General features: G+C 36.8%; 1 protein-coding gene across 1 annotated transcript; it reads right to left on the minus strand.

The window, feature by feature from the left end:
• Nucleotides 1–16,606: 16,606 nt before the first annotated feature.
• Nucleotides 16,607–44,445, minus strand: LOC125848861 (alpha N-terminal protein methyltransferase 1). The gene is made up of 8 exons (XM_049528804.1): nucleotides 44,189–44,445; nucleotides 43,958–44,102; nucleotides 41,325–41,383; nucleotides 32,751–32,870; nucleotides 28,476–28,577; nucleotides 17,827–17,881; nucleotides 17,442–17,539; nucleotides 16,607–16,927 (listed from the first exon to the last, which is right to left on the minus strand). Exons 1-8 carry the CDS (start codon nucleotides 44,429–44,431, stop codon nucleotides 16,802–16,804), a joined length of 948 nt encoding a protein of 315 aa, XP_049384761.1. The 5' UTR covers nucleotides 44,432–44,445; the 3' UTR covers nucleotides 16,607–16,801.
• Nucleotides 44,446–72,089: the final 27,644 nt, after the last annotated feature.

Consider the following 72,089-nt stretch of genomic DNA (forward strand, 5'->3'; position numbering starts at 1 on the left):
AAAGACTCATTTTACTTTTCTTTCTTTTCCATGTAGTTTATTTGAGAAATATATCCCGATGACTTGATTGAGAGCCTTCATGTCTATTGTCACGCTGGACGAAACATATGAAGGGTTAGAGTTATGATTTTTTGTTGGAATGTGGTCGATGTTCATTTGTCAGATCGTGTTATTAAACATTTTGAATTGGAACAAGCTATTCCAACTCCATTTCTATTTGATTCCACACACTTTCGTCATGGTTATCAGGGAAAATCAAATACAAATTAGAAGTTGGAACATGCACAATGGTTATCATTTTGAAACAACGACTTCAATATAATTGTGATGATGATTGACGTATGATGAACTATACCTTATTTGGTTCAGGGGCATTACTTGTCTTATTATTGGTAATCCTAATTCACGTCCTCATAGTCAACAAGGCTATGTGCCTGATACAACGAATATAAAACTATGGTATATGCCACCTCATTTAGTTGGTTCATCATTCATCCTATTTCATTAGTTTATCTTCATGCCTTTTGAGTCGGTTAGTCATATTATTAATCTTTATTTTCTATCTATCTATCTATCTATCTGTCTGTCTGTCTCTATATATATATATATTATTTTATTTTAATTTACAGAGTGATCATTTTAGCTTTAAAAAATTGGAGAAATCTGTCATTAATTTAATGATATTTGTCTCGAATGTATTTACTAATGCATCTTTTATTTTTTGATATTTGCCTTCATTCCTTTTAGTGTGTGACTTATTTTATTTAGTGTTGCTATATTTTTCACTTGGTATTTGTTACTTGATGAAATGCATCAAAATGTCTCTTGTCACTTTTGTCACTTTCAATTTTCACAATGCATCAAAATCTTCCACTTATTCCTAAAATGCACCATGATTGATGAAATACATTAAAATGCCTCTTGTGCTCTCAGGTACGTCTTATTCATTCGATGGTTGATGAAGCTAAATCACTTGGTGATAATCCATCATATGAGGCCTTATACATGTTTAGAAAAATGGTGTAGGATGAAGATTCTGATTGTTTGAAATATGTCCATGAGGATGATATGGTTCATGTGTCGGCCGATTATAGAAGAGATGTGGTATAGCTTCTTCAGTTTCATCCCTAAGTTTGGAGGTGAGGAAAGGTGGGGTTGCTGATAGGAGAGTGTTACTCCCCGAGGCTACCCCCTTGACATAACACGGGACCTAGGATCATAAGTGACCCCAAGCTAACCTTGAGTCTGGCATTTCATCAACATACTATAAAAGTTACTGAATAAAACAAGTGTTATGCGGAAGCTAAAGCAATGGATAACTGAAAGTGGGAAAAACCTAACTAGTCTGAATATATAAAACATACTAAGAGTTTAGTGATAACCGAAACAACCACTTAACAACTCAAGTTGAATCTACTACTATGTCTAAAAAGCTTCTAACTGAGTTGAGTTGCTGGGACATGCCCCCCAGCTAACTCTAACAAAACTAAAGCTAAAAATAAAGACTAAAGTGAAAGCATATCTATTGTCCTCGAAGTATGAGGACTCACCACGGAAGCCACTAAAGTTTGATCAAGAATCGATCTACGCGTGATCTGGATGCTGAGTACCTGAACCTACATCATGAAAGGATGTAGCGTGAGCATGCAGTGTGTATATATATATATATATATATCATTGCTCAATTATGCTTTGTTCAGCTCATGTATATATATATATATATATATACATGAGCTGAACAAAGCATAATTGAGCAATGACATAATCTGAGCAGAAATATAGATGTTGAAATATAACTGAAAAGCTAAGCTAAATGCAATGACCAAGTACCAATCATGAACATAGCATGTTGAACTGAATGCCGAAGTATATGGTGAAAACCTGGTCAAATGCACTAAGAGTTTGACTTTGGGAGCTATTATTAACCGATATAAATCACGTGAGCTAAACGTGGAGTCCGATGTATACGCCCCATCGAGAGGACCCAATATACCTTGCCAGGGGTATAAAGGCATGACTGACGTGATCACTAAATCTGATGCCCTTAGAGGGGACTTATAATCCTACGTGAGCATGTAGTTCTGGGACTATGAGGGTACGCTGAACCCTAGTCCACTCAGTGCTAAGTCTACTCCCAACTGAATATGTTTATGACTGAAATGTAACTGAAATACTGAATAACTCAAATACTTACATGCAAATTTGAGAATGCAACATATATGTATTGATAATGTGACATTCGAAATCTGTAGCATGATTATTTGTTTAACTGATCTAGCAATGCATTTCATGAACTAAGAGAATCTACACAAACTAGGGTTCTAAGTTTCATACAAGGAATTAAACAATGTGATATTTCGATTAAGAATACTATAACAGCTAAATCACAACAATTCTCCAAGGATTTACAAACCCTAGGTCTAAACAAGCTTTGTAGTAGAATCAAGGAACTAACTGAATTCTAAGGACCTAATGGACGAAAGGAATCCACTAGTGAAATTCCACATACCTGGTGACGAAATTCATGGAGAAATCCTTGATTTCAGGGCTAGAACTTGAAGAAAACCTTCTGCGTGTTCTTGAGAGGGCTAGTCAGCTTTTCTCTTATTTTTTGCTCTAATTCGGGTGATTTTGGGAGAATAAAAGTTTTGGGTAAGTTCTGACTAGATTATTACGTTAAGATTTGAGTAAAACAACATAGTTTAGGTATTAAACAATGTAGTTTAAATGCCCAATACGTAGGCAAAAGATCAAAACAATCCTGACTTAAAAGATAACGAGGCCCTTTCACGGCTTCACTGATAGACTGTCAAAGGGACCATGGCACGTCAAGTGGGTCGTGGATCTTGGACAATGCTTACTGGTACTGAGCACTCCCCTCTACGTTCCACTTCATGAACTGTGTGAAGGACCACGGACCGTGAAGGCCACCGTGGTTTTTCACTTGAGCTAGGGGGTCTGCTGGTTCAGTCGACGGGCCATGCCACAACTCGTTAGTGGGACCACGGCCCATCAAGTAGGTCGTGGTTCGACACTTGAGCCCTGGTGACTCTATTTCACTCTCACGGCCCATCCCACGACTCGTGTGAGGATCCACGACCCATGAAGGGGCTCGTGAGCCTCCAAAATTTTCTGGTTCACTCCTTTTTCTGCTGAAACGTCTCAAGTGGGTTCTGAGGTGTTACAGAGAAAACGTGCTATTGAAAGAGGAAAAATGTCTATTGAAACAGATGACAAATCAACTATCACAAAAAGATATCATGCCATACGTGATGCCACAGACTCCACAAATATTAAGGGATTCAAGTCTTTTATAACTTGAGAATTACGTTGATAGTTATTGACTTCAACATTTTGAAAATGTCCCAAACTCTACCTCATCACATGTTCCAATGGTCCTTAAGACATCTGATGCCATTAATAATTTAGAGGACCCTAATAATCAAGCGGATGATAATTATCCAAAGGATGGAAGGAAGGCGGTGATAAAACTATTTAGGATGGTGAACCATCAAGGAGCAATTTCATAAAGTTAAACTCAAGTCTTGTAGAACTGATATTTTAATATTTTTTCATATATTTTTTTTTTACTTAACTACTCCTTTTGAATAACAGAACATATATCTTTTCTTTACATGGGTCACCATGCTATTCAATATGTCAAAAAGAAAAAAAAGAAAAAAAAATCTTATGGTACAACTGAAGATTGTGTGTTACTAATTAATTTATTAGAAGTTAGTATTACCTGGAGCTGGTGCTTCTGGAATTGCAGCCAGTCACTTAGACAAACAAATTTAATACTTGAAGTTGGTATTACTGCTTTTTGAATCTCGTAGCTAATTTAATACTTTTTGCCATCTTTTCTTATATATGATTTAATGTAACTTTATATATATATATATATATATATATATATATTATGTTTAGCATTTTAGTTACTGTAACATAGCATTTAATCAATGCACTTTACACAACTAAATTAAATTTGAAAAAGAGCAATGCTTAAGACGAATATGTCATACAAATTAAAATGAAGCAACATACATAACTAGAGCTAATTAAAAGTAACGAGGGTAAATTGAAAGTAAAATATAATTTTTTTTTAGCATAAAGAATCCACTTAAGTTTGATTTCGAGTTGGACATTGACGTCTATCATGCCCGTTCTACCTACACAACCCACAAGCCCATCCATATACTGCAGGATCATGCTCCATCTCCTTAGGAATTCTAGTTGTCATTGATCGATTGGGACAACAATAAAATGCATTACTTCTTATTACAAATTTGGTGATGTTCAATATGCCTCGTGCCCAATCAGTTAGAATGACTCAAAATATGTTGCAACATAATTCTTTATTGTGAAATGCTCGCTTCTTAAATTTCTAGATAGCGCTCTCATTCTTTCAATAACCTTCATGACATATGAACACGAAAAGTGCAAATTAGCCCATTTTCACTTAGTGAACCACAATGAAGATTACCACCAATACCATCTCTGTAGAGATCAAACTGCAATCATACATAAAGTACTTTTTTGAACTTTCATAGTTTTTCTCCCACTTCATTTTAAAACTGCTTGTCCATAATTTTTTTATTCTACAAGTTAGTGAGTTGTTTGACTTCTACGAGTATAACATTCAACGATTTGCTCCAATGAAAGTCTAACAATGGCAGTGACAGATAATCCTCAAACTTTCTTTAGAAGTCCGTTGAAAGAATCTAAAATATTTGCTATTAATACTCTCCATGTTTTTTCATCATCATGGCTAACAATCCATTTGTTCAATAGAATTCGCATGAGCTATTCATATGCTTCTCTATTTTCTTCCTGAATTTCCTACATCAAAGCTTCAAACATCCTTACCCGATGAGCTGTACCAACCCTCCATATCATATTACTAAGGTCCCTGTTTGAAAATTGAGATTGAAAGTTACTCTTAAAATGTCTTAAATAAAATCAATGAAAGGCCCTAGGCTCGTTAAATTTTCACAACTCTGATAAACTAGTCAAGATTCCTTTTACCCTATCAGAGATAATACATATGTCTTCTCTATTCTTTATCACATGTATACTCAATTTTCTAAATAATCATTTACATGCCTATTTTGGCTCCTTTTCAACAATAGCAAATGCTAGAGGAAGAATGTTATCATTTCCGTCAACTTCAACAACAATTAACAATTTTATCTTGTATATACCATACATATGAGTTTCATCTACTGAAATAACAGGACGAAAAGTTTGAAAATAATCAATGCATGGCTTGAAAGCCCAAAATAGAAATTTGAATTTTTTTACCTCTAGCGAACTCATTGACTCTTAGTGTTTCCATTCCACAACTGTTCCATGATTAGAGTACTGAAAAGATGTAAAAAACATAGGAAGCTCACTAAATAATTTCTGGAAATCACCATATACCAATGTAAATGTGTGTTGACACCCAAGCCACATTTTTCTATATGTTACTTGATGATCAATTTTTTTATGAACCTTAGAAATGACATCTACTACCAACAATTTGAGAATTTTACATATTTGATTTAAAAATAAAGATGCAATTAAATTGGTATCTAAGTTAATGTGACCTGTTGTAGGTCTTCAGTCTCGCATCTATGATTATCAAAATACTTTCTATCTTCCAAAATCTACCTCCAACCTTCTGACCTCGAAGAAACCATGGACAACCCAATGAATCATAAAACTTGCATCTCTGATAACACTCAAATTACTCTAAAAACAATTAAAAGAGTAAGCAGATGTTAGCAATAAAAATACCCAATAAAAGAGTTGGGGTCAAATCCCACAAAGAGTGATATAATGTGAAGAATTGAATTAGAAAATTGAGAGTGCAAACCAATTCATTGTAGCAGTTAAGACAAATGGGTTGATGATTCCACCAAATTTAATATAAAGATTTTGGAATCAATTGTCACAATTCAACAAAAAAAAACATGGGTTTAAATCTGTAAAAGACAATCTAGGGGTGTGGGAGTTGGTATCAACGTCACATAGGGGTGCAAGTGATTACTCAATAATGCTAAAAAAATATGGATAGACTGAGTGATCATCAGACACATATCTTCTTTCGGTCTCAAAGCATCATATCATAGAATCTCCTTTCGGTCTCATCTATGTAAAATACAAATCAACCCAATACTTTACTAAAATCTCTCTTTCGAGCAGAGTTGACAATTAGAATTGAACTATAATTTCTCTTTCGAGCAAATTACTACAATCAAACCTAATTTACAAGTATTTAATTATTTACTCACTTCAATTAATCTCTTTTAAGCATCAATTGAAGATCTAAGTTAGAATTAAGTTTGAAACCTTAACCGATAAATTAACCTCATGCTAAATAGCTCAAATTCATGAATGAACAGCAGGAAAATAGAGCAAGACACTAGACCCACTACATTAAATCAACACCAAACTCCATAATCACACCCCTAGATTTGGGATTCTAGCCAAGCATTATTAAAGAAAAATAAATTATACTAATTATGTTTCCAGCCATTACGGAGTTGATAATCAATAATAATCTTCAACACCCACTTTGAATTGAACCCTCAATTGTCAATTACAAAATTGTGCAAAACCCCAAAAATTAAGAGAAAAGTTAAAGAGTCTATTTCTCAATATGAAAAATTTAGAATAGCTAAACAGTTTTAACCGACCAAAGATGCATTTTCTCTCTCCTTTGGACTATTTATAATTTCCCAAAAAATTAGTTTGAAATTTCATGCGCGACCTGATCGGCGACGTTAGTCAGGCTCACCTTCATGATTTGGTGGATCACTGTTTGCTATTTAGCTTGCCCTTCCTTGGATTATGGCTTCAGGTGTTTGAACCTCAGTTGGAAGACTCGATCGAGTCTGCCTTTCACATACGGTGAATCGTCGGTTACCACTTTGGCGGATCACCCAATGAATATTTGCATCACTCATTGCATCATTTTTAAATTTTTAATTTCATTTCAACCTACACTCATAACACATGTTATTGAAAGAAATAAAATAAATTTAGGTTGCCTCCCAAAAAGTACCTTATTTAACGTCGTGGCACGACATAATTCATTCTTCAAATATCATTCGTGGGATTGGGAATGGTATCACTAGGCAAACTCCCTTTTTGCCTTGAATTAAATAGGTTGAAATTTTGATACATTTGAATTTCTAGCTGCTTGATTGAAATGGAGTGGGAAGTAACCGTTCGAGTCAAAGTGTAGAAATCATTTTTCAAATCTTTCAATACTTGTTGGACCCTTCAACCTTGTTAAAGATCCTTGTTAACATATCATCGGTTTGAGTCTCTTTCAATACAACTTGCTCTTTTGGTTGGGATGATCATGATGTGGTATATATCTATCTTTATAAGCTTCACGATCTCTCTAATTATCTCTTCGATCTCTTCAATCTCTCTAAGCATTATCCATTTCCTTGTTGTCACCTTGGTTCCCACCCGGTCTAGGATAGTTCAGATGAGAACCCCCCATTTGGTTTCCCATGTAATGTATTTCTTCATCGTACAATGCCTCAAACTTTGGGATGATCCGGGCAATATGCCCACTCCTTGTACCTATTGCGCTTATTGATTTGAATCCACCCTCCATGACATGTTTATAAAACAAGTCAAGTTGAGTCATTGTCTTTGCCATGTTTTCATCACGCTCCTGGTTCTTATCCAGTTGTTCCTTATTTAAACCCAAATGTAGAGAAGATACTCGATCCTCTCTAGTATGACATGCTCGATTTATTTTGGTCTTATCATCTAATAACATTACATCATACGAATTTTCATTATCCCTCCTTGAATGAGCTAGTAACCCAACCCTTTGCTTACAGTATCAAGACTACGATAGAAATATTGCAACAATAAGTTGGCCAGAATATCATGGGTCGGACATTGTAATACTAGCTTTTGAAATCGCATTCAATTTTCATGGAGAGACTCACCTTCCACTCTCTTGAAATTTTGGATGTTATCTCGGGGTTTCATCATCTTTGAAGAAGTGAAAAATCCTTCAAAGAATGCTTTTTTTAGTTCCTCCCACAAAGTTATGGAATCATTTGGTAGTTCGGCTAGCCATCTGGTTGTTTCCCCCGTTAAGGAGAAAGGAAACAACCTCAAACATATGAATTCTTGAGAGGTGGTTTTAAAGATGAACGGCCCACAAATGTCCAAAAAATTTTGTAGATGTTCATGGGGGTCTTCATGATCCAGACCTCCAAATACTTCTATACTTCTCTCATCTAGACCTATTGCAACATAGTTACGGTTACATGAAATATAGTTCTCCCAGTAGTGGGAGGTAATTGGATTGCTCTTGTGCTCTCAATGGCATTAACATGCATGTCATTGAAATCTCCTATGTTACGGTTCTGCCCATAGTGACTAGCATCACCATATTCATCTTCACTCGTATTTCTACCTGCGAATAGGGCACAACAACACCAAACAAAAATGTATTCTACTAGAAATAAACTAGTTCACAAACTGAATTCTTAGCCATCATTCCTTGACAACGACATCATTTTTGATAATGCACAAATTACTCTTAAAACAATCAAAAGAGTAAGCATTCGTTAGCAATAAAAATACCCAACAAAATAGTCGGGATCGAGTCCCACAAGGAGTGATATAATGCGAATAATTCAATTAGAATATTAAGAGTGCAAACCAATTCTGTAACAATTATGACAAATGGATGGATGATTCCACCAAATTTACTATAAAGATTTTGGAATCACAATTCAACCAAAAATAGGGGTTTAAAAAGTAAAGGATTGTCTAGGGATGTAGGAGTTGGTATCAACGTCAAATAGGGGTGCAAGTACTTGCTTGATAATGCTAAAAAAATATGGATATGCTGGGTAATCACCAATGACACAAATCTTCTTTCGATCTCAAAGCATCATAGCATAGAATCTCCTTTTAGTCTCATCTATATAAATACAAACCAACCCAATACCTTCTAAAATATCTCTTTCGAGCACGTTTGGCAATTAAAATTGAACTACAATTTCTCTTTCGAGTAAACTACAACAATCAAACTTAATTTGAAGTATTTAAACTATTTACATACTTCAATTAATCTCTTTCAAGCATCAAATGAAGATTTAAGCTAGGATTAAGTTTGCAATGTTAGCCCATGCTAAATAGCTCAAATCCATGAAGGACCAACAGAAAAACAGAGCAAGACTCTAGACCCACAATATTAAATCAACACCCAACTCCATAATCACACTCCTAGATTTGGGGTTTTAGCCAAGCATCATAAAAGAAAAATAAATTATACCAATTATGTTTTTAGTCATTAAGGAGTTGATAATCATCAATGATCTTCAACACCCACTTTGAACTTTGAATTAAACCCTAAATTGTCAATTACAAGATTGTACAAAACTCCAAAAACTAAGAGAAAAGCTAAAAAGTCTATTTATCAATATGAAAAAGTTAGAATAAACAAAAAAAATTATCCTGCCAAAGGTACATTTTCTCTCTCCTTTGGGCTATTTATAATTTTTCCAAAAAGTAGTTTGAAATTTCATGTGCGATCTGATCGGGACGTCATTCGGGCTCGTTTTCATGATTCAACAGATCAATGTTTGCTCCATAGCTCGCCCTTCCTTGACTTTAGGCTGGTGTTTGAACCTCAGTTGATAAACTCGATCGAGTCAGTCATTTCCATTCGGTGAATCACTGATTACCACCTTGTTAATTCAACCATTCAACCTTCATTTTAATTCGAAAGTTTGTCACCTTTGACGATGGAACTTCTAGCTCGCCCAATTGTTTCGGTGAATTTCCATTTACACTTTGCATTGCCGACATGCCTTGAATATTTTCAGAAGTGAACACTGTCACTTTAGGTGAAATCCAACCTATTGGGCAGTCCACCCTTAGTGTTAGGTGATCCTCAGTTGGGAGTTTACACTCTTTTCAATATTTTTGGCCTCTTTTTCATAGATTCATCCTTATATTGTCATTTAGCCTTCATACCTGCAAAACATCAAAATATCATCAAATAAGGACATAAATAGGTATTTAGGACACTAATTATTGAACCAAAAAGCCTTAAATGACTCAAAATCTTAGACTCATCAATCTCACAGTCCATAAACTTTTGGTTGATATTACAACCTTGGATTCTATATTTTTGCGGAAACTCCAAATTGTCACAACCTGTTTCAACTTAGCTTTGCTACTAAAACACTTATTTTTTCTAAATTATTTTTTGCATTATCGAACCAAACAGAAAAACATTTCATTTCATAATCACGTGTAGAGTTTAAATATCTTCCTCGTTCTCCAATATTGTAAAGTAAGGTATATCATGATTTTACATTTTAGATACATTTGATCAAATTGATTTTGAAGATTTACCCCAGTATCATTTTGAGGTAAATCTCCAGTATCTTCATCGGATTCACTTTCAATGACTTTACTCTCTCCATCATCTTCTGAAGGTTCATCTTCCTCCGAATTTTCAATTCATCTTTGAGCATGTGCATCATTACACAAATCAAAGCTAGCTTCATTTTCTCTGTAGTAAAACATAAGTTAATTTCATGAAATACATAAAATGAAAATAATTAATTATTCATGCTACTAAATAGAATTAGTTTTTATATATATATATATATATATACTCTACTTGATTTCACTACTTTCAATATATTTTTGACTACTTGAGCATTCATCAAATGATCGATATCCATGTTCATTAGGGGCTGCACCAAATGATTGATAGATATTATGTGTTGCACTGCATGCAAAGTGAGGCTAACTGATTGTGACAAATTCATAATTTTGAGCCAATAAATTCATATGATAACCATGTTAACCATTCATTCGAAATAAATTATCTTTATTTATTGGTCTAGTCTTTATATACATCTCCAAAAGATTTATATCAATCTGATCCAAAAGAATTGAGAAATGACAAAAAATTATAGCAAAGACTGATCATTCTCAATTTTGAACTCAAAGAACCTTGTAATGTTACCTTGAAATGAGCATGGATATTTTCAAAAAATATCCATTTGAATATTTTCACCACCAACCCCCATTTTCTCATTCAACAATTCAATTAATTTAACGTTGTTGGTCAAAATAGACATCATTCTGGCACATTCGTTATATCTGAATTAATTCATTTGAGTGATTATTTCACTATTCCAATACAAAGCAACCATCACGTTATTTTCAAAATTAGCCACAAAAAAATCCTACATACAAAAATAAGATATGCATTATAGTTATTAAAATATGTTTTTATAAATACATTACAACATATTGACAATCTATACCTATTAAAATTATGTGAATGTTATTTCATTAATGGGGCACATAAGCAGAAGCTTTGTAGATAATTGTTGGAATGTGCTAAACATTCTACACAAGCATTTCTTATAATAATCTGTGGTTAGTTGTACAGGAAACACTTTAGCAGTTTGTTGTTACTATCAGTCACGTTTTAAATTTAAAACATAACTTATAGTAACATTTTATTAGTAGATCAAATCAACAAGACATCTTCACAGACCTGTGACATGATTCGATAGAATCGTTACTTCGAGTAATGTTTTAGTCTTAACACGTGACTCATAGTAACGACTTTAACTTCAAATTTCTTACAAAGATTCTTAGGTGGTAGACTTGTGATTTGATTCGACATAATCATTACTAAGAGTAACATTTTACCTTTAAAACGTGTTTCGTAATAATAAAATTTGGTACAAAGATTCTAATATGGTAGATTTGCAGAGACTCGTACTGATGGTAACATTTTAAGCCTAAAATGTTACTACCAATAACATATTTCTACTTTAACATCGTCTCCCCAATATATTTTGGTCCGTTAAATTATTTAAATGAAATATAGCCTAATATGTTACTACCAACAATGTTGTACTAGTTTTGTAAAATTTCAAAGTTTCATATTATTTTGATAAATTGAGTCAAATAATAGATTATTTTGGTCAACTTTTCTCTTTTGTCTAACTTTATGATATTTATAAATATAAATTTGCTTATCTTTTCCCTTCTTGTTTAATTATATCTCTCATGTAATTAACTCTTATTTATGATCGTCCCAAGATTATTTTGCGGATCCAATCTTTACTCTCTTTCCTTTTCATCTTTACATTTGCTTTTTTAAAAAAATAAATTATATTTTACTTTCTTTCTTGTGGTCACAATTATATTTAGTCCTCCGAAAATTTTTAAAAATATTATCATCTTTTCCTTAAATTATCAACAAGTCAATTCTCTATTCTTCGTTTACTTATTTCTATGGAAAATTTTAAAAATTAATCGCTCTCTTTGTTGACTTTTTGTTATGTTTTTCATGATTTATATGTTACATTTAAAATAACTAATGTAAAAATTACTTCGTAAGTAATCTTAGATATAATTCCTTATTTCATTTTCTTGCTCATAAATTTCTTTTTAGCTTATAAAAGTCATGTCAATAAATGACTTTAACGACGGAACTTCAATATTTTTCAAGAGTTATTCTTGATGAGAACTTTTTCATAGTAATTTTACTCTTATAATTTCAAACACCTTTATCAATTTTGCTTGCTTTTATATTTTTTTGTACCTTCCTTGAAAATAAAAAGTAATTATTCAAAATAGCATAAAAATTTTAAAAGCTAAAACCATCAAAATTTCATCTTTTTCCTTGTTCAACAAATAAACAATTTCTATTTGTTTGTTGTGGACCCTAGTTACTATTCTAAATTTTACTTCATCCAAATATCTTCTTCTTCTTTTTTAAGTTATAAAGGATTTACAATATAATTTATTTTAATTAAATCATGCATATAAGACTCCAATTTTAATAAACGATTGTGACGTTGAATAGAAGACTCAAAGACCTTTAGTTTAATAGGTTATGGGATGCATAACCCTTCATTTTATAAGACGGGTTCCCATTTGAAGTTCGACATAGTAAAAATCTCATATCGAAACTCAATCGGTATGGACACTTTCAACTCAACTTCATGTTAAGAGTTCCTTATAACCTTAGTCCATACCTAATGCACTCTCACACTAAAGAATTGATATTAACACCAATGAACAATTAAATTTCATCGAGTTTGGATCAATGTACACATATAGGATGATTCAAATCTTAGGTGTTACAATAAACAAAGTAACTGATACATCCGCTCAAATTCATATTGGGGAGGAATTAAGAAGATAAAAACTCTTACACCTTGACCGTAGATATTTCGATAAAGATGGAACGAATCGTTACATGCGAATACTATAAGATAAGGAGATCACTCAGAATCAAACACTTGCAAATGGAATGAACAACTTACAATAGTCTCAACAATAAGAAGCATATCAAAACGGAAAAGTAACAAAATACTTTTAGAGTCCAATTTATTACATGCATTACTATGTTGGAAGAGACCACTGAAACCTATTTTTCCATAGCTCTGTGTATAATCCTCAACATAAAGATTTAAAGAAGCCTTCAATGAAATCTATTGCATGGCACTTGGTGAGAGATTAAAGGTGTTTTGAAATAAAATCGACCCAAATCTTAAGAGTGTATTTGGTATGAAGAAAACAATTTTCTTATGTATGGTTAGGCTTAAATGTTTTGAAAAATATTTTTCAAATTAATTTATTTTTGTCAAACTTAAGGAAAATGACTTACCTATAAAAAGTAAGAAAATATTCTCCAAAACTCTTTTCCAACCTCACACCTCAACTTTTCACTATAACTCAAGTCTCAGATACAAATTTCTGATATTGATTCGTGATTTGACTCTTGATTCTCAATTTGGATCTTGACTTCCGGGCTCTATTCAAGATCCAACTCTCGAGTCCCAGATTGGGTTGGAATTGAATCCTGGTTCAAAAGTTGAGTCCTGGATTGGGTGTTGAAATTTGGTCCCAATTCAGCAGTCGAATCTCAAGTTGGAAGTCAAGATAAGATTATGATTTGAAAGTCAAATCCTGAATCGAGAGTTGTGGTCATGTATAGGGATCAAGTACTGGGTCAAGTGTTGGGGTGGGGTTCCAAGTAGGGTGTTGAAATTCGGTTTACAATCGAGAGTCGAGGTTGAATCCCAATTTAGGTATCAAATTTGGGACGAAAATAGGTAGTCGAGGTTAGGTGTTGGGGTCGAGTGTTGGATCACGAGTTGGAAGTAAGTTCTCGAATCGACTTCTAGAGTCAAGTCTTGGTTTAGAATTTTGGTCCTAGGTTGGGATCGATTCCCAAATCAAGTGTCAAAATCGAGTCTCATATTAGTCAAAGAGGTTGGGTGTTAGTGTTAGGGTCAAGGTCAGATCCAATTCAAATGTTGAGTCTTGGGTAGGAGTCAGGTTTCGGGTCGGGTGTTAGAGTCAAATCTCGAATCGGTCATCAAGGTCATGTACAGGTTCGGTTGTCGAGATTAGATCAGATTTCGATTCGAATATTGGGTCTCGAATCAAAAGTCAGGATCAGGTCCTTAGTTGAATCTCAGATCAATCATCGAGTCATGTTTCAATTTGGTGTCGAGGTCGGAATTGTGTTCTAGTTCGAATGTCGAGTCCTGGATTTGGAGTCGGAGTCATATCTGAGTTGGGTGTCAGGTCGAATCCCATATCGATCATCAAGGTTGTGTCCCAATTCGGGTGCCGGTGTTGGGATCGGGTCCTGGATCAGTTACCAGGATTGATTTTCGAGTCAAAAACATTTTCCTAAAAATACTTTCTACCCTCTAATCAAAATAAAAGAAAATAATTTTTATTCACCAACCAAACACTAGAAATGTTTTCCAAAACTATTTTCTACCAAACATGAGAAAATAAGTTAAACTTCAACCTGTTTTCCAAGAAAACATTTTCTAAAATAATATTTTCCATAAAAAAACATTTCCTCCATACCAAACACAAAATTAGAAGATTGAGGGATACGATGTCAAAAGTTAACACTCTATGACTACCCGATTTCATATTTTAGTTTGCAATGGTGAACCTTGCTCTAAAATTCCCTACCATTTAAAAAAATTACAAAAATCTCTTCTCGGATACATCTTTATCCCCTCTCAAATACATCTATAGGAGATACATCCATATCCCCTCTTGGATACATCCTTCCCATTAAGTAATGTATCGTTTGCAATGTATCGAACAACCAAGGAATGTATCCGAGAGCAATGAAAAATTTGAGATTTTTGTAATTAAAGGAACTTCCAAAATATGATGTAATTAGCCTCAAATGTATGAGATTTTTGTGGTTTTTCCTAAAGAAATAGCCCCAAGGCCTCGTAACAATTACTTATGCATATACACATTAGCAATTGGATTTTAAGTGTTGAATTATATATATTTTTTCAAAAGCCCACCAATTTCTTTCTTTTTTGCTTTGGGTCTTCTAATAGTGATAACAAAGTACACTGGAAAATGCATTCATCCAGAAACAGACATCCCAATCAGTAAGTTACAAAGGCAAAAAATCTCTCTACCACACCTAGCCCTAGCCATCTCCGACCTCGTATGGCCTTCGCAATCAGCAGGCTTAACTACCCTCAACATCCCTGCCATCCACACACGCGTTCAAACATGCAGACCTATTGAAGTCATGCCCAAACAACTCCCCATGCAAAGTGTTCCACAAAAATTAAGAGCACTTTCAAAGGTGAGTCTCAAGTGACTTGGTAATCTTCAAAAATGCAGTCGTTGATCATACAGGAGAATTTGAAATGTTGCATTGGGAAAATTCTCATATGGAAAACCAGACGTACATGAACTATGCAAAATAGTTCCTACTCAATGCAAGATTAAGGAGCCAGCAATATAGATCATAGAAAATAGGCATTCTTTTTATTAGATTGTCATCGTTGGAAGAAGATTGTGTAGATGATGTTTGACTCCGGCTTGTTATTTGAAATTTCAGAACACATTGACAGATGAGAACGTTAAAGTGAGATCCTTGATTTGTTCTTGAAGAAAAAACTTCAACCTGCAATAACATGTGTGAGTTACCTCCTAATTTCTTAGCAAGAGAGGGAATGTTTTCATTAGCCTCTGTTGTTGGAAGGCTTTTTAACTGTGGTCTGTGGACATGGCCACACAATAAAATAAGGCTTAGTTATGCTAAAGAAAGTGGAAGTAGATTTGCTAGCTCAACACCCTAAGAGAATCAGGATGTTATAAAGGATGAAGTTAGAAGAGACATAAAATCAAGTGGATTACAATTCAATATGACTATCTTTCCAAATATTGTAGCCATTACAAAATCACAAATGAATAGGTATGTAGAGCCTTACATCCTGAATTGAAGAAACAGTTTACGGAAAGTATAAGTTGGAACAACAACTAAACAAACAAAAGTTCCAAGCAGTGGAAAGGTGCAGAGAAGACGGAATGGACGAAGAGGAGAAGCAAATACATGAAGAATAAGAGGAGCAGGGAATTAAAATTGATCAATGGAAGCATACAGGAAACAACAAAGAAGACAGGCACTAGGTAATGATCCTATGGATTTATTATCTAAAAAATTAACAACTAAGCATCTGCTTAGTGAAATATTAGTTTTTTTAAAATTTTTAAAAATGCACATTCAAACTAAAATCAGTTGCACAAGTACTTCACCATAAGCAATAATCTAAAATAAGTTAAAAGTACATTTATCGCCCTTACACTATCAGTGTATACAGCTGAAATTCAAAAGCAATAACCCAAACAAGGCATACATTGACCAACTTGAATACATGTAGCATAAAAACAACCTATGAATGACTTTCTCCAAAGTTACCACACATTCATTTACCAATGTGATTCATTATCTGATGATGGCAGGTCTATTAGTTGCCCGCTTAGGTCTAGGTTTATTACCTTGCCCTGGCATCTCAGTCGTCAATGCATACATCTTCACAGCAAATAATTCATCAGGAAATTCCTTTTGATCCTAACAAAGAGAATGTCTACTGTTAAAGCAAAGAAGAATTGCACCCTTCAGGGAGTATTAAAAGCTTACACATTTCAAAGTACAATTTAGCTAATACTATTATTGTATCTAGATGAGGATACTCAAGAGAAAAAAGTTATAGTGATCCGATCATGCTCTGAAATCATCTGAAGAAGTTTATCATCTTGTAACGAAGTTAAAACGTCATGCACTACTAAGTGCCAAGTAACAAAAATCACAGCGACCACGGAAGGTGGTATACATATGCCCATGTTTCTCTATCATGATGCACAATTGCACATGAATAGGGAAGTAGTTCTCAGTTTGTAACCTCAAATACGGTAGAAAGAGGGACGAAATGGCAGTGAAACAAAATGATGTGCAATAATCATTAGAAGGAACATTCTGTTCCTGAAAGTTACAACACATAAGCTTTCCTTTTTCTTTTCTTATTTTCCTTTTTCTCAAGACTTCCCTATAGCACATATGTTAGAAGTAAAGGTTTCATCTGTACCTTCATCTTGTAGATGTGTAGTCCACATTGCTTGAACAGCTCCTTAAAATATGAATCTGATCTTGTGATGCTCTTATCTTCTTTGTCCAACACAAATCCTTGAAAAATGTATATACTTCATTTAACTTGCATAACATTACAGCTCAATCGTTATATGTACATTGTATTGCAATGGAATAGCGGAGTCAAGAACTTACTCAGCTCCAACCAGAAAATCATCATATCAAGAAAAAAATCATACTCAACACGATAAACAAATGGAAACTGTTTGAAGCCACATGAAAAAATCAATGTGGACCATGATATGACAGAAAACATGGATAAACAGAAGTAGGTGAAACTAATTTCCATATAACACAAATTAGAGAACTCAAAGAGATGCTACCTGTTCTTGCAATGTTCTCTTTTAGAACAAAAAGTCCACCAGGTTTCAAGCCAACCTAGAAAAAGAATTAGAATAAACACACGATGTTTAACTGCTTTACTGGAGAAACAATTGATTAATAGAGAACAAGTGAACATATCAGGTATTCTCTAAAAACTGAATTTCAGAAAATCTATGTCCTACACGCATGTGTCAATTATAGACAAAACCAAAATAGAAAATAGATAAAGATATCAGGTGTGTTTGGTATGAAGGAAAATGTTTTCCTAGAAAATATTTTATTGGAAAACAAGTGGATTTCTTACTTATTTTCTAGTGCTCGGTTAGTAACAAAATATCCCAAGGGGATTTATATGTAAGCTAGCAAAATGTTATGACGGTTGGATGGGGTGCAGAGTGAGGGCTCGGGGGTTGAGGTGTCAAGAGATGGGGGTTGGGGATGTTGTATGGATGGGAAGGAGACAATGAACTTGAAAGTTACTTATAAAACTTGTTTCGCTACTTCCATTAAGGAAGTCATTTCCCTCATTTTTAAAAAGCTTGTTTCCCTATGGAAAATATTTTTACCAACCAAATATGGAAATATTGAAAATAATTTTTCCTCCATACTAAACACACCCAAAGATAAAGAAAAATACGAAGTAAAACTCTTTCGCATTACACTTTGTTTTTTCCGATAGGGTAACTCTTTTGCCTTACACATTTTGGTCGTTATAAAGGATGAGTATCAATTTATGAGATAAGATTCTTTAAGATGATGTTCAACCAAGCTAGTGGATAAACTTATGGGTGTTAGAATTGGAATAAACACAAGCTGTTTAACTGCTTTATTGGAGAAATAGAAAAGGCACAAGTTATTTACAAGAAAACAAGTGAACATGTCAGGTATTTTTTTCAAAACAGAAGTGAAATCCATGTCTCACATGTAGATGATAATAATAGAAAAGTGCACACGCAAAGGGTAGCGGCTGCAGGTTTTCCTTGTCATCAAAAAAAGATAAAATAGACAAAGGCAACCAAAAAAGAAAATAGATGAGAAAAAGTAGGAACAAAAATAACAAGTAAAACTCTTTTGGTTGTTGCGGCAGTTCGACAATAGGATATCTCGTAGATGGCTGTCACTAGTGCCTTTCTTAATGGTGAGTTATCCGAGACGGTGTATATGAAGCCTCCTCCTAGCTTCTCCACTTATCCATCCATGGTATGAAAACTGCGGAAGGCCATTTATGGCTTGAAGCAAGCTCCACGCGCTTGGTTCTCCAAGTTGAAGTTTGTTCTTCTGCAAGGTGGCTATCGACAGAGTCACAATGATTATTCTCTGTTTATCTCTCCCTCACCACGAGGGACGATTTTTGTGCTAATCTATGTCGATGATCTCTTGATTATTGAGGATGATATTGAAGGTATTTTGTAGCTTAAAGGTAAGTTACAATCTTTATTTCAAATGAAGGATTTGGGGCACACATCTTACTTTCTTGGTGTAGAAATCTCTCGCAATGCTGGTGGCTACTTTCTCTACCAACGGAAGTATACCAAAGAAATCTTCGACATGGTTCACTTGACTAATGTGACCACTATTGATACACCCATGGAACATAACAGTCATTATTCTAAGACTGATGGGGAACCTCTCTCGAATTCGACCCTTTATCGACGTCTTGTTGCGAGCTTGGTCTACTTAAGTGTCACTTGACCTGACACTACTCATGTTGTTCATATTCTTAGTCAGTTTGTGTCTGACCGTCGACACCTTCAGCTTATGGTTGTTCATCGGCTTCTCTGTTATCTTCGATCGACTGCAACGATGGGCCTGCATTACCATTGTGATTCACCTACTCTCTTGTGTGCCTTCTCAAATGCTTATTATGGTGGGTGCCTCAACACTTGTTCAACCATCGAGTATTATTTGTTTCTTGGCACTCCTTGCTATCTTGGAAGTCTAAGAAACAAGCATCAGTATCCAAATCATCGACTAAAGCAGAATACCGTGCCATGTCAACTACATGGAGTGAAGTGGTCCGGTTGTGTCGTTTGTTGGCTGATTTTGGCATGCACTTTTCCTCTCCCATACCCATGTATTGTGACGATGAAAGTGATGTAAAGATTGCCTCCAATCCTGGTTTTCATGAACGAACCAAGCACATCGAAATTAATTGTCACTCTGTTCGGGAAAAATTTGATGACAGTCATATTTCTCTTCCTTGTGTTTCTTCTAGAGATCAACTGGCAGATTTTTTCAGCAACTCTCAAACGAAGAAACGACATGAATTCTTTATTGGCAAACTGCTAGTTGACGACCATCAGTTTGAGGGGGATGTTAATAACCATCCATTACAATTTCTACCTACCATATATATTTTGATTATATAATATTCGTATAGATTATTATTTTTAATTGTATTTACCATGTATAGTATTTTACCATGTATAGTTTTCTTGTAACCTTATAAGGAGATAATCTCCTTCATTCTAAAGGCATAGAAATCAAGATTTTTCTCTTGCTCATACAGACAATCAAGATTGTTTAATCTGGTCATATAAAGCATCATGAAGACACAATAAGGAGATAGCCAATAGCTCCCCACCCTGATTTCTAGACAAGGCATCAGCAACCTTATTATCAGTACTCTTCTTGTATGTAATGAAAAAGTCAAAACCCATAAGCTTGGTAATTCCAGCCACTTGGAAAACAGCGTGTATGATTTGGTCAAGCAGATGTTTCAAGGTTTTTTGATCAGTTCTCATAACAAAATGTCTACCCAACAACTATGAGACCATTTTGTCACAGCAAATATTAATGCTAGTAGCTCTAGGTCATAGACACACATAACTTTAGGTCTGCACATAAATTGATGTCTGGGAGCTTGGTAGCTAAGGACTTATTGATATAAGCAATAGGATGCCCTTGATGCATCAGGACAACACCAATACCCATTCCACTTGCTTCTGTTTCAATGATAAATGGCTTATCATAATCTGGCATACCCAAGACTCAAGCAGTTACCAATGCCTCCTTGAGTTTGAGAAAAGCTGCAGTAGCTTCTTCATTCCAGCCAAAATTATCCTTCTTGAGTAATTCATGTAATGGCTTGAGATGACCCAATGCATTTGATAAACCTCCTATAATACCCTACTAAACCAAGGAAACCTCTCAATTATGTAATGGTTGCAAGCACAACCCTCACGGACTTAGAGTCTCACTAAAGCTCCATGCGGCACTTGTCAACTTACTCACTAATCTTTCAAGATCTTGTAAGCTCAAGTAAGCCTTTTGAAACTAAGATCGCTAAGAGAATGAAAATAAAGACTTAGAAAGCTTTTACCCTTCGAGGTAGCCCAATGGTTTGGGCTTGGGACTTCCATGTTGGAGGTCTCAAGCTCGAAACCCCTTGCCAGCGAAAGCAAGGGGTTTTGCCTTCTGGGTCGAGCTCGTCGCACCGGGCTTGCCTAGTACGGGTTACCTTTCCTATGTGATTTGCGAGCTATTGCATAGGAGCGGGGGTTTTACCCTGTGCGCACCTAAAGGATAGCGGCTGCGGGTTTCCCTTGTCATAAAAAAAAGACTTAGAAAGCTTTGAAAGAAGGCGTTGTATTACTTGTGGAATGCTTACACTTTGTTGGATGAGTTTGCAAATGGGGGGCCCTCTATTTATACTACCTCCTAAGGGCCTAAATGTAAATAATATTTACATTACAAGTCCCTATATATTTAGCCTTTGGTCCACATTCTAGAATTCTCTACAAGTTCTAGGGAATTCTAAAGCCTTTTTGAAAGTATCTAGGGAGTTCTAGAGTTCTCTACTAACCTCTCCACAACTCTAGATTCTTCCTCCCTTATTCCGGTGCAAAATTCGACTGGCAAAGTGGCGGGAAATGACACTGTCCACCACCTAATGATGCGACGACCGCAGCACATTGTTGTAAAAACTCCCGGATTTGGTCCTTAAATTGTCACAAGTCTTCATATCTCTCCCATGTGGCCTCCTTCGGAGCTTGTCCCTTCCAATGTACAAGGAACATGGCAGTGGCTTGCTGGCCTCACTTTCGTTTTGCTTGATAGTCTATGATAGACTCAATCTCTCGGCCATGCGAGGCAGTGACAGTTATGGGCGCCCGTCTTGACTGGTTCCGGTTGGTATCATCCTTGTCCTCATGGTATGGCTTGAGGACGCTTGCATGAAAGACCGGATGGATCTTGAAGTGTGGAGGTAACTCCACCTTGTAAGAGATCTTTCCTACCTTGGCAATGATCTTAAACGGCCCCTCATATTTTCGCACTAAGTTCTGATGTACGCCCATAGTGCTTTAAATTGTCTTGGGTTGAACTTCACCAAGACCATGTTTCCCACTTCATAGACTGTGGGACGACGCTTGCGGTCGGCAAACTTTGTCATCTTTTTCGCTGCCTTGTAGGACTTGGCAGTGTCGAGTTGCTCCTCCCATCCCTTGGCAAGATGGTAGGCTCCCAAACTCTTCCCTTGAAAAGCGGCCAGTAGGGAATGTGGAGTTTGGGGGGGTTGGCCAGTCGCTAACTCGAATGGTGTGCACCCTGTGGACTCACTATGTTGCAAAATATAAGAGAACTGTGCCATGTCAAGGAGCTTTGCCCAATCTTTTTGGTGCGCACTAACATAGTGCCTAATGTAGCACTCCAATAGGGCGTTAACCCGCTCCGTCTGGCCGTCTATCTACGAGTGGAAACTAGTGGAGAAATGCAACTCTATGCCAAGTATGTCTAACAATTCTCTCCAAAAGTTCTTAGTGAAACGGGGGTCTCGATCACACTGATAATATACCTCGGCTGCCCCTAATACTTCACAACGTTCTTGAAGAACAATCGAGCAGCCTCCTTTGAGGTGCAACCGGCTGTGGCGGGCATGAAGGTAGCATATTTCAAGAATCTATCCACCACGACCATGATTGTTCCATACCCGTCGAACTTTGGTAAGGAAGTGATGAAGTCCATGGTCACACTTTCCCATGGGCGTTCGGCCACGGGTAGTGGTTCCAGCAGCCCTCTCGATTGCCTTTGCTCCACCTTGTCTTGTTGGCACACAAGACAAAGTCTGCACATAGCACTTGATGTCATCCCGCATGCGTGGCCAGTAATAAATCAGCGCCCTCGTACGTTGCTACCCCGAATGCCCAGCCCACGGCGTGTAGTGGCTCTCCTTAATGATTTGCCGCCTGATAGGCCCAAACTTGGGTTCATAGACCCTTCGAACGGAAGTGAGTAAAAGGTTATCTTCCACCCAAAAGCGCCTTGTCTTGCCTTGGGCGGCCAACTCCATAAGCTTCTTGGCCTCCGAATCATGTTGCATGTCACCCTTGATAGCATCCTGGATATTACAATGAGCGGTGGTGATGGCAACAAGCTCAGCCTCTCTACTTAGTGCGTCGGCCACAACATTGCCCCTTCCCGGCTTGTACTCCAAAATGTAGTCGAACTCGGCTAGAAAGTCCTACCACCTAGCTTGCTTCGGGGTGATCTTTTGTGACTGTAAGTAGATAGTGGCCACATTGTCGGTCTTGGCCACGAACTTGAAGCCTAATAAGTGGTGTCTCCACGTGCGTAGGCAATGTACGATGGTCGTCATCTCTTTCTCATGCACCGTGTAGCGCTATTCGGTCTCATTCAATTTGCGGCTGTCAAACGCTATTGGGTGTCTATCTTGCATTAAGACTCCCCCAATGGCGAAGTCCAAGGCATCCGTATGTACCTCAAAGGTCTTTGAGAGGTCGGGAAGCGTCAAGACCGGCTCTTCTGTCACCGCGGCCTTAAGACTTTCAAATGCTTTTTGGCACTCCTCGCTCCAAACCCACAGCTTATTCTTCTTCAACAACTCGATCCGCAGAGTGGCCTTAGCAGAGTAGCCACTTATGAACCTACGATAATAGTTCGGAAGTCCAAAGAATGATCTTAGTTTGGTCACCTTTATGGATGCCTCCCACTCCTTGATCCCCCGGATCTTTGCCTCGTCCATCCGAAGTTCGCCTTGGCTGATTATATGCCCCAAGAAGTGTACCTCGTGCAGGGTGAACTCACATTTCTCCCGCTTGATATAGAGTTAGTTCTCCCTTTAAACTTGAAAAACCTTCTTCAATTGCTCCTCCAAGGTGTTACTATAGATGACTATGTCATCCAAGTATACTACCACGAACTGATCCAAGTAAGAATGAAAGATTTTATTCATCAACGTGCAAAAGGTGGCGGGTGTGTTGGTTAAGCCGAAGGGCATCACCAACCACTCGTAGGCTCTGTATCTCGTCACGCACGCTATCTTTGGCTCATCCCCTTCCACAATGCGAACATGGTAGTAACCCTTTCGGAGATCCACCTTGGTGAAATACTTGGCCTGTCCAAGTCTATCAACCAAATCGACAATGAACAAGATAGGGTACTTATTCTTAATTGTTACTTTGTTAAGCACCCGGTAGTCTATGCATAGTAGCAGTGACCCATCCTTCTTCTTTTGAAACAGAACCGACGCACCATAAGGTGCTTTGGACGAGCGATTGTGACCGGCCTCAAGGTGTTCCTTCAGCTGCTTCCTTAGCTCCTCTAACTCGGGTGGAGCCATGGGATAGGGTGCATGTGGCTTGGCTCCAACTTGATCCACCTCGCGCCTAGGAGGTAGAGTCTTTGGCAGCTTGTCCGGCATCACATCCTTGTTCTGTTCAAGGACCTTCTTTATGACTGGTGGCAAAGGCTCCTTAGCACCATTGTCTTCTCCCAAGCTTGCAATGGTGGCTATGAACGTCGGCTCTCCTCTCTTAAGGCCCTTCACAATCTGCATGGCCGACAATTGGGCATTTCCTTCCTTCTTTGGCACCTTGACTAGAGGTACCATCCATGAACCTTCCCGCTCCATGACCATGAGTCGTTGGAGGTAGGGATCGATCATCGTATGACACCTTTGGAATAACTCTTGTCCAAGAATCATATCAAATATGTCTAAAGGAGCAACGATGGAAGTTAGTCTTACCTTGCCACTTCCCCAACGTGATGCTTACTCCAATCCTTGGGCAACTCCACACACGGGAGTTGGTGGTGCATTGACCATCTTGAGGCGGGTGTTGCTTGGATTATAACTTAGCCCCATCCTTGTTGTCGTTGTCATGATGTTGGCTTCTACCCCGGAGTCTACCATGGCACAAGTTGGTCGTCCATTGATGGAGATGTCTACATGCTGTGTGCTATAATCAATCGGCTTCTCTATCTATTTGGCAATAGCCCCGCACAATCCGACCATGCCCAATTGGGTCATGCCCGCTCTTGCCATTGTGCATCCTTCTCCTTTCGCTCCCGTAGGATAGCACCAAGGTTCTTCATCTCAGGGCACCTAGCATAGCCATGTGGTCCACCACATATGTAGCAACCATCTCCCTTGGTGGTCTGCACCTTCCTCTCGAAATAGTTTTGGCGCCCAACTTGTAGGAATCGTGCTGCTTAGGATGTGCTTGCTTCTCTTTGCCTCGGCCACAATCTCCCCCACCTTTAGCATGACTAGCCCTCGCGTCCTTTGCTTTCGCCTTGTCATGCTTGAAGTCGGTCAACGCTTCAACTTGTGTGATGCCCTCATCGATGGTTCTGACTTGTCGCCGCTCCAACTCCGTCTTGGCCCAATTTTGTAATCCGTCCATGAAGTGGAACAACATGTCTTCATCCGTGAGGTTGGGAATCTGAAGCGTAAGAGTGGTGAACTCCTTCACGTACGCCCGAATGCTACTTGTTTGCTTCAATTCCCTAAACTTGTGTTTGACCTCATAGATGACGTTGTTAGGGAAGAAGGCTTTCTTGAACTCTTCTCGGAATTGCTCCCAAGTGTTGATGGTTTAAGCCCCTTCCCTCTCTCGGACTCCTTTCATCTCCACCATAGCATAGCCATCTCCTTGTGGCAGTTTAAAGACCAAATCCGGGAGTTTTTACAGTAGTGCACCGCGGTCATCGCATCAACAGGTGGGGGAGAGTGTCATGTCCCGCCACTTCACTGTTCAAATTCAGCATCGAAATAGGGGAGAAGAATCTAGAGTTGAGGAGGCTTATGGAGAACTCTAGAACCCCCTAGATATTTTCAAGAAGGCTTTAGAATTCCCTAGAAAGTGTAGAGAATTCTAGAATGTGGACCAAAGTGTAAATATAGAGGGACTTGTATAGGAAATATTATTTACATAAAGTCCCCTAGGAAGTAGTATAAATAGAGGGCCTCCCATTTGCAAATTCATCACTCAAGTTGTAAGCAATCTTCCACAAAGCAATATAAAGCCTTCTTTCAAAGCTCTCTTGTCTTTCTTTACATTCTCTTAGCGATCTTAGTTCAAAGTGCTTTACTTGAGCTTGCAAGATCCTGAAAGATTAGTGAGTAAGTTGTCAAGTGTCGCACGGAGCTTTAGTGAGACTCTGAGTCCGTGACAATTGCACTCCTAGGACTATATCAACATTTCCCAGAGGAAGAAGTAGGAAATCAGAAGAGGATGGCGTTCCTTGTAACAACCATTGAAGATCCTTGAAAACTGAAGCACTTGGCACTTTCCTTCCATCTGCTGGAGTCAGAGATGGCTCCATTATAAGACTAGTCATGCACCCTAGCTTCCTGGCCACATCTTCATCAATGAAGTTATGAGTACTCCCTGTATCAATAAGACTTTGCAAAGGTTGTTTATAATGATAACCAGTGACACTGGTAGTATACTTGCAAGGACATAGTCAAATTCATCCACAGAATCTGATCAAATAACTCCTCATATGTAACTTCACCTTCCTCATTTACTTCCACCAGAAAGAGTTGCTTCTTAGCTTTACAAACATGCACTACTTCTCATCACAAAGGAAGCATAGTCCTTTGCCCTTTTCTCATCCATCTCCGCAGTGAGGAATTTCCTACCATAATTGCCATTTTTGGAATCTATTGGGTCTGTTATGGGATGATTCAAAGATTTCTTGAATGAATTGTCATGTTGATATGAAAGTCTTTGATATTTCTTAAATTTAAGAGGATTTGGTAAAATGGGATTCTGGTTTTTACCAGAAGGTCTAGTTCCCCAAGATTGTGCCTGTGCTTCAAAGACTTCTTTTTGCAGCTTTGTAATCTTGTAATCCTGCAGTAGTGTTCTTAGGTGCTTAAAGTCGAACAGACATATTCAGTTCAAGCTTCAACCTCCCAAGAAGAAATCATTAGCATTCCCATTGGAGAGTTTAACCCCAGTTATTACTCTACCAAATTTGGCCTGATAATTCCTCACACTACCAGTTTGTTGCAAATTCTTAATTGCGTCCATTGGGTCTTCAAAGCCATAAACCTCTCATTTAAGGCCAAAACCTACTCGGTCCAAGTAGGTCTACAGCTGAATTCCTAGACTTAATGTAGGATCTATGCCAAGCAATAGTCTCACCCTCCAAATGATAGAAGCTACCCTCACTCTTAGGTCAAAGGGAATCTCATCCATTAAAAATATCGGTTCACCTTGTACAACCATGTCCTCAAATCATGCCCAGAATATAGAGGAAAATCTAGCTTGGAATATCGAGTGAAATAGTTTCCATTCACAGCAGGCCCTGCTTGAAATTCTTTAGCTGGACTCATCTGTCTTCTGTCCCTCGAGCAGTCACCTCCCACAGAAATGCCCCACCTCTTTATCCTTCTGTTTCATCCCACCAATGGTCTGCTTGATCTCCATCATTTTTTTATCGATCTGAACATTTCTATCATTCATACTGGCCATACCCTTCATAAGATTCTACAGCAAATCTTGAACCAACTTCCTCAGAAGATTTGTCTGGATTCTTATTACTGACCACATGATCAAAGCCAAGAATCAGTTGCTCTGATACCAATTGATGCAACAAGTTATCCCGACTAGAAGAATTAACCAGGAGCTTAATACTCGAGGAAGATGGGAACTAACTTAGGGAAACCGAGAAGTTAGTTGACAGGAAATATAGAGAATAGGGGGAGATTTGTATTTCATAACATGAGCGCATGAGTACAATTACAAGCTGTACTTATACACAACTGAAATGAATGAAAGAATCTAATCAAGTAACTAGTTTTGAGCTAACTAACTGAAAGGAAGTAAGGGAGAGTATTAACTAACTTCCATGAACAGTGCTAACAGACTTTGATATGCTAACTGCCTAATGACCCAATGGCCAGCTCATCTCCTTTGCAATCTTGCATCACCGCTTAGTTCTTTTAATCTCAACCTTAAAGAGTTGGATCAATATTGCATTAATGTATATTGGATGCAAAGTTTTGCTACTTTAATTGTAATGATTATTATTGTAATAAATTCATGTATGCTTTGTATCTTTTAATTTTCTATAAATTAACCAAGCTCTTGTGCCTGCTTTAACTTGCCGGAGGCCGTAACATAAGTTGCTTTCTTGAGCTTGCATATCAAGTTAGGATCCCTAGGAGAAGAGAAGCCTGGAATTGTCAACTTCACTTTAAGGAGCATGTGTTCTGCTTCTGATTTATTATTCAAGCCCCATAGACCTTGTCACTATTTTGCACTACTGCGCATGTTTCATAAGCTGATTGAAACTTGCAAAATATTCATATCATACCGGATCATGGACATATTATTGGCCAATAGCTACTTATTACAATCAAGCCCTACTAAAACTTCATTTTAGAAGATCACTTCACCTTTGCTCTCTTGAAGAATGCAATGAAGTCATCATCTACAAGATGCCCAATGCACCACTGAACCCAAATAACGTCATATCTTTCAGCATCAGGAGTAAATTCCTTGAAAAAAGAAAAAAGAAGAAAAGGGAAAACAATGAGTAAACAACAACCTAAAAGTGAAGAGATAAAAAAAAATTAACAAACATTATGGCAATCTTTCTAATTCAAAAATGTGGAAACAAAGTGCATCCACAAATGAGCCGGTTATACACAGTAGACAGACCTTTAAAACACCCAAAGTTAAGCAGGTGACAGAACTATGAACTGCGATAGGTAAGCTAATATTTCAGTTTAAGTTTCAAATCTATATACATGTGTGTGTTGTGTATTTAGTTACCATGAAAAATGTTGCAAACCAATGCTGGTTTGAATCAGATCGTTCGAATATAAGAGAAAGTAACATAATCAAAGGTAGGTATGTTGAACCAGCGAGATTCGCTTTTAAGCTCAATGATCAGTCATGAGTTTCTAATGCCTCATGATGACACGCTATGAATAAAAATAACTGGATTTTGAGATATGTATGGAAAGGCTTAAAGGAATTTCTCTTAAAAAATACTATTCTGCAGGAAATGGTTTCTCAGAGAACAAGACAAAAGAAGAGTTGAAAAAGGAAAGTATCTATTTCCATTATTAACACCGCAAAGTGGGGAATCATTCTTGTTCTCAGCAATAGTAACAAGTCAGCAGACTATTGTCTCCGTTTACTCCTTCCAGAAATCATAGTATCAAATATTAAGAGATAACTACTGCAATAAGGACTACATTACTTGAAATGCCATGTTCCAGAGAAACAAATTGAGCATATCTCCTACCAAAAATTGTTCTATCTCCTACCACAAATTGTTCTTTCTTTCACCTGATTTCAATAGTAATAATGAGGAGAAACAAAAAGCTGAACTATTAAAGAAAATTGTTCACCTGCTGCCTACACAACCCTTGGGAAAAAGAAGAAAAAAATTTAATATAGAAAGCAGCATGTTTCCAATTTGACGACTCAAGAGAAGTGGAAAAAATAAATTAGAAGTAGATAGAGATAAATCCTGTTTACCACACAACGTGGAGGTGGGCTTGGGGTCGTGATTATATGGTCCACAATGGCTGAGTTTTGCAGGAACTTTTAAGCAAGATAAGGCTCTACATTGTGAATAGGGGTGCATATGGTTTCACTTTGAGCTATTCTCTAGAGGTGCCAAAGTTCGGGAGAAAAACGCTATGGAGACGGTATATTCTTTTCAAGCCACTGGCAATTTTGAAAAGAGTGTAAATGCTCCTTACGTAACAATCATATCAAGGAAGGATGAGTTAAAAGCATTAGGAATTTTGAATCTATGAGTCAAGAAGCATTTACACGAGTGTTGCACTATCTTCTAAGGTACTCTCTATCAGATGTAAGAAAACATTGGATGTTAACCTCCCCAAATGCATTCGTTGAAAAAAGACAAATTGTAAATGTTGCAATAGTTGTAAATGCACCAGTAGACTACTGGATTTAAAAGAAGGTGTACCGGCTCAAGCCCAAGATATTTTCCGTTCTGGCTCAACCTTTGAGGTTTCACAATTTTGTCTTCTTAGGTGTAGTCTGAATCTGAAATACGCTCAATAGTTGAATCATGAACTTACTATGGTCTATAATTTTCCTCTCGCGTTCTGATGTGGGATTTGCCTAAATTGGGCTCCTGAATCCCCTTCAAGTTCAACTGATAGAGATTTGTGCATTATTACCCTCTTCCCCTCACGGACTCAGCATCCTCGCTAAGTTTATTCCCCACCACTATACTAGGGGATGTATCAGCTCTAATACTACTTATAAAAACCCTAGTCCAACTGCCAAGGTATCACCACTCTTCCCAACTTTTGGAGCCACACAATTTTGTCCCTCGAACTTCAACCTAAAAGGTGCCTCTACAGAATCCTAAACTCACTCTTATATGGCCTCTAACTTTTTTTCTCCTATTCTAATGTAGGATTTTCCTAAAGGCAAGCTTCACCGAGTACACCCTTTCAAATCCCACTACCAGCCGTTACAAAGGCACATGGCAAATTAAGGAGTTTTGAGCTTAATACAGAAAAGGTACAATTTGGAAAAAGTCAATTAACTTTTGTTAGTGAACAAATTTTTTTGATTTTTTCCGTGTCTTTTTTTTACTTTAGGAGGGGTTTATCAGTGTGGCTAAAGCAAGGGCATCCAATTTTTCCTATGTTGGTTATCCAAGTAATGGAAAGACTGACTAAGATAAAAGATAGGAAACTATCAAGGGCTACCTGATGGAACTTAAACTAGAGCAAGGAATCTGAAGTGTACAGTCCAGTTAATGTTACAGATGACACAATAATGTTCTTAAATATAGAGATGGCTCTAGTACAACATTTGTTGAAGAAAGTAAACAATGATTCCAAACAGAATCAGGATTGAATATTAACCTAAACAAGAGTGAGGTTTTCACATTGAAAGAGAGGCAAGCATTGCATAGATATCAGGAACTCAATCATAAGGTTGGATTGCTTCTCGAGGCTTTGCTGGGTCCACTATTAGGATCATTTTGTAAACATTGTATTTGGATTCAGGATTGAATATTAACCTAAACAAGAGTGAGGTTTTCACATTGAAAGAGACACAAGCATTGCAAAGATAAAAGGAACTCAATCATAAGGTTGGATTGCTTCTTGAGGCTTTCCTGGGTCCACTATTAGGATCATTTTGTAAACACTGTATTTGGAATCCCATAATAGAGAGAGTAGAGGAATGATCAGGTCATTTTCTTTTTTTATGACCGTGGTGTCTGGGCCAGCTTTCGCGCACCTCGACTAATTCCACAGGATACCTGCCACCTCCCACCAGCAACAGGTACCAGGTAACTCTATCCACCAAGGCTAAGCCAGATGGAAAGCACCTAGTGTTTTTCTGTCTCTAAGTTTTGAACCTGAAACCTCAGGGGTCATTTTTAATCAAGGTGGAGACTATGAACAAGTTTAATAAAGATTCCAAGAGAGGTATTAATGATGTTACTCTAAATGTGATGTTCTCAGTATAATCAGGCCAAAGTTTAATGATGATTTTTCATTGGCTATCTCCATATGCAATAGCTGAAGTTTTTGTGCACCAGTGAGTAAGCTCACCATGTTTAGATTTGGTCACCTCTTTCCACAATCCAATGTCTTCAATTCCATATCTCCACAACCATTTCATTGTCATGCTTATATTGTGAGCTGCAAAATCTTTGATACCGAGAACCCCTTGGGAATTTGGTTGTCACTTTTGCCCATTTAGCCAAATGGAACTTATGATCCTAGTTGTTGTCTTCCCATAGAAAATTTCCTTCTAATTTTGTCAAGCTCTTTCTGTTGGAATAGGGAAAAGGACATGTGATAAGTAGGGATGCTGTCCATTACATTGTTAATCAATGTTACTCTTCCTCCGAAAGAAAGATATCGAATTTCCCATGCTGCTAGACTTTTTTCAAACTTCTCAATTAATTACGATCAGATCTCACTAGCCTTGAATTTTGCACCTAAAGGCATCCCAAGATAAGTTGTTGCAAAGGAGTCCATGTTGCAACACATGATTCCTGCTAGTTCTGCCAGATTGTGCACTGAATTTACTGGATAGATAGTGCTTTGAAATATTTGTATTTGATTTTTGTTGATATTAATGAAAGTTACCATTTTCAAACAAAAAAAAGAGGTGAAATTCTTTTTATATGTCTACAACATGCCCCCTCATGTGGAGATCAGATTCTTAATGAGATACGCACATAGAAAATTTTTTGTTGAGGGATAGCCGGTGAGCTTGAACCTAGGACCCTCTACCTAATCTAAAATCTTAATATGTTAAGAGGAGGGGACACTTTTATTTATGAATTTCATGTCTACAACACATACTTGTGTTTAATTCATCTTTATTTTAAAAATTACTCATTTCTGAGTGAGAAGGATTTTATTTAATAATATTTCAATTTTGTTTAATACTCCTATATTTTGAATTGTGTTATTTGAGCCAAGGGTCTTTCGGAAATAGCCTCCCTGTCTTCACAAGGTAGGGGTAAGGTACGAGTACACGCCACCCTCCCCAAATCCCACTTGTGGCATTACTGGGTATGTTGTTGTACTCCTGTATTTTGGCACTTCATCATCACCAAGTTATGACTTTTTTTGAAACAGATCATCCACATTGTACTTGGCAAGAATTGACTTGACATATCTACCTGACTGTTATGAAATTTAAGATAGTACCTGAAGTGGGACACAATAAAAGTTGGCAGCTTTGTGCAACTCTGACACCATTAAATTTTCAGGAGCCAAATTTACCCGAGCAGATTCCAGAAAATGTGATACAGGCTCTAGGAGGTCGACCTGATAAAAAAAAAAAACATTTCAGTTTTTGTCAAAGGAATATTAAAAGAGGTAAATCAGAGGAATAATAGTCTTTCTTATGCAGGTGAAGTTGTTTACCATGTTTTTGAAAAAACCACAGCCATCTAGATGAGATGCCAGCAAAAAATTACGATGCAAAACAGTGGGCAGAATATACATGTTGCTTACATATGCCATGTGACTGCTTTATTGGGTGTGTGTGGAAGAGAGCCCCTGTACTCAAGAAAGGACTACATGCTAGGAATCTAAATATCACGGAATAGCATCTTTGCGACCAGGGACAAAGCAATCAAGTGTGAAGAGGCTATAGAAGAAAACATAATTCAAAACTTACTTATTGCAAATGCACACTGCATCGGATAGTAGCTATAGCATTTACCAAATTATTTTTCCAACAAAAGAAATAGGGAAGAAGGATGCCTACATCGAGAAACCCAGTTTCTGATAAGTCCCCCGATGTAATGCGAGTGTGCAAATCCTTGATATATTTGAATACAATTTGCAGTCTGGTTCCTAAATGTATTATTTCATGATAAACAAAATAACAAAAAGGAATTCGGTTACAAATAGAAGAATCTCAACATGATGATTACTTTTTTCCTTACGTCTGACTCTTACTTCCACCCCTCCTGATACAACAACTCAATAGATCTGAGGTGTGCTCTGGCATGGTCCAACTACATCCTGTAATGTTGAGAATAGGTTCCACAATTGGGTGGTGAAGCTGCAATATAAGAAGAGGTGTTTGTCTCCTTTGTAGTGTTTCTCAAAAAACATCTGGGAACTAACTGTCTCCCTTTCTTCTGCAAGACTTCCTGAGTTAAACATGCTCTCTTAATCACTTGTCAAGTGAAGCATTCTACCTTGGGAGGGATGATACTTTTCCAGAAATAATTTCACTGGTAAGAAGTTCCCCCTCCAGCCAACTGCATACCTCTCTTATATGCACTGCTTACTGAGAAGTTCCCATCCTTGTTGTGCTTCCACAAGACCTTATCTGCATCTGATGTGGCAATGTTGTTTCCTTCTAACTTCCCCAGTAGTGAGACTACTCTATCAACCTCCCAATCACTTAGCATTCTTCTAAAGGAGGTGTCCCAACCCTGAACTGACAACAATCACTTACTGTACTCTCAGTGTCGGTGAAGACTTGGAAAAGATCTGGAAATTGTACCTTAAGAGGACCTTGATCAATCCATCCATCATGCCAAAACTGTCTGTGAGTTGTGACCATTACCTATCTTACGGATAAGATAGGCTACGATCAATGGCCAAAGATTTTTGATGGTCTTCCGTAGCCCCACCCCAGAGGGTTCAAATAGAGTGTTGAAGCACCAATGACTGAGCTCACCAAACTTTGTCACAATTACATCTTCCATAATGCCCTTTCTTCTTTTGTATAGATCAATAGCCACTTCACAAATAAGATCTCATTTTGCAATTTGAGATTTCTGACTCCCAAACATCCTTTGTCTTTGTTGAGCAATACAATTTTCCAATTCACAAGACAACACCCCTTACCTTCTTTATTTCCTTGCCATAGAAAATCTCTTCTAAGCTTGTCTAGCCTTTCCACAACTTTGGTTGGTATTGGAAAGAGGGACATCACATAAGTGGGCAATGCATCTAGAACAGAGTTAATAAGAATCAACCTACTTCCTAGAGACAAGTACTGAGCCTTCCATCTGGATAACTTCTTCTCTGTTCTCTCCAAAATGTCATCCTAAATTGCTAAAGATTTGTGTGTACTACCCAAGGGCATACCCAAGTAAGTTGTGGGTAAATTTTTTGTTCTCCAACCCAGAATGTTGGCCATATCTTGAATCTGGTAAACTTCATTTACTGGGAATAGACTGTTTTTCCCCATTAAACTTCAACCCAGCTACAGCTTCAAATAACACAAGGATCACTCCAATGTAGCTAATCAGTTTAGCAACTGGCTCACAGAAAATAATGGTGTAATCTGCATACAACAGACGACTAATTTCCATATCCTCACCTACACTACCTCCAATTCTGAAGTCACTGATCCATTTGTTTTGAGCTGCTATTCTCATCATGCTGTCAAAACCTTCGATGGCAAGAATAAAGAGGAAAGGAGATACGGAATCCCCCTGTCTTGAGCCCCTTTCTGAAGCAAAAAAGCCCACAGGTTCTCCATTCACAAGCACAGAGAATCTGATTGTTTGATACAGAATTCTATCCACTTCACCATTTGCTCCCAAACCCCATTTGCCTAATTCCCACTCTTCATTCTAAAATCAATACATTCACTGCTATTAGTGCTGCCTTCATTATTTGCCTCCCATTAATAAATGTCATTTGGTGCCTGTTGATCAGTTTATCAATCACTTTCTTAACTCTCTTGGCCAATAATCTAAAATTAATCTTGCATACACCCCAAACCAGACTAATTGGCCTGAAGTCTTTTAACTCTGGGGCAGTGTTCTTAGTGGCGCTCGCCATTCGCCAAAGGCTCTATGGCGAGGCGAGGTGAGCATGTCACGCCATTTCTCAGTGAGGCGAGGCGAGCATGTCACACCATTTCTCAGTGAGGCGAGGCGAGCATGTCACGCCATTTCTCAGTGAGGCGCGGCGAGATCAATTAGGCAATGTGAGGCGACGTAATGGCGACCTGAATAGCGGCGCCTTTTTGTTTTAAAATTTTAAAGAGGTCTTGACTTATAATATTAGTCAAAATTAGGGTTTTTTTTTCATATTTCCATACTTGGGGTCAGTCGTGACTCGCGTTTCTTCTCCTCAACCTCGCGATCTCTTCTTCTCCTTCAGTCGACTCGCGCAAATTGAAAGGTATGGCCTCTTTTCTTTCTTCTTCTCTTCTTTTCTTCGTTTCTTCTCTTCAGTCCTCTTCTTCTCTTACTTTCTTCTTTTCTTCTGTTCAATTTCTTGTGAAGTGAATCTGAAATTCTGAAATCTGAAGTTCTGAACTGCCTTCTCAAAAAAAAAGATTTTGAGATACTACTGCTTGCTGCCTTCACTGCTCTGTTTTTTTCCTCTGTTTTCTTTGTTCACTGTAAAATGCTGCTGAATGCTACTGCTTTCACTGTGCTGTCTATTATTTTAAAAATAATTAATTAATTCTTCTATAGTAATTAATATAGTATCTTTTGTATTGTACAATAGTGAATTCAATGGCGTCGGATGCTAGCAAAAAGAGGGACATTGGATAGAATTATGGTACTCAAGGATTAACGAAAGATTCGGTTAATTGTAACTTTTGTGGGAGTACTTTTAATGGTGGAATTACTCGACACAAGCAACATTTAGTGGGTGGTTACAAAAATGTAAAACAATGTTCAGCTTGTCCGTCGGCGATTAGAGAAGAAGTAAGGGTTTATATGCAAAATAAAATCGCTAATAATCCGAAATTTCAAGTGGAGGTGCATCATCCACCGTGCGGAATGTGACGAAAGGCCCTATGAATCTCTATTATCCACAAAAATCAACACTAAAAGGAGGCTTTGACAAAGGAGGAGGAATTGATGAAACCAAGAAAATTCTAAGAGAGCGTGCGGTAAGTGCTTTTGCAATATGGATGTATGATGCGGGACTCCCTTTTAATTGTGTCACTTACAAATCATTTGATAAGTTTATTAAGACAATAGGACAACATGGCCCCGGAATGAAGCCTCCTACATTCCATGAAGTTAGAGTTACTCACCTAAAAAAAGAGGTGGAGAAAGTGGAAAAAATTGTTGATGAGCATAAAGTGCAATGGACAAAGTTTGGATGTTCCATTATGATGGACAAATGGACGGCACGAAATGGTAAAATAATCATCAATATTTTGGTGAATTCTCCAATCGGTAGTGTATTTCTTGGTTCTATTGATGCTAGCAATGGATCTACTGATTCCACTAAAATGTACAAGTTGTTTGAAAGCACTATTGAAAGAATTGGACCGGGAAATGTTGTACAAATTGTCACCGATAATGCTAGTGAGAATGTTAAAGCGAGAAGCATGATGATGGGTGCGTACCCACACATTTATTGGACTCCATGTGCCGCTCATTGCATCAACTTGATGTTTGGTGACATATTCAAGGTTAAGCCATATGCTTCTGGTAATATCACTCTCCTATCCTCTAACTTTCTTTATAGTCATTATTTAATACTCATTAACTACTAATTACTATAATCTTACTTTAACAGTTTTTAAGAAGGCCATCAGAATCCATTCTTACATTAGTCAAAGGCCATTGTTGTTAAACTTGATGAGAAAATTCACCAAGGAAAGAAATTTGGTGGAACCGGCCAAGACAAGATTTGCAATGGCCTTCTTGACTTTAAGAGCTATGTACATACAAAGAAAAAACTTGAGAACTTTAGTCCTCTCAACCGAATGGACTTCAAGTAAATTTGCAAAGGAAACTTTGGGGAAAGAAGTTGCCAATCTTATTATTTCTGCCCACTTTTGGGATGATGTTGTTCGAGCACTTACAGTTTGTGGCCCTTTGACAGAAGTGCTTCGTTTGGTGGATGGGAAGAAAAAACCACCAATGGGCTATATTTATGAAGCAATGGATAGAGCCAAAGAAACTATTACACGGGGTTTTCATGGAGTTAAGAAGCAATATGAGAAAGTGTTTGAAATTATTGATGCAAGGTGGTCAGACCAACTCCATCGGCCTTTGCATGTTGTAGGCCATGTTTTGAACCCAGGATTGTATTAAGCTCAAGAAGAGGGAACTTTACTACAGAGTCTGTGGAATGAGTATTATGCATGTGTTGAGAAGATGATCCCCGATACAGCAATACAAGATTTACTAGTCGCTGAGCTTCCTAGGTACAAAATAGTGGATGGACTATTTGGTTGTGGTCCGGCTAAAAGAGCTAGAGACACAATGCCATCGGGTAAGTGAGTTGATTTAGCTCTTACTTTATTTGACTTATTTATACTCATTAACCTTTAAATTTATTTTATTATAGTTGAATGGTGGTCACTATTTGGTAGTGAAACACCAAACTTGCAAAAATTTGCCATGAAAGTATTAAGCCTAACTTGTATCTCATTCGGATGTGAGCGAAATTGGAGTGTGTTTGAACACGTAAGTAAAAAATTATATCCTAATTTCCATATTATATTATTATCAATATCTATTAGTTAATATCTATAACTTATGCGCAGATTCATTCCAAAAATAGGAACAGGCTTGCACTATCGCGTCTTAATGATCTAGAGTACATTAAGTACAATAGAACATTGAAACGTCGTTATGATGCTCATGATCTCATTGATCCAATTCGCTTGGATAACATTGATGATTCAAATGAATAGTTGGGTGCCCCAAAGATCAAGAAGATGAACTAATATATGAGGATGATGATCTTACATGGGGTAGTGTTGCTACGGCAATTGGAGTTGATGAGAGTATCTATCATCTTAGGGGACTTTCTTCAAGATCAAGAGCACTTGACAAGGGCAAAGGAGTAGAAACTACATCTACAAGTTCAACTTCAAGTAGGACTCGGACACTAATTGATGAAGACTACGAGGAGGAAGAAGATAAGGAGCAATATAATGATGTAGAGGATGTTGATCTTCAAGAGTTGGATAGTTTTGAAGAAGAATGGACTTTTAGAGTTCTAGTATTGTCTTTTGAATTATTGGGTCTTTAAAGTTCTAGACTTTTAGTATCTACTTTTAGTTTTTGAATTGAAATATTTGCTAATATATGTTATTGTTATTAAGATTTTGGATATTTATATATGCAATTAAATATTTTTAATTTTTGGTATTAATTGGCGCCTCGTTTCAAAAAGGCAAGCGCCTCGCCGCGTGGCGAGGCAGGCCCTTGTCGCCTTTTGTCACCTCTCGCCGTCCAAAACACTACTCGAGGCTCCAGGTTTTTGGGATCAAGCAATGAATATTGCATTGAAACACTTGACCTGATTCGAATGAAAATATTGGATGGTGTTGGTGACATCTTCCTTCAATAGACTCCAAAAAGTCTGATATAACACCATTGGAAAGCCATCTGGACCAGATGCTTTATCCACAGCACACATATTCAAGCATTCCACTATTTCTTTCTCCTCAAAAGCTCTCTGTAACCAAGCATGTTCCACATCAGTGATCCTTGCAGCCTCGTGTACTATAAAATCAGGTCTCCAGCTTCCTGTCTCCTTACATAGATCTTTATACTAGTTTTGCACAGCCTCTTTAATATTCTCTGGGTCTTGGATAATAGTGTCATTCACATTCACTTTAAGTTGCTCCATGGAATTGAATCTCTATTTGAAGATGCAATTCTATGGGAAAATTGTGTTCTTATCACCATGTTTTAACCATTGAACCCTAGACCTTTGCTTCCAAGCAATTTCTTCCTTTTTTGTTACCTCTTCAAACTCCAATGTCAAGTTTGCCTTTTGCACTAATTCATCATCTGTGAGTGGTCTCTGTTCTCGGACAGTTTCCTGATAGGATATTTGATTAAGGACATCGTCTTTTTTCTGTTTCCAATTCCCCCTGTTATATTTGCTCCACTCCTTTATCGTAGCCTTGAGCATTTTAAACTTCTTAGCAAGAACATAACCAGGTCTGCCTTTCACCCTGAAAGACTCCCACAATTCTTTTACTTTGTCCTTAAATCCATCCACTTCAAGCCACCAGGTCTCAAATTTGAAGTAGGTCTTTTTCCAATCCCAATTCCCACAGGTCAAAAGAATGGGATTATGATCTGATGCTAGTCTAATAAGACTGATTTGCTTTATCTAAGAAAACACATCTCCCCACACAGTGGGGTGAAGAAATCTATCTATTCTGGATGCACACTCAAGATCTTCCCCTCTTTTCCAAGTAAAAGATCCTCCAAATAAAAGGAGGATCCACCAACTCCGATTCTTCAATGCATGATGAAAATTCAGTCATAACTCCACTTATTCTGGTGCAATTGGTTCTCTCGGATGGAAAGCTGGTGATATTGAAGTCCCCACATACTACCCAAGTCCCATTGAAACTGTCTCTCGTATCTTTCAGCTCATGTGATAGTGTTCTCCTTATTACTCTATTACAGTCAACACATACTGCATCCATTTAATCCCCTTACATTCCAAGATACAATCTTAACTTTCATTGATAACCAATGGTAAGAGCTCTCACAGTGGATCTTGGTTCTCCATCCTTGAAATTCATATCAAAAAATAAATTTCTGACCTCTTTGGAGGAAAACTATGTTATTGAGATTGGCCTTAGAACCCTCCCCCTGCTTCATCTCCCTCTCCCTTCTCTGATCTAATTTCATCAAGAGGGCATAAGCTTCTTTTTTGCACCCTTTGATGTCAACTCCATGCTGTTGACACAACTTAATCATGTCAGATTGCACCCAACCTGATGCCTTTGCCGCCAAATGCACTGTTAACAATTTGTAAAGGAGCAGGATCTTCCTCAGTGTAAATCACTGCCAGGGCTTTAGAAAAATCTTCCTCCTCTATACTCTGTTCTATTGATATTGTTTCTTCAGCAGAAACTATTGATTCCCCTTGCATGTATTTCTCTGAGTTATCACGAACAACCAGAACGCCCCCATCACCCCTTTGTTTTTCTGACCCTTTTGAGCTTGATCATAACTCTCTATTTCTCCTTCGAAGATGACCAAACTAGGGTAACCAAAATTCTCTTCTGGTAAGAAGTATGTTCTTTACAAAAGGCTCTAAAGAATTAATTGGAATTTTGATTGGGTCTTCTTGGGTATGATGATTATGGCATGAAATGAGTTTAAATGGAGAAACATGGTTCGTAGGATTCATACACGACCCTACTAGTTTGGGGTTGAGGCACAGTTGTTGTAGTGTAATGCTTCTATAATATGCACAATTGAATTCTAAGTCAAAACAATTGCATTCACCAAAAGTTAGATGTAATAAGCTTATAACTTAGAAAGGAATAAAAATTATTTGATACATCAGTTGTCTTAGTTCAAATTTTACAACGTTTAAGTTGAACTTAAGGTATTTTTCATATCAACCAACTTATCCAATTCATTTAGTAGCGACTGATGGATGAATCATGAATATTTCTCCCCATTACCGTAGATACCAAATGAATTAATCATCAAAGAACCTCACTTAAAGGATGATGGTAAGGAATTCTTGAGGTGAACCGCAGAGTCCGCCTACCGTACTTCTAGTTTTCTGCTTAATCAGGAATTCATTAATTAATATTCCCGAATATAATTTCTGTGAAAAATCTACCATTTATCAGCCAAAGACAACCCAGACCATAGGATGGTGTTATTGTTTTCAGCCTAGATAGTTTTTAGAAGGTTAATCCACGCTGGGTGAATACTTAGAAAGTTTACCGAATTCATTTAAACCACAGTTTAACATAACATCTCTCAAGAAAATCAAAATGTTAGATTATCTTCTTCGACAGTAAAACACAATATACTTACACAAAACGATAGTATATACCTCATTGAAATATCGTATAAGAAGATTTTTAGTAATCCTTCCAATTCCAGATCCACAATCTGCACGAATTGAAGCAAACTGCCCACACATTATAAACCAATAAACTTGAAAAATATAATATACTATTGTTATCAATTTTGCAATTTGAAGCAAACAAAGAGTTCTCATAGGCACTAAAATCAGCAAATAAGTCCTCAGCAATGCTCAAGTTCTTTTTTAAACTGTGTACTGAGGTGTAGATAGGCTGCAGAAGTTAGTTTATGAGTTTTCTTAAGAAACCTTGATAGCAGAGTAAAGTTTGTCTAATGCTCGCCTCCATTTCAATTTATATGGCAAATTTTGATCGGGCATGGAGTTTTTAGTAATAAGAGAGACTTTTGGCACCTAGCGTAGTACCCTTAGAACTTGTGATCTTCAATATGTCATGACATTTCTATGGCTACAAGAGCATATCATTAAGGCAAAAAAGAAAAGTTTGAAGCTAAAGTTTTTCTAAATACTGAGAGATATTATTCTTTTTGAAATAGAATAAAAAGGAAAGATTTTCACATAAAACTAAGCAGATGGTGTAAGAAATTTGTCCAAAAATTCTAACTCAGAGACAACTTCACTTGGCCGGTTGGCCCTTTAGCAATGGTTTAGAGATAGCAATGGCAGAATGAGAAGTTTGAAGCTAAAGATTTTCTAAATTTAGAAAGGTGTTATTCTTTTCTAAGAGACTAAATAAAAAGGAAAATATTTCACATAAAATGAAACAGAGGGCGTAACAAGTTTGTCGAAACAAATTTAAATCAAAGAGACTACTTCATCTCTGCCCTTTAGTAATGGTGTAGAGATAGCAATGGTATAAAGTTCTAGTCTTGAGTGCTTTAGGGTGGAGAAATTTCTTCCATGAAAAAAAAATTCTGATGTAAATATTTCAAACGACATTATTTTCTTAGTCAGCATAAGAAGCATAACTTTGAGGTGATATTAGATGTGATTGTGGTTCTTTTTTTTTTATAAGGAATGGTTTATTAAGAATGTACCAAGATGGTACTAAAAAGATACAAACAACCTGCAGGGGATGGACATGCAGTCAGTTACATCCTGCTTCCAAGCAAGTTAAGAAAATTCAGATATCTAGGGTCATCATTCCAAGAGAATGAAATGATAGATGGAGACGTTACATATAGAATCAAAACCGGATGGTTGAAAATGAGAAATGCTACTACATATAGAATCAAAATTGGATGGTTGAAAAGGAGAAATGCTACTACATATAGAATCAAAATCGGATGGTTGAAAAGGAGAAATGCTACTAGAGTGTGTATGATGCAAAGATGCCTACCAAAGTTAACGGCAAATTTACGAAAGACCAGCAAAGTTATATGGGAGTGAATATTGGGTTCTAAGTCCAGCACATCCATAAGATGAGTGTCGCATATGTGGGATACTTAGATGATTGCGCGACCATAGAAGTTTAGACAAAATAAAAAATGAACATATAAGCCAAAAGGTGTGAGTAGCACAAATTGAGGATAAAATGATAGAATGTCTACTTAAAATGGTTTGGTTATGCCTTGTGTCAACCTTCAGATAAACCAGCCCGTAGAGTGAAGATGTAAAAAGACAACAGGGTAGACCTAAAATCACATGAAAGGAAGTTGTCTCGAAAGACCTACAATCTTCGAATCAGCACAAACATACCAAAAGATAAGGCACAACGGGAAAATTTTGTATAGGCAATACCAATTTGTCGGAAATTCATTTTCATGACCAGGAAATCTATCGGGTGCCAACCCTTATAGTTCAATTGCAACCTTTTGAAATTTGAGATAATGGCCCCTTCCCTCTGGCTTTCTTTACTTAAATACCAGGATTCATTTGCACGGCACAGAACCTCAGTCTTTGGTTTTTTAAGAGTCTTTTATCCCTATTAGAAATTCTTATGCCAGTAGAAAATATTTTATTTTTATTTTGCATATTGTTTATTTGAGTCTTTGAGATGAATTTAAGTGGAGTAGATGGGCAGTGAGGATTCATACAGCCCAAGGCACTTTTTGGGATAGAAACATACTAGTTGTTATTGTTGAAATTATTTTCTGAATCATTTTTCAATGTTTTAGATATAAGCGTACCTAATTTGTGGCCCTTGTACAAGGTGTATGAAGGGGATGAGAATAATGTCTTGATGATATTTCTAGATATTAATTGTTGACAACAACATCCAAATGTTTATTGAAACAAGTAAAATTGAATATGAGTTGGAATATTTATAGTTGAAAGTAACTTTTATGACAAGGTAACTAAACATTGAAAAACATATTTTTTTGATAAGCAAGAAATTCCTGAGAACCATTTGTACAGTTTGAAAGTCGGCGAATAATCGACTCGGCCCTTTACCCTTTTCCACTTAATACTGTGCTTTATGTGTAGCAAGGTTTGAGGCCCATATTGTGCGCAACACTGAAAAACACTCTTGTTGTAAAATATATTTTACTAGGGAACATTTTCTGTTGTGCCAAACAGAGTAGAAGTCCGACTTATTTGGGGAGTTTTTGCCAAGAAATAAACTTAATCTTACGATGAAATACTGAGTTCTCATTAGTTTTCCACTGAGATTAAGAGATAAAAGAGAATGGAAGGAGTACCGAGAGCTACGAGATGGCGGCCTCTTCCAGCATCAGGGAACCTTTCAGCCAAAATGGTGTTGAGAAAATCCTCACTTGCCTTTATATCAGGCGTATTCACATGCCCATATCCACCCAGCACTCCATCCACTGTGGCTTCCACGCCCTTCACATACCAACAAATCAAAATCAAAAAGAGAATGCAACAAGGAGTAGCTTATATGAATTCTCACTAAATAAAGGGTCTCTTACTTGCCAGTAATTGATGCCTTTGTTGTACCACTGGAACTTCTTCTGGGGATCACCATCCCCTACTTCTTCTCTCCACATCTCCTCCGCGTTTTTAAACGTACGGCCGTCGGAGTCTAATCCGCCGGTTTCCATTTGTGTCAGTGGCCGAGAAGGAAACGCTCTCCTTGCTCCTGATTTCGGCGCTACAATATTACAAAAGCTTGGTCGGCTACTGAGAAGAATAGGGGCTTTTGCTGTGCCCATATTCAAATCTACTCTCTTAACATATTCCTATTTTAGTTTTGATAGTCACGCAGACGTTAAAGTGACGGATTGGATTGAAACAAAAAATATTGAAATCGGATGGATTAAAATGGAAAAATTAGCTAATTAGTCAAAAAATTTAACATAATTATTATAAATACTAGGTAAATTACCTACTTCGCATGGGATTGAACTATTTTATTAAGCTTACATATGATCATTCGGTAATATTCATATTTTCGATACATACACTACATTGTCAAGAACATTTTATCTTAAGACTACGTGTTCCTCCGAAATCTTAAAGTGCTATATTTTTAATTTTTATTTTTGTTATACAAAAATTATGAGTTCTAGAGAGATTTTAAGTATAAGAAAGAAGTCTAAGAAAATTTCCATAGAAATAGTTGGTCAGAAGTAGTGAAATTTGTTAAATTACAAAAAGTTATAAAGAACAATATTAAAGAAGAGACCAAAAAGCCTTGAACAACAACACTCACAAGTAAAGTGGAACATTCCCACTAGGTGCAAACAATTTCTGAGGGTCNAAAATTATGAGTTCTAGAGAGATTTTAAGTATAAGAAAGAAGTCTAAGAAAATTTCCATAGAAATAGTTGGTCAGAAGTAATGAAATTTGCTAAATTACAAAAAGTTATAAAGAACAATATCAAAGAAGAGACCAAAAAGCCTTGAACAACAACACTCACAAGTAAAGTGGAACATTACGTCCATACAAGTTTGGATTATCACCCTTGATTTGGAGTCATGTGGAGTAGCTTGGAGTTCGAATACTAGGATGAGATCTTGGCGTTCGGAGTTACTAGTCTCCATCTGTTTTGGCTAGACTTCGTTTATATATATATTAACATCCATTTTTGACCGACCTATAATCCATCTCTAGATTGCTATTCGATAAATATATTTCAAAACCTACTTTTTTCAGTTATATGCTTGAAATTATGTTATAAATTTTATATATACTTTAGTATTCATATTTTACAAAATTATTATTATTATATTTATCAATTGCTAAATTTGAAATAATTATTTTGTTTTTCAAAGCTTTACGTATCTTTTTCAGATGGATAATATATTAAGTGTATTTATTTATGTAAGAATTTACTATTATTCATTTATTTAAATATGTGTATTATACCCTATTTTAATTAAATAATGATCAATTTAATCTTTCTCCAAATTATTTAAATCATAACCTATTCTTTCCAATTTATTTCAATTCTAGCATTCTTTATTTAATTTTTAGCCAAATCCTATACAAGAATTTGTCAATTTTAATTTATTTTGTTCCAATTTTAATTCCAAATTAATCACAACCTTCTCAATCCGACGGAAGATTAAATCCTACTATTTTCCCTTTTCTATTACCCTAACAACTAAGCCAAATTATCTCAATACACGTTCCTTCTTTCCAAAAGAATACCATCGCTTCTTCTCCTTGTCTCTTCCTCTCTTACGCCGCCGCTCCACTTTCACAGGCTCCGACAAAGCTCCACAGGTGGAACCCCCCCATGAACTGCCATCTCCGGCAAGAAACAAGTGTTGCTTCACCCTCTCTGTCCCCTTCTGTTCCATTATCTCTCCCATTCCCTCCACTTCTTCACCCCATCTCTAGTGAAGACCACTAGTCGCCCCTTTCTCTTGCCTCTCTCCCCTTCCGGTCTCCTTTGCCTCCCTCTTCTTGCTCTCCGGTCATCTTCATTGACAAAAGAGACCAACAACAAAGCTCTTTTCCACCAGTAATTACGGCACCATAATGAGTGTAACTAGATCGATCGGAAGATTCACGAATCCATTTTGTTTAAGACAGATCGTTTTTAGGAATGTCCTAGGTATGTTCCTCTAACCTAAGTGTCACCTCTTCCCTCCAATTCTCTGTTTTTGATTCGTTAAGTTTGAGATTCATTGATTTATCTTGTTCATTACCATTTAAGTTTTTAGGCTTCTTGTGTTGAAACTTCAATTCTTGAGAATTTGTATAATCGGTGTTCATCTATGACCAATCTGCTATTTCTCAGTTTTGGCTCCATTCAAATGATGTTCTAATAATCCATTAGATGTGTTGTTATTGATTTGTTCCCTTTGAAATTCGAGTTGATATAGTTTTACATGATTTGCTTTTGTTGATTCTCAAAATGCTTAGAAATACTATTAGTATTTGCTTATTTTAGGTAACTTTGATATGTAAGTGATATTATCGTGCTCCAATCTTCCATTTAGTTCCATCGCATTGGTTGATTTAGAATATTTCCGTAATTTAAGTTAATTGTGGTAAGGTTGTCACTTTTAAAAGAATGATTATGTTAAGAACTTGATATTTGGGTACTCTTTGGTCACTTTAATAAGCTTAAGTCTTTCCTTTTGACAGTAACAACATGTTTGGACAACTATTGATGTTATGTCTTCCTTATTAAATTTTAGTTTCGTACATATATGATTTTGGTAAATTTTAATATGCTTTCTTTTTCTTAATTGTGATTTACTGCTTTCTATCCATAAGCATGAGATTTACTCGTGCTATTCATGGTAAAATATGGCAGGATTAATTGATTTATTTGGGCGAATTTCTTAACCTATTTATAGTAACACTGATCTAATTTTTGGCTTGAACTGATTTTGCTCATCTTAATAGGATAAATTTTTCTTTGATTGATTTTTTCCAGATTTCTCTCATTATGTCTGTGATTGACTATATTCTTTTATATATAAGCATGGCCTACTGCTCTTCTTTGGAGACTTTTTTACACTCTAGACATGCAAACATTTTTACTTTCTCATTTGAGTATACTCTCAAAAGCACTAAAGATTCTGGCGTATTACTGAAAGAAGTTTCTTCATTTTGGCTACTACACGAGGTTTGGCTTCAAGTTTTCATACAAGTTTTGCGTTGCTTAGTAACTTATCTACGTATCTGGTTAGTAATTCTTACTAGAATAAGTTTAACACTTGCATATAGTATAGTATTACTTTAAGGTTTTTTGCACAAATTTATATTAACTTTAAAGGAAGTGTCCAAGTGAGTTTTGTTTTACTTTTGCCTAGTATTAGATATGTTTCACCTTTTCATAACTTTTGATTGATATGTGAAGTCTTTGTTTTGAAAATTTAGATTATTAATTGTTATTTTATTTGACTACATGAATATAATTGTCTGCAATATTATTATAGTTTAATATGAAGTTTAAAGACATATTTAAGAGAACCTGTGGATGGGGCTTACCAGATGGAGTCAACTTTGCTTAAATTTTTATTCTTTTGTATTACTTGTTACTTTTGACCTGTAAAAATAATTTAACGAAACTCTACTCTTTGTATATATTAAATATTTGGGGACTATCTAAGGGGGAGGGAAACTAACGTGCTACTTGTGTTTATCTTCTATCATAATTTATGTGTGGCTTTAGTACATAAATATCCCTATATGTGTTAACTATTTAAACATATAAAATCATGTGCCACTAACTCTCTGCTAGGACTCAATTTTAAATGGTAATTTAAAGGCAATTTCAAGGTAATTTCACAGACTCTGTTTAATTAAGAGTATTCTGCCTATTGTTATTATCATGAATATTACCTAATATTGTTTACTTTCACATATAGTATTTAAAGAAAAATGGTCTACTATCAACATATTAATTGCTTAATCTTAGCATGGCTTAATGGTCTACTATCAGCTTATTAATTGCTTAATCTTAGCATGGCTTAATGGTTCACTACCAATGTGTAATCAAGTCCTTCTTACATATACTTTTATAATTATGAAAATGTGCCACTATTGCTTCTTAGTAAAAACCTTAAATAAATCTATATCATGCTCCCCTCATTCCAATTGCTAATCAACTTGTTGTTGTGTTGTTGAAATAGTCTAAAAGCCTAACTAGTTATAACGTGCCCTTTGTTAGGTATCATAATTTAGGATTATCGCTTTGATTTTTATCACAACATATTTAAAATGGCCTTTGTCAAGTTTTGTGAATTACTCTGTATAAAACCATGTCTATATGAATTATGTAATATATTTATCATGTTAATTAATTAGATATCATGTCCATATGCCTTTGTTAAATAATCTTCAATATATTAATTCACATGGACATCATGCCTATAAGTTTTAATGCATTATGAAAAGCTTGCATGCTAATAACTAAAATTTTCATAAATGTATTTCTTTTATTACAATTAGCCTATTAAAATTGTCCCTATTGTCTCACTTTGCTTCCACATTATTCAAGTTTTGCACTATGACTTATATATATGATTATGTATGCACACACAACTCTATCATGATCCTTCACTACTTATTTGTGTTTTCAAGCATGCTAAATAGCTAAATTAGAGGCCCATTTAAGACTTTATGTGCTAAGTCTTTGTCCTACCTATTTTGCTTGACGCTTAAGGTCTAATTAGGAATCTTATGATTTGTTTAAGTCTAAAACCTACCATTTAGTTATCCCAATGTCTCTTGGGCATTAAGTTGGGACGCGAGACACCTTTTAGGACGTCTAGTTTTATGATTTCTTTAGTTTTCTTTAGGATTTTAATAATAAATGAACTTAGGAGGGAGTAGGGGTAGATAGGCCCTTTTAGAAATGATGTAAGTTGACTCGAGCAAAAAATGATAAACTCTAATTTGCCTTTCGATTAATAAGCCGGACGTTGATCCGAGAAGGATAGTTTTAGATTTAAGTTTCATTTTTCTTGTTTATTATTTGTATTTATTTGGGGTAATAATTAATTTAAAATAATATTTATCCCATATATTTGTAATGATTCTATCTTCTTGATTATCTTCTCTATTTATGTGTTCATGTTTATTTCTGACTTGTCTTATAGTTAATTTTCTATCTCTATCACTTAGTTTAATTTACCAATAAATAAATAAATAGTGACCTTATTTGCCACATGTATAACCCCCACAAAAATGTATGAGATACGACTTGGATCTACATTTGTGGACCTCAAAAGGTTCTTAACACCTTTTGTTTGAGGTAATTTGAACATTGATCACTAGTTAGTTGACCCTTTTAAATTAATTTAGTATTAGTTAGGTTCCCAAACACACATTTTATTTGTTAGGTAGTGACTCTTTTTTAAATTAAATCCTTAAAGAGTTGTCACACCGTTGAACAACCCATTTTGTGAAAAAATGGGGCGTGACAGCATGACGACACTACTAGAAATAATCCTAAAAGATTTGTCACGTCATTGCAAACCCATTTTGCAAAAAATAAGGCGCGACACTTATTCTTTATATTGTATTCAAAGATAGCCTATACTTATTTTGTATTTGTAAAATTCGTGTACTCTTATTTTGATTAGACACTTGATTACTAATTGATGGTAGGTCTTCAGATGGTTCCTTGTATTACGTTTCTGTTGATTACCCTTTCTTTGCTTGGTTATAAGCCTTATGCTTCTTGTTATCAACTTTCGCTTAGTAGTTCGTTGCCTATGGCTCCAAGGTAAGGGTTAGGCTTACCTACTAGTTGGGTGCAGTAGGTGCCATAATGACCCAAGAAATTGGGTCGTGAGATGTTGGTATTAGATCTATAGGTTGACCGACATCGTTGGGATGAAAGCAAATGCACAATAGAGTACTTTGTATTGGTGTAGAGACATTCGTATCCTATCTTTGGGATGCTATAGGGAATTCTTAGGAAATTCTACCTTTGATTCCTTATTGTGTACTTTCCTTTTGATTAAACTCTAAAACAACCACTTTAGAATCTACTCTCTCTTAGATGGAGAATACAAGGTACTCGATGGACAAAGATGGAGCATAACATATTCCATCCGAGTTTCAGCACATGGTCGGGTTAGAAGGCCTTAGTCGGGCATGATTATTGAGGTCAGAGGTGTTTTTCAGCATTCAGAGAGCTTAGGATCGACCCAAGCTTTGATATGATCATTGACTACCTCGATTCCTCGAGATTGAGTGTTAGAAGGTTCGAGTTTCTTCTAGGGTACAACACATGTAGGTGTGGTTCATGGTGCAGCGGGTGCTTCATAGGGCAAAGTTGGGTCGAATGATCCCAATAGGGTTCGTAATCTATTTTTGAGTATGTAATGGGATTTCTAGAGTGCGATAGGCTTAGTCCCACATTGTATTCTTCAGATTGAGATTTGAGTTAGGGGTTCATTAAAGGGTTAACTTTGCCATTTTGGTTAGTGTCGGAGCATCTGATATTCGTAGCATCTTCCTTTCCCCAGGTTGTTAACCATGTGAAGGGCATGTAACAGGCATGTATTGAAGCTTAGAAAGATAGTGGTAGGATGTCTTACCATCAGTACAACAGTCAAAACATTCCACTTTGAAGTAGGTGTGAGTTGAGTGAGGGTTATCTCCTTTCTCAACCTATCAGGCCTATAGTAGTGGCATATCAAGTTCTAGGGATGAGGTAGGTCATAGTACCTATGGAAGGCAAAGCTCCAATAAAACTTCTTATGGTGATCATTTTGGACCTACAAGTGTTGGGTCGCATATTACTCTAGTTGGGTCTTTATAGCAGGTTACTCTTGGTGATAATTTTTATGAGTATGGTGAGGTAGGCCACTATGTCAGAGATTGTCACATGAGTGGTTTAAATCTTAGCAGAGGTACGAAAGGCAGCTCATCGCGTTGTTCATATCGAGCTTCAAAATTTAGGGGTTGCTATGATTGTGGAGAGTTTGACCACGATTCAAGAGAGTGCTCCTTGTTAGAGTTGATATCCTGGGCATTGCCAACATATGATATTCCCTAAGCTTTAGTGGATGGACTTTTTTGTATCTATGGAGATCATGGCATTAGCTTAGAGTTTGTCCCCAATGTGGCACCATGATTAAAGGTATTTAGAAATGTAAGTCTTTTGGGTTGATATCACTTTCAGTCAGAGGTGGTCCTATTGGTATTTCTTTTTCTATTTTAGGTGTCAAGGTTGAGGTCGAGCATGATCCATTCTATGTTTCTACGAACCGATCAAAGGCCGAGGCTCCTAGTATTCCTTCTTTGGATGTGATTTTGTGGTCCTATCCATTTGTTCTTATTTTGTGATTTGGGGTTTTCATGCCCATTCAGGTTCATTTGGCTTGTTATGATATCTTGATTTATGTATGTGATTTGCCTCATGTAGTTGACTGATTAGTAGTTGATCAACTAGGCCATGTTTCATTGATTGGGAGTAGTGGTTGAGTAACTCTTTGTGCCTTTGGCTTGGTGGTTTTGTTGTGTTGGTGATCTTGGGATTACTGGTTTCTTTTTTTTCCACCCTTGGTTTGTGTTCTCACTATGATGTCAATTCTTTTTTATAGGTGGTTAGACCATATTTTCCAGTTGAGGTTTGTGTGTTGTGGGGCCTAGTTGGCTTAGGAGGTTGCCTTAGTTGTATGTCGTCCATTTTGAGTATTAATTTCGAGATTTCTAGCTGTCAAAGTTGTGTCAGCGGTAGTTTAGCCTTTTGATATTTGTGGTAGTCCTTGTTGGCCACTTTCTTCTTTTGCCTTTTTCTTATTCACAATTGTGAAGTTGTGTTTTTGCATGATCGGCCTTTTTGGATATTTCTTCATCCGAGTGGTCTTGGAGTTTGGTTATGGCTAGCCGAAATTTGGAGGTATGATTTCCTATTTTACCTTGTTGTTTCTTTCATTATTTTGCAGTGAGTGTGTTGATATCTGTTGAGATTAGTTTATGATTTTGAGTCGGAGTAGTGGCGTTCATCAGTGGCTTAAGACTCTAGAGGCTATGGGAAAATGGGATTTTTCTAAGAAGGTTCATCTTTATGATGAGGTCAAAGTAATTTGTGGAATCCATGATTTGGTTCTTGTTCAGAATAAGGTTTGCTTTTAACTTGCTTGATAGCTTACGTGGTTTGTGATAGGAATTGGTACCCTTGGGCCACTACTGTCCAATTGACAACGTTGATACACCATCTACCTCTTTGGGTTTCCTTAGATTGAGTGGTTTGCTCAAATTTGTGGTGGGAGAGTAGGTTGTGGGCTTATGGTGTCGATATTTTTTAGAAGTACCTTGCTTGGAGTAGGTCAGTGGAGTCGAGCGCAGTGCAACCTTGTCATTCGAAGGATGGTCATCTTTTGTATCAGCGTTGATAGCTTCAGAAGGTTGTGTCTCAACTGGATTTTGTTGGTTTTTGAGAGTTCAAAATGGATTTTTGTCTTTGCCTTGGGCTAGCTTCCTTATTTTGTCGGATGTCATTCCTCGATGTTCAAGTGGAACATGTAGTTCTCCTGAGGTTTGGGTTATGCTGGAGATATCCATGATAATTAAGGATCAATTAAACACTCTTGATTTTTAGAAGATGATAGATTTGGAGCATAAGGTGAGTATTTCAATTGGTGAGTTGGCTTCCTTATGCCATTTCCCTATGTTTTCTCATTTCGGTGGTTTCAGTATGGTGTTAGTTTTCTTAGATGAATTTGGTGCTTTAAGGCAATTTTGGTTCGAATGGAAGCAAGCTAGAGCCCTAAAAGGAATTAGAGGAGTTTTGGGAGTTTTTAAGTGGACTTGAGGATTTTCCTCTTAGCCTAAGTTCTGAGTTGGCGTTGTTCGATTCAAGAGGGTGTCAGTGGTGGTCTGGCGGAGCATGTGAACCTAGTATCCTCATCTTTTCATGCCTTTAGGCTATAAATGTCCTTCTACTTTCACAGAGTAAGTCCTTTTAATAGTGGATGTGGTAATGACACTCCAAGTCATTTCTTCTATTTTTCGATCTTTTCAGCATTTGAGCCTTCATATAGCGACCACAAGTCATTTTTGACTTTATAGGGCTATCAGTTCGGTCGCCAGGTCGTTCATTTTTTCTTTATGAAAGTTTCTGTATTTTGGAGCCTTTGAAACTTGAATAGTTGATTTTAGTTAAAAGTTAATGAATACAACATTAGAATGTAATTCTAATGGTTTCATTGGCTCTAAAAGGGCCATTTTAGGCTAGGGGCATGGTTGGTTGGGCCCCAAGGCTTTTGGTACGAGTTTGTGACGTTAGACGTTTTAATTTTGAAGCTTAAGCCAAAGTTTGACTTTGGTTAATATTCTTGGTAAATGTACTTGGATGAGAATTTTCTTAGCACGGTTAGCTTCGTAATGTTGATTTTATCATGGACGACCCTTCGTGTAGTTGCTGAGGCTTATAATTTCATTCTGATCCCTTTTGTCGATTTTGACTAAAAATGGTGCTTGGGTGTGGGACCTATTTTTCTATGAGAAAACCTCATTTTGAAGCCACTTTTCAATGAGACACCCTCAAATGGAAGTTTGGATGGTTCTGTTGAGTCTTGTTTGCCAAATTTAGTGGGGGTAGCAATCTGTTTATTTTTATTGGGTCTCGCATTAATCCCGAGGGTCCGTCCGGAGATCTCAAAAAATAGAATAATATAGTGTTGCTAAGGCAGAGTTCTATTGACCAAAATTTAGGATTTTAGTGACTGACTTTGACTTATAGCGACCAGATTGCTGCTATTTAAATCCCAGATTCCAGCTTCGACCCTCATTTCTTGAACCCAATTTCTTGAGCTATATAGCTCCTATTGAGCTGATTTTAGTTGCGTTGGTTTAGGTTTTTGCATGGCTACATGTTGGAGTGATTAGGGAAGCTGGAAAGTTGTCGTTTTGAGGTAATTTCTTCCCTAAAGTGAATGCCTAAGCTTTATTTTTGAGCTTTAATGTTGATTGTATTGCATGTGCAGTCTTAACACATTTCTAAGCTCGGATTAATCCTATTTTGGGGCATAAGTTCCTCAAGCTATTTTTGACCTTTTGACAGAATCAATTTTGGGATTCTTCGTGTGGGTTCTACATTCTTATTTTGACTCCATTTACAACTATTGCAAATTTAGTGTCCAAACGTTCGGAATGACATTGTGATCAATAATTTGATAGCATGGCATTGTCCAAAGGCATTTCATAAGTGGATAACTCATGTGTGGTGGATTCAAAGAGCGTGTGATTGACTTTGAGGTAGGCTTCAGTCTATTTTCTTGATTAGGCATTTTAGATGATGTGTAGTATAGATTGCATGTGATTTAGGATTATATTTGTTGCGTATTGGTTCCCCTACTATTCATTCTATCTTTTCTTTATTTCGTAGGATATTTGGTCCTTATGTGGGTGAGAGATCTTAGTTTAGGCTTGTAGCCTCTTTTTTGGTATAGATTAGCATGTTTGTCCTTGTTAGGTTTGATACATATGGCCTTAGGCAAGGTTTGAGCATTAGATGCCTTAGACTGTGTTTTATTGCCCTTGTAGTTGTGAATTACTCTCTCTAGGGGTTGTATTGGGTTGTTCATCTTGTGTTGTTGCTTGAGACTTTGGTGGCTCGTCATAGCCATAGGTTGGCACTAGCTGTGCTCAGTCATGGATTGGAGTGGTATGGTTGTGGTAATGCGTTGTCCCTTGAGTTGTTTCCCCATTTGATTTACTTGGTAGCTTTTCTTAGTCCCTTTGCTTGTTGTTTAGCGGTAGGATCGGTATGATCCTTTGACTATATTGTTGGGCCCGAGACCGTGTTTGAGGACCATCTTATTCCAAACAATTACTCTCCTTCTCAGTAGTATGGTTTGATTGGACTTATTTTTTATTTTATTGCTAGTGCCTTTTTTTCATTCTCACGTGTTTTGTGGTATGATCCTGGCTCATGCATTGGCCCATCATTATCATTCATGGAGAAATAGTGTTTTCACTCAACTTTTCTTCTACACTGGCTTTAACGGGAGTCGTACCACCTAGATCACTAGATTTATTGATTTCAAGAATTATGAGGCGTCATTGACGTGCTTGTTTTCTACTTGGGACATTAGAGGCTTCTAATATGTGCTCAGTTTTTACTTGACTAGCCAGCGCGTTGATGCCCTTTGTTGCATTGTTTTGGCTACTCAGATCCTCTACGGAGTTGATCCTTACTATTCGCAGATTAAAGGTTTAGTCTTATCCTCGATGTAGTCAATTTGTTGTAAGACGTGGATTCTGTCTCATCTGTGTAAAACACAAATCAACCTAATACCTTACTAAAATCTCCCTTTCGAGCAAATTTGGCAATTAGAACTGAGCCACAATTTCTCTTTCAAGCAAACTACAACAATCAAACATAAATTGCAGGCATCAAGCTATTTACCCACTTCAATTGATCACTTTCAAGCATCAATCAAAGATTTAGACTAGGACTAAGTTTGAAATCTTAGCCCATGAATTAATCACATTCTAAATAACTCAAATCCATGAATGTACAAAAGTAAAATAGAGCAAGACACAAGACCTACTAAATTAAATCAACAATCAACCTCATAATCAGACCCCTAGATTTGGGTTTTTAGCCAAGCATCATAAAAAGAAATGAAATTATACCAATGATATTTTCAGCATTTAACGTGTTGATGAAAATATGCAATATTTTTCAACATCTACTTCAATTTTAACTCTCAATTGTAAATTAGAAGAGTTGTTCAAAAATCCAAAACTAAAGAGAAAGGGTAAAAACTTCAAAACATCAATAAAACCTCTAATAGATGAATTCTTTGAAAGATAAAATCCAAGATCCATTTTGTCTCTCCTTTGGGCTATTTTTAATTTCCCTAAAAATTAGTGTGAAATTCCATAAGTGACATGTTCGGTGGTGTTAGTCGGGCTCACTTTTCTGATTCGACTAATCGTTATTTGCTCTTGAGCTCGCCTTTCATTTGCTTTAAGCTTCAAATGTTTGAACCTCAATTGGCGAACTCAATCGAGTCGGCATATCATATTAGGTGACTCTCTGAATACATCCTTGTTCGCCCATTGAACCTTCAATCTAACTAAGGAGTTTATCACCATCAACGATGGAACTTGTAGCTTGCCCAATAACTTCGGCGAATTGCCATTTCCACTTTGGCTCGCCAACCTTCCTTGAATATTTTCAAATGTACACCCTATCACTTTGGGCGAGGTACGACCCTTTAGGCGATACCCCCATTTGATTATGCGACTACCAGCTAAGAGTGTACACTTTTTTCAATGTTTTGACCTTTTTTCCCTAGATACATCCTTGCCTTGTCCTTTAGCCTTCATAGCTGTAAAACATCAAAATATCATCAAAATAGGACATAAATAGGCATTGAGGACACTAATTTTGAACTAAAAAGTCCTTAAATGAGTGGAAATCTACCACTCATCAAGTGCTAATTAACTAATGTTTTAACCTTTGACACTTGTGTTGAAGGCTATTAAATGAAATAAAGCGATGACCACTTGTTTGTAAAAAAAGAATTAATAATCTAGATTACATAACTTAGTCTTTTGGCATTTTCTGCTGAGGCATTAATTATTTTTTCCTCCTTTGGTTATAAGACTTACATCTTAGTTATCAACTGCTTTGATAATTCTAATAAGCTCCTTTGGTAGAATTTCAATAAATAAAGTAGAAAACACTGTTCTTTTCAGTTCATTCCAATCAGCTTCTCCTTTTATTTTTTAAAAATCTCTTTTGAGGAAAAACACACGGTTGAGAATCCAGATCAGAGCAAGGCCGTGAAAATGGTGTTTCTTTTAGGATTGAATCCTGACAACACGTTCAAAGAGAAATCTTGTTTGGTATCATGGGATCATCAGAGAGAAAGTAACATGAAATATGTTGTGAACCAAACTAACTACATGAGGGCCTATTGTTGGAAGGGATAAATGAGACTAACCAGTTTAAGATTAATGGAAGATTAAAATGTTAGGGAGTTTTATTTGGGATCCATACCCATCTATAAATTGGTTAAATAGGTCTTGGAGTTAACACAAAAGGGTTATGCATTTTGAAGAAAAATGTTTGTTTCTCTCTTCTTTTTCTAGGGTCTAAAAGCTTCTCATCCCAATTCTTATCTCTATCTTAGAAACTTATTATTTCAATGTTTCCATTGTATTTCAATTATTTGAGTATTGGAATTACGATTCTAAAGCTGTAATCATATTCCAATATTCTTGTTTATATAGTGAGGAGTTTGGGTGAATTATAATTTCGATAGGATTTAAATTCAGCGTGGATAAAGGCCAATGGTTAACGATATGAGAATGAACTTGTGCAATGCATATCGGCAAATCAATACAATGCTTTCAACAAAGTTGAAGTGGCTCTATCATTGGATAATTTTTCAGTATCCCCTAATCAGGAAGCTGGCCATCAACGTCATGCTGGGGATAATTTTAATTCACACTTTCTTATTCATGTCATTAGGCATGACATGTCTATTTGTTGTCTCATTCTTTGCTCTAGGTTAGATTACAGTGCCATTGCATCCTGAATCATAACTTTGAGCTTTACAGATTGCGGCAGGAAAATGGTGTGATTGAGCATTGGGTTTATTTCTCCTGCTAGGTTCTTTAATGGGATGTTTTCGACCCCCATCACTTTCATTGGATGCATCTGCCAACTATGAATCCCCGTGAATGATTTGTTTACTCTGACAAGGAGTTTTTCATAGTTAGTATAAAACTGCTTGTGTTTGGAAAGGAAATCTTGTCATGTTGAGTTATTTGTGCTAACTGCAAAAAACTCCTTTTCAGAGAAAACAAATCATTCACGGGGATTCATAGTTGGAAGACGACAGTGGTGGGAGGTCAAAAACATCCCATTCAAGAACCTGTCAGGAGAAATAAACCCAATGCTCAATCACACCATTTTGTTGCCACAATCTATAAAGTTCTCCGCTCCTGATTAATGAGTGAAGCTATTATTAAAGATGTTATGACATTGTAATCTGACCTAAAGCAAAGAATGAGACAATATATAGGCATGTCATGCCCCATGGCATGAATAAGAGTGTGGTAATCAGAATTAACCTCAACATGAAGTTGATGACCAGTTTCCTAATCAAGGGATGCTGAAGAATTATTCAATGATAGAGCCACTTCAACTCTTTTGAAAGCATTGTACTAATGCCGATATGAATTGCACAAGTTCATTCTCATATCATTACCCACTATCCATCTGCCATGCTGAATTTTAGTCTTATCAAAATCAGAATTCACTCAAATTCCTCACTATATTAATTAGAATATTGGAATGAAATTACAACTTTAGAACATAATTGCAATAATAAAGCAATTGAATTACAATGGAAATATTGAAATAATAAGTAACTAAGATAGATATAAGAATTTAGATGAGAAGCTTTTAGACACTAGAAGAAGAGGAGAGGAGCAAACATTTTTCTTCAATGTGCATAACTCTTTCGTGTTGACTCCAAGACCTATTTAACCAATTTAGAATTGGGCGTGGATCCCAAATCAAACTCCCCAACATTTTAATCTTCCCAATAATCTTAAATGGATCAGTCTCATTTACCCCTTCTAGCCATAGGCCGTCATGTAGTTAGTTTGGTTCATAACATATATCATGTTACTTTCTTTCTCATGATCCCATGATACCAAACAAGATCTTTCTTCTAACATATTATCTGGAGTCAATCCTAAAAGAAACACCATTTTCGTGGCGTTGCTCTGATCAAGATTCTAAACCATGTGCTTTCCCTCACAAGAGGATTTAAAAAATTAAAGGAGAAGTTGCTAGGAATGAACTGAAAAGAAAAATCTTTTCTACTTCATTCATAGAAATTCTACAAAAGGAGCTTATCAGAATCATGAACGAAGTTGATTACTGAGATGTAAGTCTTATAACTAAAGGAGGAAAAAATAATTAAATGACTCTCTAGAAAGTGCCAAAATAATTAAATGACTCTCTTAATGGCATTCAACACAAGTGTAAAATGTCATAACATTAGTTGATTAGCACCTCTCCATCCTTCCTGTCACGACCCCATTTTTTATGCCATGATGGCACCTACTACGCCCAACCAATAGGTATGCCTAACTCTTAACCCAGAGCCATAAGCAACGGGCTACCAAGCGAAAGTTAACAACAAGAAGCATAAAGCTTATAACCAAGCGAAAAAAGGGTAATCAAAAGAAATGTAAAACAAGGAACCATCCCAAAACCTGACATTAGTCAGTAATCGAGTATATAATGAAAACAAGAGTACAAGGCTTTTATAAAAACAAAATTAGTACAAGATGTCTCTCAATATAATATAAAGACTAAGCCTAGCCAAAACAGATGAAAACCGATAACTATGAATGCAAGGATCTCACCCTAGTATCTGAACTCTAAGGTTCTTCGCACGAATCCAAATCAATGACAAAACTCAAACTATGATCTACAAGTTGCAGAAGTGTAGTATAAGTACCAAAAATTGTACTTCATAGGCATCGAGCGACTGAGCTAAAAAGATAACACAATTATAAACAACAAGTAATAAGAAAAACATAGCACAAATAACTCAACATGAGATAACATGATATACAAGTAATAAGGAACAAAAATAGGACACAAGAAGTAAGGACTTTAGTCAAGAACGTATCTGGAATGCAAGCCAATAATCTAATCACAAGCAAACTAAGATACATAGTCAACTACTCAGGCTTAGGAAGACTAAAGCCACAATTCTAAAACATAAGCCTATTAGCTAACAAACCGATAACAACAAAGAATATAATATAGTCCAACAATAACCTAATCAGACCCAGAAGCTCAAAAGGTACAAACCACATATATAACCCAATCGACCCCCATAAACTAGAGATGCAATCAACAAATAAGTTTAGTGGTAATAGGAGATGCATATGAGTACATAGTATGAATTAGATCCATCTGTAACCAATTATATAGGCCTACCTCCCTATCATGCGGGTGAGGTAGGACCTATGCAACTCCCTCATTTGGTGCTATGGTATTCACAACCAAAGAGGCATAAAGGGGACGCGGGGAGTTTGTTGTCACGACCCAAGGTACCCCCTAGGTGTTACATGGCGTATATGACCCCGAGAGGACCCATACAAGTCACTTAGCATTCATAACATAAGAAATATAATGAAAAGACTTAAAAGACAATTTCAATACATGCAAGTTTATAAAGCAAAACGGAAGTTTAAACACTTGTCTCCTTAGCCATCTAGTACATAAGAATGAAATTCGGCCTAGCCCATACACCATGTCCAAAGTTGAAAGTAAGAAAGAAAACTGAAAACAATGAAAATTCATCCTCGAAGCATGAGGACTGACCAAAGCTCGAAATCTCTCAAATCAACTCCTGCCACGAAACTGAGAACCTTGTCTGTCGGACCCTACATTTGGGGAAATGTAGGCAAGAGTATGCATTAGTACAAATTATGTACCAAGTATGATAGTCATGCATAAAAACATTTAATTTATGCTAAAAGGGGACATTTCCATGACATACAATGACCAAGCTAAACATGATATAAAAAGGGTTAGAAGACATAAGTCATAAAACATGGTCAATGCAAGCTAATATCTTTAAAACCTTTGAACATATATGAGATACTTTTTGAAGTAACCTTAGTTCATTATTATTGTGGAAAGTAGCCTTAACCGACATAGATACCATGTGAGCTATAACATGATTCCCCTGTGTCTCCCACACCGAAAAGGTTTGTGCTACTTGCCAAAGTAAGGACATGAACTTCTTGCTTAGGTGGATCCACTAGCTAATGTCTATCTAAACAATCATCCTATGAGGGAACATAGGTAAGGGATAAGAAGATTGCTACTAGAAACCTGACCTCTACTCATGGGAGAGCTTCTATCTCAATATCCTCTCGGTGCTAAGCATAAATCCCACAAAAATAGTCATTTTCTTACTTGTTCTCAATATCCATGGAAGGGCACATTATCTCTTGCCAATCCAAGCTAGTTCATAATTCATCCATGGAAAGGTATCATTCAATAACCAATCAAAGCTAGGTTTCATTAGGATATCTCATTAACTTTGATTCATTTAGGTGAGAAGACCTTTCAACCTTAGAATCCTCATTATGTGAGAAAAACTTTCGCAATTATACTTTCATGTGTATATGAGAAATCATTTCAACAACACAACAACAACATCATCAATACCTTACTCTCAAAGCATCCTTAAAACATTTACATAATTTTATAAGAACATGCTTGATTTCATAATTCACCTTTCAAGGTTCAAAACCTACTTTCAATCATCGAATACATGTGTTAGACATGTGTTCATAGAAATTCATCATAAATTCATGTAATTCTATCAATTCATACTTGATTTCGTATAATATTCTTTCATAATCCAAAACCTACATCATATGATCATAACTTAGAAAACATGGGGATTTCATGAGTTCATGGGGGAATCATCGTAAAATCATGAGATAAACTCAATAAATGCATAAAAGACAACCTTTACCTATTTTGTATTTATAAAATACTCGTACTCTTATTCTGATTAGACACATGATTACTGACTGATTATATTTATGTTGGGATGGTTCCTTGTCTTACATTTATGTTGGGATGGTTCCTTGTCTTACATTTATGTTGATTACCCTTTCTTTGGTTGGTTATAAGCTTTATTCTTCTTGTTATCGACTTCCAGTTGGTAACTCATTTCCTATGACTCTGGGTTAAGGGTTAGGCTTACCTACTGGTTGGGTATAGTAGGTGTCATTATGAACCGAGAAATTGGGTCATGAGAAGTTGGTATCAGAGCTATAGGTTGACCAACATCATTGGTATGAGAACAAATGCATAGTAGAGTAATGTGGATTGGTGCAGAGACGTTCACATCCTATCTTTGGGAGGCTATAAGGAGTTCTTAGGAAATTCTATCTTTGACTCCTAATTGTGTTCTTTTGCTTTGATTAACCTCTCAAACAAATTCTTTAGAATCTTCTCTATCTTAGAGGGATAACACAAGGTACTCAATGGACATGGATAGAGCATCAACACATTTCATTAGAGTTTCAGTATATGGTCGAGTTAAAAGACCTTATTTGGGAATGAACATTAAGGTTAGATGCATTCTTAAGAATTTAAAGAGTTTGGGATCAACCCAAGCTTCAAAATGATCATTGACTACCTTGAGTTCTCGAGATTCAGTGTTAGGAGGTTCGGGCTTCTTCGAGGGTACACCACAAGCAAGTGAGGTTCTTTGTATAGTGGGAGCTTCTTAGGGTAAAGTTGGGTTGAATGGTTCCAGTAGGGTTTGTTATCTATTTTTTAGTATGTGATGGGATTTCTAGAGTGGGAAAGGCTTAGTCCCACATTGTTCCCTTCGTATCGAGAATTGATTTAGGGGTATATCGAAGGGTTAGCCTTGTAACTCTAGTTGGTGTCGGAGCATCTGATATCAATAGGATCTACCTTTCCCCAGGTTGTTTTCCATGTGAAGGCCATGCAATAGGCTTGTCTTGAGGCTTACAAAGATAGTGGTAGGATGCCTCGCCATCACTACAATAGTTAAAAACATTCCACTTTGAGGTGGGTCATCTCCCTTCTCGACCTATCAGGCCTATGGTAGCGACATCTCTGGTTTTTAAGGGATTATACGATAAGTTATGGTACGTATGAAAGGCAAAAGCTCTAGTAAATTTTCTCGTGGTGATCATCGTGGACCTATAGGTGTTGGGTGTTATATTACTCTAGTTGAGTCTTTATAGCAGGGTACTCTTGGTGATGATTTCTATGAGTATGGTTAGGTAGGCCACTATGTCAGAGATTGTCACAGAGTCCAGTATAGTTTGCTAGGGGTGGTTCAAAGCTTCACAGAGGTACAAAGGGCAGCTCATCGCATCCTTCATATCAAGCTTCATACTTTCGGGATTGCTATGATTGTGGAGATCTTGACCACTGATCAAGAGAGTTCCCAATGTGGGAGTTGATCTATTAGTCATTGCCAACATATAATATTCCCTAGGCTATAGTGGATGGACTTTCTCGTATCTATTGAGTTCATGACCATGCGTTTAGAATTTATCCCCAAAGTGGGACCATGATGAGAGGTATTTAGCTATGTCAATCTTGTGTGTTGATGGCACCTTCCATCAGAGGTCGTGCCTTTTGTGTTGCGGTTCTACTGCAGGCATTTAGGTTGAGGTCGGGCATGATCCATTCTATGCTTTTACGAGATGATCAAAGGCCGAGGCTCAAAGTATTCTTTATTTGGATATGATTTTATTGTCTTATCTATTTTTTTGTGTGATTTAGGGTTTTCATGCCCATTCGGGTTTATTTGGCTTGTTATGACATCTTGATTTTAGGACTGTGTATGCTATTTGCCTCATTTAGTTGATCGACTAGGCCATGTTTCTTCGATGGGGAGTAGTGGTTGAATAGCTCCATGTGCCTTTTCCTTGGTGGTTTTGTTGTGTTTGTGGTCTGGGGATTACTGGTTTCCTTTTTTGCCACCTTTGTTGTGTGTTCTCACTCTGATGCCACTCCTTGTTGATAGGTGGCTAGACCAACTTTTCCCGATTGAGATTTGTGTTGTGGGGCCTAGTTGTCTTAGGAGGTTGCCTTAGTTATATGTTGTCCTTTTTTAGTAGTAGTTTGGAGATTACTAGCTGTCAAAATTGAGTGAGGGGAAGTTCAGCCTTTTGTAGTTTTGTGGTGGTCCTTGTTGGTCACTTTCTTCTTTTTCCTTTTTCTTGTTCTCGGTTGTGAAGTTTTGTTTTTTCTCGTTCGGACTTTTTGGATAATTCTTAATCCGGATGGTCTTGGAGTTTGGTTATGGCTAGAGGAAATTCGGAGGTATAATTCCTTGTTATACCTTTTTACTACTTTCATTATTTATCATCGGGTGAGTTGATAGCTCTTGATGTTGATTTGTGATTTGGAGTCGGAGTGGTGGTTTTTGATCAGTGGCTTAAGACTCTAGATGTTGTCGGAAAATAGAAATTTTCTACGAAGGTTCATCTTAATGATGGGGTCAAAGTAAACCATGGAATCCATGATTTTGTTTTTGTTTAGGATAAGGTCTGCTTTCATCTTGCTTTACAACTTACGTGGTTTGTGATGGGAGTTGGTACCCTTGGGTCACTATCGTCCAGTTGACTATGTTGATAAGCCGTCACCTATTTGGTTTCCCATAGACTGGGGTGGTTTGTTTAGATTTACGTGTATCTTGTGGGCTCATGGTGTCGTTATTTTTTTATAATTTACCTTTCTTGGAGTAGGTCAGTGGAGCCAGGCTTAGTGTAGCCTTGTCGTTTGTAGGATGGTCTTTTTTTGGGTTAGTGCAGATAGGTTGAGGAGGTTGTGTCTCAGTTGGATTTGTTGGTTTTTGAGAGTTAGGAATGAATTTTTGTCTTTACCTTGGGTTGAGTTCCTTGTTTTGGAGGATTTCATTCCTCGATGTTCAGGTGGAACATGTATTTCTCTCGAGGTTTGGGTTGTGTGGGTTTTTAAGCTGATTTCTAATGGTGATGGAGATGTCCAGGATAACTAAGGATTGATAAAACACTTTTGTTTGTTAGAATATGTTAGATTTGGAGCATAAGGTTAGTATTTCAATTGGTGAGTTGGGTTGATTCTCCAATTTTCCAATGTTTGTACAATTTGGTGGTTTTGGTGTGGTGTTGGTTTTCTGAGATAAATGTGATGCTTTAAGGCAAGTCCGGTTCTAATGAAAACAAGTTGGAGCCCAAAAATGAATTAGAGGAGTCTAATGACTTTTGAAGTGGACTTGAGGATTTTCCTCTTAGCCTAAATTTTGTGTAGGCATTATTCGATTCAAGAGGGTTTCAGTGGGTTTTGCGGAGCATGCGGACCTGTTATCATCGTCTTTTCATGCCTTTAGGCTATAATGGTCCTTTTACTTTTGCGGAGTAAGTCCTTTTAGTAGTAGATGTAATAATGACCATCTAGGTCATTTCTTCCATTTTTCTATCATTTTCAGCTTTAGAGCTTTCCTCTAGAGAACACAAGTCATTTATGAGTTTCTAGGACTGTTAGTTCGGTCTCTGGGTCGTTCATTTTTTCTTTGTACAAGTTTTCATATTTCTGAGCCTTTGAAAATTAAATGATTGATTTCAGTTAAAAGTTCAAGAATACGGCAATAAAATGCAATTCTTATGGTTTTGTTACCTCCGGAAGGGCCATTTTAGGCTAGGGGCATGATTGGTTTAGGCCCCGAAGCTTTTGGTGCGAGTTTGTGCTGTTAGATGCTTTAATTTTGAAACTTGAGACAAAGTTTGACTTCGGTCAGTATTCTTTGTAAATGTGCTAAGATGAGAATTTTGTCAGCACGGTTAGGTTCAGTAAGTTGATTTTTATCATGAATGACCCTTCGTGTAGTTTCTGGGGATTCTAATTTCATTCAGAGCCCATTAGTGGATTTTGACCTAAAATGAAGCTCGGGTGTGGAATCAACTTTTCAGTGAGACGACCTTGGATGGAAGTTTCGATGGTTCTATTTAGTTTGGTTTGCCAAATTTTGTGGGTTATCATATCTCGTTTAGTTTCCTCTGGTGCAATATTAATCTCGTATGTTCAAAGATTTTGAAAAATAGCAAAATCTGGTGTTGCTAGTTCAGACTCTTAACGACCAGAGTTTAGGCTTTTAGTGACTGATTTTGACTTATAGTGACCATATTGCTACTATTTAAATCCCAAATTTTCAATTTCATTCTTCATTTCACGATGCAATTTCTGGAGCTATACAACTTCGATGAAGCTGATTTTAGTTGCGTTGCTTTGGGTTTTTGCGTTGTTACGTGATGGAGTGATCAGAGAAAATTGAAAGTTGTCATTCTGAAGTAACTTCCCCAAAAGGGATGCCTAAACTTCATTTTTTTAGGTTTAATGGTAATTTTATTGCATGGGTAGTTTTAGCACATTTCTGAGCTCATATAAAGCCCATTTTTGGGGCACAAGCATCTTAAGCTATCTACAAACTTTAGGGATTATCAGTGCGAGTTCTATATTCTCATTTTGACTCAATTTTGGGTCTATTCATAACTATTGCAAATTTAGTGTTTAAATGTTCGTAATGACATTGTGATTAATAATTTTATAGCATGAAATTGTTCAAAGGCATTTCATAAGAGATATCTCATGTGCAGTGGTACGGAGCACGCATGATTGGCTTTGAGGTAGGCTTCAGTTTATCTTCTTGATTGGGATTTTTATATAATGTATAGTATAGTTTGCATGTGATTTAGGATTATATTTGTTGGGTATTAGTTCCCCTACCATTCATTCTATTGTTTCTTTATTTCGTAGGATATTTGGTCCTTTTGTAAGTGTCGATATCCTTAGTTTATGCTTGTAGCCTCTTTTGTGATGAACATTAGCATCTTTTCCCTAGTTAGGTTTGATACTAATGGCCTTAGGCTAAGTTTGAGCATTAGATGCCTTAGACTGTGTTGTATCCCCCTTATAATTGTGAATTGCTTCCTTTATGGCTTGTATTGGGTTGTTCGTCTTGTGTTGGTGCTTGAGACTTTGGTGGGTCGTAGTAGCCATTGGTTCACACTAGATGTGCTCAATCATGGACTCGAGCAGCATGATTGTGGTAAGGCATTGTCCATTGGGTTTTTCTCCTCCTTTGATTTACTCGGTAACTTTTCGTAGTCCCTTTGCTTGTTGTTTAGAAGTAGGTTTGCTATGATACTTTTATCTTTGACTATATTATTGGTCCCAAGGTCCTGGTTGAGGACCAATTGGATCCCATGTTAGTACTTTCCTCCTTGATAGCGTGGTTTGATTTTTATTGTATTGCTAGTGCCTTGATTGTTTATTCTCAAGTGTTTTGTGGTACGATCCTAGCTCATGCATTGGCTCATCATTATCATTCATGGAGAATAATGTTTTCACTCAGATTTTCTTCTACTCTGGCTTTAACTAGAGCTGTACCACCTGGATCACTAGATTTGCTTACTTTAAGAAGGCAAAAGGGTCTGGTGGACCCTTGTACTTGTAAGAATTTGTATTATGGACCCTTCTATTTAATATTTTACCAACGGAACCCTTAAACTCAATACAATATTGTATATCAAACCCCTCTGACCATTGACCATACTGATGTAGCATTAAGATAGTTGAGTTGGAAAGAGAATGTATCTACTCGCGTGTTAAAGGCAAGTGAATACCATATTTCAGTTAAAATAATACAAGAATAAAACTAAATAAAATAAAATAAAAAAACATTTTTCTTCACCCACTTAACCCTTTTTCGACCATTATCATCCCTGCCCAATCCCTTTTTCATCTAATTTAGATCTCAAAATTGACATTAACATATCCTTTAGTCTACTGATTCATCGATGAAGGAGAGAGTGACGATGTTTGCCGGAGTTCACTGAATCAAAGTGGAGTGAGAGCGAGAGAGAGGTGGCGCTGGCTCCTTTTTCTATAGAACGGGAGGCGGCGAGGAGGTTTGTCGGCATGGAGTTGATGGTGTAGTAGAGGGTTGCTGAATTTGTGGAGGTGGAGAAGAAATAAAGGAAACTGGCGAGTATCTGTCGGAGATGGAGACAAGTGAAGGAGAGAATATGTGATTTCTCTAGCAAGAGGAGTGGCGGCGGCGACAACCACTTTTACGGTGAAACTTGGCGATTTCACCATGGGAATGGAGGAAGATGTACGGTGGACTCCCAAATTTTAGTTTGAAGAAAAAAATTAAAATTTTATTATATTAGTACCTTTTATTTAATAATATTGTTTAATTTTTTTAAAAATAAAAATTAATGAAGATTAATATGGCATGTTATTAATTTATATGACATGGATTTGACATGTCATCTATTTAAGGAAGAGTGAACTACACACATGGTAGGAGCGGTTTAAAAATCTTCTTTTGATTGAATCTAATGGTTCAGTTGATAAATGGTTAAGTAGAAGGGTCTATAATACAAACGCGTACAAGTATAAGGGTTTACTAGACCATTTCACCTTTTAAGATTTATGAGGCGTCATTGACGTGCTCCTTTTCTACCTGGGACATTAGAGGATTCCTGTATGTGCTTAGATTTTACTTGACTAGCCAGCACGTTGATTCCTTTTGTTGCGTCATTTTGTCTACTCATGATCCTCTACGTAGTTAATTCCTACTATTCACAGATTAATGGCTGGTCTTATCCTCTATGGAGTCAATTTGTTGTAAGAAGTGGATTCAGTCTCATCTATGTAAAACACAAATCAACCTAATACCTTTCTAAAATCTCTCTTTAGAGCATATTTGTCAATTAAAATTGAACCACCATTTATTTTTTGAGCAAACTACAACAATCAAACCTAAATTGTAGGCATCAAGCTATTTACCCACTTAAATTGATCTCTTTCAAACATCAATCGAAGATCTAAACAAGGATTAAGTTTGCAACCTTAACCCATGAATTAATCCCATGCTAATTAACTCAAATCCATTAATGTACAACAATAAAATAGAACAAGACACAACACTTACTAAATTAAATCAACACCCAACCCCATAATCAAACCCCTATATTTTGGGGTTTTAGTCAAGCATCATAAAACGAAAATAAATTATACCAATGATGTTTTCAGCCATTAATGTGTTGATGATAAGCAACAATCTTCAACACCTACTTAAATTTCAACCCTCAATTGTTAATTAGAAGAGTTGGTCAAAAATGCCAAAACTTTCTTTCTCATTTGGGCTATTTATAGTTTCCCTAATAATTATTTTGAAATTCCATAGGTGACTTGTTTGGCGACGTTAGTTAGGCTAACTATTCTAACTATTCTATTTCATCGGATCGATATTTGCTCTTCACCTCATCCTTAATTTGCTTTAAGGTTCAGGTGTTTGAACTGCAATTGGGGAACTCGATCAAGTCGGTCTTTCACATTTAGAGAATTGCCAATTACATCCTTGTTCGCCCATTCAACCCTCAATTTAACTCAGGAGTCTGTCACCTTCGGCAATGGAAGTTGTAGCTCGCCCAATAACTTCAGTGAATCTCCAATTCCACTTTGGTTCGCCAACATGCCTTGAATATTTTCAAATGTACACACTCTCACTACAGGCTATGTATGACTTTTTGGGCCATCCACCCTTCTGGTTAGGCGACTACCAGCTTAGAGTTTACACTCTTTTCAATGTTTATGCCTTTTTTCATAGATTCATCCTTACATTGCCCTTTAGCCCTCATAGCTGTAAAATATCAACATATCAGTAAAATAGGACATACATAGGCATTGAGGACACTAATAGTTGAATTAAAAAGTCCTCAAATGAGTGGAAATCCATTGTTCATCAAGGTTCTAATTAATTAATGGTTTGACCTTTTACGCTTGTGTTGAATGCCATTAAGAGAAATAAAGGGAAGACTACTTGTTTGTAAAAAAAATTAATGATCTAGATTACTTTATTCACTCTTTTGGCACTTTCTTCTAAGCCTTTTAATTAGTTTTCCTCCTTTGGCTGTGACAGTTATATCTTAGTGATCAACTTCTTTCATAATTTCGATAAGCTCCTTTGGTAGAATCTCAATAAATATAGTCGAAAATATTGTTCTTTTCAGTCCATTCCGATCAACCTCTCTTTTCTTTTTTCAAATCCTCTTGTGAGGAAAAGCATATGGTTGAGAATCAAGTTTATATTAGGGCCGTGAAAATGGTGTTTCTTTTAGGATTGGATCCAGACGACATGTTAGAAGACAAATCTTATTTGGTATCATGGAATCATCAAAGAGAAAGTAACAAAAATATGTTGTGAACCAAACTATGTACATGAGGGCCTATTGTTCGAAGGGGTGAATGAGACCGATCGATTTAAGATTATCGGGTAGATTAGAATGTTGGGGAGTTTTATTTGGGATCCAGACCCCATTATAAATTTGTTAAAGATGTCTAGGAGTTAACACAAAAGAGTTATGCAAATTGAAGAAAATTGTTTGTTCCTCTCTCTTTCTTCTAGAGTCTAATGGCTTCTCATTCCAATTCTTTTCTCTGTTACTTATTATTTCAGTATTTCCATTGTAATTCAATTATTTGAGTATTGCAGCTACGATTCATAAGTTATAGTCACATTCTAATATTCTTATTATTATAGTGATGAATTTGGGTGAATTATAATTTTGATAGGATTGAAATTCAGCGTGATAAAAGGCCATTGGTTAATGATATGAGAATGAACTTATGCAATGCATATCGCCAAATTAGTACAATGTTTTAAACAAAGTTGAAGTGGCTCTATCGTTTGATGATTCTTCAGCATCCCTGATCAGGAAGTTGGCCATCAACAACATGTTGGGGATAATTCTAATTCACACTCTCTTATTCATGCAATTGGGTGTGACATGTCTATATGTTGTCTCATTCCTTTCTCTAGCTCAGATTATAGCGCCATGGAATCTTTAATAATAGCTTTGACTTATTAATCAGGAGTGCGATGGCAAAATGGTGTGATTGAGCATTGAGTTTATTTCTCCTGCCAGGGTCTTAATAGGATGTTTTGACCCCCATCACTATCATTGGATGCATCTTCCAACTATGAGTCCCCGTGAATGATTTTTTTCCCTAACAAGAAGTTTTTTTGTACAGTTAGCATAAAACTTCTTGTGTTTGGAAAAGATATATTGTCACGTGTCATTCACCGTTGCAGTTTATTGACAAACACGTGGTCATATGGAATGGAGATGAATGCACCGAGATGCTTGTTTGGTTCTGCTAGCCTTGGGGAGATTGCTATTTTAGTTGGTGGTTGTGACTTACTAGGCAATATCCTTAGCTAAACAGAAATTTATAATTAACATGCAGGAACATGGAAGAGTTTACTAAGCATGAACAAGTGACGTAAGAAGTGTTCAGGGTATTCTTGGATGGAATGTTTTATGTGATAGGAGGCGTTGGAGGAGCTAAATCAAAGTGGTTGACTTGTGTGGAGGAATATGATCTGGAAACGAAAAAATGGACTGAAAATCTAAAACATGCCTCCTAATGCAAATAGGAATGATACGCATGCTACTTATGACAGCCACCAAATGAGGTTCTCCATATGTAGCATGTGTATCATTCTTATATGCATTAGGAAACATACGTTGGATTTGAGTCCATGTTCTTGTTTCCAGATCATATTCCTCCACACAAGTCAACCACTCTGATTTAGCTCCTTCAATGCCTCCTATCACATTAAACATTCCATTCATGAATACTCTAGAACACTTTTTATGTGGCTTGTTCATGCTAAATAAACTTTTCCATGTTCCTGCCTTTGAATTATAAAGTTCAGCTAAGCTGAGGATATTGCCTCGTGAGTCACAACCACCAGGTAAAATAGAAATCTCCCCAAGGCTGGTAGAACCAAACAAACATCTTGAGGCATTCATCTGCATTCATATGACCATGTGATTGTCAATAAGCTGCAACGGTGAATGACACGTGACAAGATCTCATTTCTAAACACAAGCAGTTCTATGCTAACTGTAAAATAAGTCCTCGTTAGAGAAAACAAATCACACGGGATTCATGGTTGGAAGATGCATCCAACGATAGTGATGGGGTTCAAAAACATCCTATTCAATAACATGGCAGAAGAAATAAGCTGAATGCTAAATCACACCATTTTGCCACCGCAATCTCTAAAGCTCTCCGCTCCTGATTAATGAGTGAAAGTTATTATTAAAGATTCCATGGCAATGTAATCTGACATAGAAATGAGACAACATATTGACATGTAACGCCCAATGGCATGAATAAGAGTGTGTGAATCAGAATTATTCCCAGCATGACGCTCATGGCCAACTTCCTAATTAGGGGATGCTGAAGAATTATCCAATGATAAGGCCGTTTCAACTCTAATAAAAGCGTTGTACTGATTTGCTGATATGAATTGCAAAAGTTTATTCTC

This window comes from Solanum stenotomum, chromosome 12 (genome assembly GCF_019186545.1).
Source record: "Solanum stenotomum isolate F172 chromosome 12, ASM1918654v1, whole genome shotgun sequence".
NCBI lineage: Eukaryota > Viridiplantae > Streptophyta > Magnoliopsida > Solanales > Solanaceae > Solanum > Solanum stenotomum.

Bases quoted from the DNA above. Each gene is read 5' to 3' on its own strand.
- LOC125848861 (XM_049528804.1), bottom strand. From the start codon at position 44,431: ATGGGCACAGCAAAAGCCCCTATTCTTCTCAGTAGCCGACCAAGCTTT. The intron at 44,103-44,188 runs GTAAGAGACCCT...TGGTATGTGAAG, and splicing joins AAGGCATCAATTACTGGCAA to GGCGTGGAAGCCACAGTGGA. The intron at 28,578-32,750 runs GTACTATCTTAA...TCTTTTTTCAAG, and splicing joins TTTATTGTGTCCCACTTCAG to GAATTTACTCCTGATGCTGA.